Source organism: Thalassophryne amazonica, chromosome 2 (genome assembly GCF_902500255.1).
Source record: "Thalassophryne amazonica chromosome 2, fThaAma1.1, whole genome shotgun sequence".
Taxonomy (NCBI): domain Eukaryota; kingdom Metazoa; phylum Chordata; class Actinopteri; order Batrachoidiformes; family Batrachoididae; genus Thalassophryne; species Thalassophryne amazonica.
In genome coordinates this window covers 92,422,893-92,494,981 of record NC_047104.1, presented here as the reverse complement: position 1 = coordinate 92,494,981, position 72,089 = coordinate 92,422,893, and the positions used below count along the sequence as shown (strand labels likewise).

At 42.5% G+C, this 72,089-nt stretch overlaps 1 protein-coding gene across 4 annotated transcripts; it reads left to right on the top strand.

Moving 5' to 3' along the window:
• The first annotated feature begins 11,694 nt into the window (after positions 1 to 11,694).
• On the top strand, positions 11,695 to 66,042 carry LOC117527121 (C-type lectin domain family 18 member A-like). Of its 4 annotated transcripts, none has more exons than XM_034189310.1 (12): positions 11,695 to 11,860; positions 17,975 to 18,066; positions 36,783 to 37,016; positions 37,134 to 37,231; positions 39,815 to 39,936; positions 43,572 to 43,679; positions 43,973 to 44,065; positions 49,496 to 49,602; positions 49,704 to 49,833; positions 49,912 to 50,015; positions 54,020 to 54,111; positions 65,535 to 66,042. In XM_034189310.1, exons 1-11 carry the CDS (start codon positions 11,746 to 11,748, stop codon positions 54,080 to 54,082), a joined length of 1,266 nt encoding a protein of 421 aa, XP_034045201.1. In that variant the 5' UTR covers positions 11,695 to 11,745; the 3' UTR covers positions 54,083 to 54,111; positions 65,535 to 66,042. The 4 variants fall into 4 exon arrangements, with proteins under 4 accessions (XP_034045201.1, XP_034045192.1, XP_034045208.1 ...); XM_034189301.1 differs by having other exon boundaries at positions 49,912 to 50,008; positions 65,535 to 66,039; XM_034189317.1 differs by lacking the exon at positions 43,973 to 44,065 and having other exon boundaries at positions 49,912 to 50,008; positions 65,535 to 66,039.
• Positions 66,043 to 72,089: the final 6,047 nt, after the last annotated feature.

The window sequence follows — 72,089 nt, the reverse complement described above, 5'->3', positions numbered from 1 at the left end:
TTAGTTTGTGTCAAGCAGTTGGTTAAGGAACTCAGTTTGTGAACTTCAGAAGCCTTAAACGAACAGTACAACTGAAGATCAGCAGCAAATAGATGGTAGGACACACCACTGAACTGCTGCATTATTTGACCAAGAGGAAGAACATACAGCAAAAACAGGAGAGGGCCCAGAACAGAGCCCTGGGGCACGCCACACAGCAGCTTGCCTGGCTCGGACATAATGTGGTGTTGACCAACACACTAAAACTCCTACCAGCCAGGTATGAGGAGAACCACTGGAGCACTGGACCGGACAACCCAATCAGATCCCGCAGCCTGTTTATCAGGATCTGGTGGTTGACCGTGTTGAAAGACGAGGACAGGTCCAACAAGACCAACACTGTACATCTCCCCAAGTCAGCAGACATCATGATGTCACTGAACACTTTCAATAGCGCTGTTTCTGTGGAATGGTTTTTATGAAATCCTGATTAAAATGTCGTAGATGTTGTGACTCTAGGAAAGATGTAAGTTGTACAGAGACCACTTTTTCCAACATTTTGGCCAATAAGGGAAGTTTAGATATTGGCCTTAAGTTCTGATTGGTCCAAGCTTAGTTTCTTAAGTTATGGTTCTACAACTGCATGTTTGAAGGTGTTAGGAAACACACCAGAAGAGAGTGACAAGTTAAAGATTTTGGTCACCTATGGTCCAATTGTGTCAAAGATATTCACAAATAGTTTAAACGGCAATATATCTGCAGAACTGGAGGAGGGTTTCATTTTGGCCACCAGTGCTGAGATGTCTTCAAGACACACAGGATTAAAGGAGGACCAAACATACAAGGGAGGTTCAGCATGGTCTGGACTACACAAGGAAGGTGGTGGGATTTTGTCTTTAATGTCCACAATCTTATCCACCAAAAAAGGTCAAAAAGTCATTGATGTCTGCCTGACAAAGCACAGGTGCTGCTGAAGTAAGAGGAGACACAATAGAGCTTATGGTGTCAAACAGCACTTTAGGGTTCTTCTTGTTGGATGCTATCAGTTTAGCAAAATTGTTCGATCTCACCTCCTTGTTTTATTTAAGGTGGACATTAGATCCCTGAGATGTAGTCTGTGAACCTCAAGCTTAGTGGATAAATAAGTAAATTAAATAATTATAAAATAAGCACATTTGTTACATTGATTTTTGTCTTCTCCTGCATGTAGTGAGTGCCAAACTAAAGACTGGAGTATATTCAATATAGTATTATAGCAAGGAATACCTATCATACCATGCAGGTGTCAGGATTTTACCTAATGCTATGTTGCTGATTGTAGATTATTTTGTGATTTATATAAGCAACAGGGCTGAGAGTGAATTATTATCTCTAAAATAATCATCTTTCTGCCACAGCAAAGGGAAGCATGGGCAGCCCTCAACACTCAGGTACCTATGTGTTGGATTACACATAGAGAAACTGACCATACAGTAAATTTTGCAGAGTAAACTATATTCTACCAGGATAACATTTGGTCTCAGTCTAAATAGAGTAAAATACACTATTAGAGTGAAATCAGCGCTACCATCTTGTCAAATCAAGTGTTTCTACTCCAAAAAGAGTTGATTTAGCACTGTGAGTATCTTTAGCTTTATTTGGACTGGGACCAAATGTTATTCCAGCAGAGTAAATTTTATTCTGCAAAATTTACTGCATACATGGCCAAAATGTTGAGGTTGATGCTTCCTCAGTATGCAACTGATACTCCTCATCTTCCAACCCCAATTCCAATGAAATTGGGATGTTGTGTAAAATGTAAATATAAACAGAATACAATGATTTGCAAATCCTCTTCAACCTATATTCAACTGAATACACCACAAAGACAAGATATTTAATGTTCAAACTGATAAACTTTATTGTTTTTGTGCAAATATTTGCTTATTTTGAAATGGATACCTGCAACACATTTCAAAAAAGCTGGGACAGTGGTATGTTTACCACTGTATTATATCACCTTTCCTTCTAACAACACTCAATAAGCATTTGGGAACAGAAGACACTAATTGTTGAAGCTTTGTAGGTGGAATTCTTTCCCATTCTTGCTTGATGTACAACTTCAGTTGTTCAACAGTCCGGGGCCTCCGTTGTCGTATTTTGCATTTCATAATGCACCATAATGCCTGGACTGCAGGCAGGCCAGTCTAGTACCCGCACTCTTTTACTACAAAAGTGTAACACATGCAGAATGTGGCTTGGCATTGCCTTATTGAAATAAGCAAGGACGTCCCTGAAAAAGACATTGCTTGGATGGCAGCATGTGTTGCTCCAAAATGTGGATGTACCTTTTAGCATTGATGGTTCCATCACAGATGTGTAAGTTGCCCATGCCATGGGCACTAACACATCCCCATACCATCACAGATGCTGGCTTTTGAACTTTGCGCTGGTAACAATCTGGATGGTGTTTGTCCTCTTTTGTCCGGAGGACCCGGTATCCATGATTTCCAAAAATAATTTGAAATGTGGACTCATCAGACCACAGCACACTTTTCCACTTTGCATCAGTCCATTTCAAATGTGCTCAGGCCCAGAGAAGGCAGCGGCATTTCTGGATGTTGTTGATGTATGGCTTTTGCTTTGCATGATTGAGTTTTAACATGCACTTGTAGGTGTAGCGATTAAATGTGTTAACTGACAATGGTTTTTGACTGGTGGTTGGCGCTCACTGCGGTATTGTATCACTTCCTGTTCCGGAGCACAGCGGTGTTTTGCTGTATCTGTTAGCTGTTTAATCTGCGCAGTTAGATTGATCTAGTTAACTAGATAACGATTTGTTTCACAGTGTAATCTTCACGTGCCTTAACTAAAGCACTCCCTCTGCTGAATCACCTCTAAATTATTTACACATTATTCACTTTGTGTGTTTTTAGGAATCCGCTAGCTTAGCGCAGCTACTAGCTCTTAGCCAGTTTAGCATGGCGGCTTCTCCTGTCTCTCCCGCACTTTTCTGCTCTGGGTGTGAAATGTTTAGTTATTCCTCGGCCTCCTTTGGCAGTAATGGTACTTGTAATAAGTGTAGCTTATTCGTAGCTTTGGAGGCCAGGCTGGGCAAATTGGAGACTCGGCTCCGCACCTTGGAAAATCCTACAGCTAGCCAGGCCCCTGTAGTCGGTGCGGACCAAGGTAGCTTAGCCGCCGTTAGTTCCCCTCCAGCAGATCCCGAGCAGCCGGGAAAGCAGGCCGACTGGGTGACTGTGAGGAGGAAGCATAGTTCTAAACAGAAGCCCCGTGTACACCGCCAACCCGTTCACATCTCTAACCATTTTTCCCCACTCGGCGACACACCCGCCGAGGATCAAACTCTGGTTATTGGCGACTCTGTTTTGAGAAATGTGAAGTTAGCGACACCAGCAACCATAGTCAATTGTCTTCCGGGGCCAGAGCAGGCGACATCGAAGGAAATTTGAAACTGCTGGCTAAGGCTAAGCGTAAATTTGGTACGATTGTAATTCACGTCGGCAGTAATGACACCCGGTTACGCCAATCGGAGGTCACTAAAATTAATATTGAATCAGTGTGTAACTTTGCAAAAACAATGTCGGACTCTGTAGTTTTCGCTGGGCCCCTCCCCAATCGGACCGGGAGTGACATGTTTAGCAGCATGTTCTCCTTGAATTGCTGGCTGTCTGAGTGGTGTCCAAAAAATGAGGTGGGCTTCATAGATAATTGGCAAAGCTTCTGGGGACAACCTGGTCTTGTTAGGAGAGACGGCATCCATCCCACTTTGGTTGGAGAAGCTCTCATTTCTAGAAATCTGGCCAATTTTTTTAAATCCTCCGAATCGTGACTATCCAGGGTTGGGACCAGGAAGCAGAGTTGTAGTCTAACACACCTCTCTGCAGCTTCTCTCCCCCTGCCATCCCCTCATTACGCCATCCCCGTAGAGACGGTGCCTGCTCCCAGACCACCAATAACCAGCAAAAATCTATTTAAGCATAAAAATTCAAAAAGAAAAAATATAGCACCTTCAACTGCACCACAGACTAAAACAGTTAAATGTGGTCTATTAAACATTAGGTCTCTCTCTTCTAAGTCCCTGTTAGTAAATGATATAATAATTGATCAACATATTGATTTATTCTGCCTTACAGAAACCTGGTTACAGCAGGATGAATGTTAGTTTAAATGAGTCAACACCCCCGAGTCACACTAACTGCCAGAACGCTCATAGCACGGGCCGAGGCGGAGAATTAGCAGCAATCTTCCACTCCAGCTTATAAATTAATCAAAAACCCAGACAGAGCTTTAATTCATTTGAAAGCTTGACTCTTAGTCTTGTCCATCCAACTTGGAAGTCCCAAAAACCAGTTTTATTTGTTATCTATCGTCCACCTGGTCGTTACTGTGAGTTTCTCTGTGAATTTTCGGACCTTTTGTCTGACTTAGTGTTTAGCTCAGATAAGATAATTATAGTGGCCGATTTTAACATCCACACAGATGCTGAGAATGACAGCCTCAACACTGCATTTAATCTATTGTTAGACTCGATTGGCTTTGCTCAAAATGTAAATGAGTCCACCCACCACTTTAATCATACCTTAGATCTTGTTCTGATTTATGGTATGGAAATTGAAGACGTAACAGTATTCCCTGAAAACCCCCTTCTGTCTGATCATTTCTTAATAACATTTACATTTACTCTGATGGACTACCCAACAGTGGGGAATAGGTTTCGTTACAGTAGAAGTCTTTCAGAAAGCGCTGTAACTAGGTTTAAGGATATGATTCCTTCTTTATATTCTCCAATGCCATATACCAACACAGGGCAGAGTAGCTACCTAAACTCTGTGAGTGAGATAGATTATCTCGTCAATAGTTTTATGTCCTCAATGAGGACAACTTTGGATGCTGTAGCTCCTCTGAAAAAGAGAGCATTATCAGGTTGTCCTGAAAGTTCCCTGAAAAGCCTTCAGTTAATTCAAAATGCTGCAGCTAGAGTACTGACGGGGACTAGAAGGAGAGAACATATTTCACCCATATTGGCCTCTCTTCATTGGCTTCCTGTTAATTCTAAAATAAAATTTAAAATACTTCTTCTTACTTATAAGGGTTTGAATAATCAGGTCCCATCTTATCTTAGGGACCTCATAGTACCATATCACCCCAATAGAGTGCTTCTCTCTGACTGCAGGTTTACTTGTAGTTCCTAGGGTTTGTAAGAGTAGAATGGGAGGCAGAGCCTTCAGCTTTCAGGCTCCTCTCCTGTGGAACCAGCTCCCAATTCGGATCAGGGAGACAGACACCCTCTCTACTTTTAAGATTAGGCTTAAAACTTTCCTTTTTGCTAAAGCCTATAGTTAGGGCTGGATCAGGTGACCCTGAACCATCCCTTAGTTATGCTGCTATAGACTTAGACTGCTGGGGGGTTCCCATGATGCACTGAGTGTTTCTTCCTCTTTTTGCTCTGTATGCACCACTCTGCATTTAATCATTAGTGATTGATCTCTGCTCCCCTCCACAGCATGTCTTTTTCCTGGTTCTCTCCCTCAGCCCCAACCAGTCCCAGCAGAAGACTGCCCCTTCCTGAGCCTGGTTCTGCTGGAGGTTTCTTCCTGTTAAAAGGGAGTTTTTCCTTCCCACTGTCGCCAAGTGCTTGCTCACAGGGGGTCGTTTTGACCGTTGGGGTTTTTCCTAATTATTGTATGGCTTTGCCTTACAATATAAAGCGCCTTGGGGCAACTGTTTGTTGTGATTTGGCGCTATATAAATAAAATTGATTTGATTTGGTTTTCTGAAGTGTTCCTGAGCCCATGCGGTAAGATCCTTTACACAATGAAGTTGGTTTTCAATGCAGTGCCACCTGAGGGATCGAAGGTCATGGGCATTCAGTGTTGGTTTTCAGCCTTGCCGCTTCCATGTAGAAAGTTCTCCAGATTCTCTGAATCTTCTGATTATATTATGGACTGTAGATGATAGAATCCCTAAATTCCTTGCAATTGAACGTTGAGAAATATTGTTCTTAAACTGTTGGATTATTTTTTCACATAGTTGTTCACAAAGTAGTGATCCTCACCCCATCTTTGCTTGTGAATTGCTGAGCTTTTTGGGGATGCCCCTTTTATACCTAATCATGACACCGGTTTCCAATTAACGTGTTCACCTGTGGAATGTTCCAAACAGGTGTTCTTTGAGCATTCATCAACTTTTAAAGTCTTTTGTTGCCCCTGTCCCAGCTGTTTTGAAATGTGTTGCAGGCATCCATTTCAAAATGAGCAATCTATCAGTTTGAACGACAGCCTCCACACAGCCTCCCCTGTGAGTAATGAGTTATGGTGAAAGACCAGCTCATGAAACTAATGTCACCACCCAATCGTCACGCTGTCAGAACAGGGTGCAAGAAGCTGGGGGGGATGCAAGCTCAGCACGCAGCATGGGATGGCCACTTTTGTTAGGTCTGATCTCAGCTGAACAGCCACTAGCCAATCTCCACCAGGCACCAGTCTGTATCTGTATGGCTATCCACAAGGATACAGACAACAACGGTTATGAATGTGTACAAGCCTCCACCATCTGTACTGTCCACATGAGACCTCCCAATTGCTCCGGCACCCACCATCTATGCCATTGATTTTAACTGCCAGCACACCGACTGGGGATACTCCCACATAACACCCCATGGGGAGATGCTGAGTGAGTGGGCCTCTAATGCCAACGGCCATCTCCTGTTCGACCCAAAGAGCCACCAAGTTTCTACTCCTCTAGATGGAACACCTTTACCAACCCAGACCTCGCCTTTGCTGTGTTCCACAGTAATGAACCGATGCCAGAGAGAAGAGTCATGGACAGGTTCCCCCGATCACACCATCGACCGTCTGTCATTGGAATACCATCACTGGTGCAGTCGGTTGCGGGGATACCTGTCAAAAGATGGAACTTCCGGAAGGCCAACTGGCATGCATTCTCTGTAGAGACAGAGAGAAAATCCACCAACCTCCCGGACGCAGACACTCCTGATGTAGATGCCACATATGCAGGCTACTGTGAAGTGCTGACAGGGGCTACAATACAAACTACATCACAGGTTGGAATGAGGAGTGTAACCACCTCCTGCAAGCCCACCAGCAGGCTAGCTCAAGAGCTGAAGTGAATACGACGGCAACGGCACTACTCGAGAAGTTGGATGCCACTCGCAGGGCCAGATGGACAGAGGCCGTCAAGTCGAGTGACTTCACCCACTCCAGCCGTAAAGCCTGGCAGACCATAAACCAGCTCTCAGGAAGAAGCACAATGCCTCCCAAGTGTCTGGTGACAGCAAACGCCATCGCAGCCCAATTCCTGAAGAATGGCCACTTCCCAGATGTAGACAAAGAATTTGCCCGCTCAACATCACGCAAGGTATCCAGTCTCTCCAGGGTGGCCGGTGTCAATGCCAACTTGTCACTAGATTTCACACCAGCTGAGCTCAGGGACGCCATGGCCAAACTCAAACAAGGCAAGGCACCAGGCCCCAACAACATACATCCAGAGTTCATGACCCACCAGAGTGAAATAACATCTGCCTGGCTGTGCGCATTCTTCTCTACATGCCACGTCCTTGGGAGGTCCAAGCTCCCAAGGACATGGCGAAGGGCTGCTGTCGTAGCCCTCCTGAAACCCAACAAACCTGCGGATGACCCCAAGGCCTATAGACCAATCTCCCTGCTGTGCGTCCCTTTTAAGATCCTGGAGAGGATGATACACAGCCGAATTGAGCCAATAGTTAACTCACAGCTACCAAGGGAACAGGCTGGTTTCCGCCGGGGCAGGTCAACAGTGGACCAGGTGACCCTCCTCACACAAGATCTCGAGGACAGCTTCCAGGCCAAAGCAAAAGCTGGGGTTGTACTACTGGACCTGACTGCCACTTACGATACCATTTGGCATCGTGGACTCCACCTGAAGTTGCTGAGAACCATCCCAGACCGCCATATGGTCAACTTCATCATGGAGATGCTGTCAAACCGCAGCTTCATTCTCCAGACCAGCAATGGCCAGGGCAGCAAGCTCAGAAGGCTGAGAAACAAGGTCCCACAAGGGTCTGTCCTCTCACCAATGCTTTTCAACGTTTACATCTTTGACCTACCGGTGATGACATCCAGAAGGTATGGGTATGCTGACGATCTAGCCATCATGCTACACCAACCAACGTGGATGGTGGTTGAAGAGGGCCTCAACCAGGATATGGACGTCCTGGCTGGCTACCTTCGCAGGTGGCACCTGCAGCTCAGTACCACGAAGACCGTGTCAGCAGCATTCCACCTCTGCAACAGAGAAGCAACAAGGAAACTGGAGATATCTGTGGACAACAAACCCCTGGAGTTCCAGCAGGCCACAAAGTACCTGGGCGTATGCTTGGAGAGGACACTGTCCTACAAGCAACATCTGGAGGAAGTGAGTTCCAAAGTAGCAGCAAGGGTCTCACTCATCCGTCACCTTGCTGGCACGACCTGGGAGACTTCTGCCAAGGTACTACGTATCTCCGCACAAGCTCTTGTATTCTCTGTAGCCGAGTACTGTGCTCCAACCTGGAGCAGAAGCCCACATGTTAGGAAGGTCGATACGGCCATTAACAATGCCCTCCGGATCATAACTGGCTGTCTGACACCCACCCTTATGTTCTACCTGCCAGTCCTGGCAGGAATAGCGCCAGCTGGCCTACAGCAAGAGGCTGCTACCCTCACCCTGCCAAGAAAAGCCCAGGAACACAATTGTCACCTCCTCCATGACAACACAACCATGGCAACACCTCCAAACAGACTCAAGTCCCACCACCCATACAACCAGGCTGCGCAAGAGATGCTTACTTCCATCTCGGTGGATCTGACAGCCGAAGCCTGGCTGGCGGCGGCATGGAAGCAGGAGTGGGAGTCAGCAGGACATACACGTTTACACCATTATGTCTCGGATCCTGGAGATGGCCTCAAAGGAGAAGACCTACCTTGCCGGCAATGGACCCTCCTGAACCACCTACGCACAGGGGTCGGCTGCTTCAAAGCATCTATGAAGAAGTGGGGCCTAACAGACAGCACAGTATGTGAGTGCGGGGAGCCTGAGCAGACTGCCAACCACATTATCACTGCCTGTCTCCTGCACAGATCACCTTCAGAGGGCCTTTTCTGAGTGGGACCTGAGATGAGGGTGTGGCTACAAGACGCAATGCTGGACATATGATGACGATATACGAAAGAAGTTTGAACATTAAATATTTTGTCTTTGTGGTGTATTCAATTGAATATAAATTGAAGAGGATTTGCAAATCAATTCATACAACGTCCCAACTTCATTGGAATTGGGGTTGTATTACTCAGTGATTCTCCAAAAAAAAAAAAATCCAAGCACTCAAGACATCCAGTCACATTAGGTCACTGGTCAGAGTCCAGGTCTCACAACCATACATCAAGACATGTAGCATCACGACCTGAAAGACCTGGACCTTTGTTCTGCTGTGTAGTTATCAACATTGCAATTGAACAAAGTGAATGGTGTGACTGTTTTTGGGTTTTTTTTTTTTTGCATTTCCAAAAATGGTTGATGCATTGTGATATGATGCATTGTGATATGAAGTCAGATGAAGTAATATTTCCAAAGAGCATAGCATGTGTGTGTGCGACTGTGCGTGTGTGTCTGCTTCATACTGAATATGCAGTAGGGCCACACTGCGTACACGGTTCGGTAATGCATAAAGCCATGTTTGGTGAAGATGGCTGGATACGTCAGTACATTTTTTTAAAAACTAATGCTGGCTGTAGTTTATGAAAAGTTGTGTTTACTCCTGCACACAAAAATCATCATGTGTTTGACCCAAGTACTCCCAACAGACATGCATAACGTGCATTACGTATCTGTCAGTGGGCCGGGCTGCAGGGTCAGAAGAGCTGTTTTTGATGCAGTCAGTGGAATGACTTATTGTAGAGAGGAGGGGGAGGTTGGCTGGTATTGTGATGAGTTGTAGACACCGAATCACCCAACAATGTGCAGCAGGTGATTCACAATTCACACACATGGCTCCAAAGACGCTTCCACACTGCAGCGCTATACCGTCTCATAAACACATTAATGTACTGTTCATTTCATTTGTTCATGCTCTGCTACACGACAATGTGAAGAAATACTACAAACAGTGGATGAACAATGCTTGTTGCTAATCTTCACTACTGAATTACTCACCCCAGACTTTTAAAAAATCACCTTCCTTTCGTTTAATTGATTTTGCTCAGTCATGCAGGAGATTCAGCAAAGAGCGGTGACTAAGATGTGACTGAGTTTTTGTTCCTAAAGAACAAAACAGCACAAACAACACACCTGCTTTCGTTGGTGGAATGACGAATAAGTTAATCACCAAATTCTCATTCTGATGGACTTGTCAATGCACCAGTCTTCAAAAATATAATTATAATGCTTATAATAATACAGCACTTATCATTTGTACCATAATTCCCCATAATCCATCACATCATTAAATTCAAATTCTGAGTTTACCGTTGGTGGTACAATTAAATTTAAAGTTTAATCTGAAGAACACAGAAAAAACATGTCAAACTACAGGTCATAAATTTATTTAAATAAATTAAGAGAAAAAAATGGAAGCTTTTTGAATTCTGAAAAACAAAAAACTGTATTTAGAAACACATAACTGTGTGGTGAAAAACCAATGTTACATTAAATTAAAAAAACTTTGATTTTAATAATGAATTGTACAAATTAATTTGTTTTGATTTATTTTGACTAACGTTTTGTCCCTTTGAGGTTTCAGTCAAAATGCAACCTATGTGATGTCTATATTATAATAGCCAAGTGGCGTGTGTGTGTGTTTAGCTTCAATCACGCAAAAACTGGGGTGAACTGACATTTGTCGTTTGGTATGCTTATGTATTTTTGGTCAAGGATGAACGCTGTGAAAATGGAAAGTTGATAGGATAAATATTTTTGCAGAAATTACCAATTTTAGCTTTTTAATAAACAATGGCTGCTGTGCTGGAATGCATCATGGAAGTTCGGGGTTTTGAGGTTGTAAATGTTGTCATTGTGGTTTGTTAGTTTAACAGTGTTGTTAGCGTTATTGATTTATTGTTTTTGTAGCTTAGTTGGTTTAGTCAGTTTAGATAAGTCTGATGTTGCAATTACCATGAGTGACTTAGGTTTCATGTTGGTACTATGAGTGAAATGTTTAGTGGTTTTAATGTCTTCAGCCACTGTCTTTGTCAAATTAAAACCACCTGCTTACAGCAGTTGTGTGTGTGTGTGTGTGTGTGTGTGTGTGCACACGTGTGAACCTGGGTCTTTCACAGTGTGAGGCAGCAGTGCTCACCACCGAGCCACTGTGCTGCCTCAGCCTTTACTTGTAATTGCTCATTGCTTGAGAAGGATAGCAAATATGATTTCTTATCTTCTGATTTGTGTGCTGTGTACGATATTAAAATGTAGACTATTATATAATTTGATGAGTTAATCCTATATGTATACAAATTATTTACTATATTATATTTAAAAAAAGTAGTGTGTGTGTGTGTGTCTTTTGTGTGTGTGGGTACTGAAAGAACCATCGTCAATCCTGCCACCTGTGTTGCTGACTTGGATTTTGTTCACTGCTGACAAAGGTGATGTGAGAAGGAGTATAAGAGGAAAAGGAGGAGGAGGAGTATAAGAGGAGGAGGAGGAGGAGTATAAGAGGAAAAGGAGGAGGAGGAGGAGCAGGCAGTAAGTAGCCTGTGGCCTCTGTTGGAGTCGCTTCAGTAGTTCACCATGGAGCCTGTAAGAGTTTGTATGGATCTGATTGTAGTTTTGTCTCTGGTGGACTTTATCAGCATGAACCGGATTTTTGCAAACACACTGGACCTCAACATGCAACCTTCACCTGGTAAATAGAAGAAAGATTTTTCCCATTTAAAAAAAGGAAATTTCATATGTGCTGAATATAATTTATCCATAATAACAACCCTTTGTCATGATGTCAGCTCAAATTAAACCCAATTGTCTTAATGCAAGACAGTCTGTAAACAAATGTCTTAAACTAGTATTGAGGTTTTTTGACAAGCTTTATTTTATCATTTCTTCATGTTCCCAGCTCAAAGTCTATATGCAAACCACTTTTACTAAAGATAAAACACCTTTTTGATGTCATTACATACAATGCTCATATGAAAAATAAGGAAAAATATAGACAGGCATAACGTTAAGGGTTTTAGGTCTAAAATCTAATTTAATCTTCTTGATGTACTCTTCAAATAATAATTAAAAGGTTAAACCCCGTCTTAATTTTGACCGGTTTTATAAAAGTACAAATGGAAAATTATTTAATTCTCTACTCTTTCATCATAATTATTATAACCTATTTAATAATATAGTAAATAATTGATTTTCTCTTAGCCTACATTTTGTATGTTTTTAGGCCCAAAAATTTAATAGCAACATAAAGATAAAATTCATAACATCTATCACTCCAGTGAGCAGTGGCAGGCCCATACATCTTTTCTTTGTAAGGGCATGAACATTTAGTGGTGGGTTAAAGCTCATATGCATTTCTATGTAAAGGTTTTGCCTACTTATTGTTGATAATTTACACAAACAATAAACAGATTGGACAACAATCTGCTTAAGTGTGACTTCTGGTGTCACAGACTGAACGGTCCCCCTAAAAGTCGGTCCGCCCTGCCTTCACTGCGCATGCATCATTAGCCGCGGTTCACCGAATATCACCTCTTTTCTGACTAAAACTGCACTCCAGTCACCATCTATCTCAGCGACAGATATCTGAAGCTTTTGTACAATAAACATTTCCACATAAATTTAGCATTATTTCATCATAAAAGATGGAGGAAACGATCAGAGCGCCGCAGCTATATGAGCTGCTAGCTGCTGGGTTCACTGCACGTCCGTCATTTCAAAGTGTCACCAATTATCACCTCATTTGCTTAAAACGGCCTTGTTTCTGCTTAAAACTGACTTTAGAATGATTTAAGAGGTTTTACCTTTATCATCCGATGGTTAATAATCCCATTAATCCATTTGATCGCTTTGGGTGAAGAGACTCCGTCTCAGGCCTTTAATTTTGGTCGAATACTGTGAAACAGTTCGAATTAGCGCACCACGAAACATTGCACCGATGGGCAGGCATGCACAATCCTGGTGCAAGGGTTCGTGCATGTGACGGTGTCTTTCGAGCAGGAACACAGTGCGAGGTGCACCACATTGCACTGCTTATGTGGAATAAATAAAACATAAAAACCAGCTGGTACCTGTGGAACCACATCGTGCCGCTGATGTGGAATAAAAAAATAAGAATACCACCCACGGGATTCATACCTACTGATTGCCAGCCCGAAATAAAAGATGTATGTATTTAAGAAAAAATAAAACCATACACCATAAAAAACACAGCATTTTATAATGAATCCATCTTATCAAGCGGGCAATACAAATATGATCCGTCTGTTCCTCTGTAGATGACCCATGGTCACAGACATACAGTCATGAAATGACATGAATGAGAAGCAGTTCGCTCTTGCTTTTATTGGGAACTGACACTATAACATGATTTGAAGAGCCGAGGGATGGTTTCCTATGAAAAGAGTGGCATTAAAGATGATGTGTACACCTCTGCACAGGTCCTCAGAACTGTCTGTGCACACAGTCCGGTCCCACAGCCTTGCGGGGGTTTACCTGCCTTAGAGCGCTGAGGATCTGTGTATGAGGCACGTGTTGTGGGGTTTCTTCTGGACTGCAGGGGGTGTCTTTATTTTGCTGGTCAAATCTGGTGAGGTTGTTTGGTAAAAGGGAATTTTGGCCTGTTAGTATACATCCTGTCGTTGGTGACTGATTTTATTCCCTGCCACATGCTCCTGGCGGTGTTCTCCTTGTAGCAGCTCTCTGGGTGTGTGATCTCTTGGCAGCTCTAGTGGCTTTTTGGAGGTTGTATCAGGCCTGTCTGTACTGTCCGATATTGCTCAGTCATTGCTTCAGTCGTACTTAGGGCAAGTGTTTGTTTGGACCTGGAAGTCAAATTCATATGCACCACTTAACAAGCGGACAGCGGCTGTTTAAAAATCATAACCACCTTGTGACAGCAAAACGAATGCAAATCTGGAAAATGCGGTGAAATTGAAGGAGCGGAGCACCTTACTACACAGGTAACAACAAATGTCATAGTTAACACTAGACGTGGAAGTAGGTCACTGCCAAGTCATCAATCTGCAAGTCCCAAGTCAAGTCTCAAGTCAGCTTGCTAACAATTGATCATTATGGCTCCCATTCCATGAAGAGCCAGCTCTTGCATCATGAACACATCAGCAGGCATTGCGTGTCCAGCGCACAGTGTTCCGCTGGTGACCACATTGCAAATGTGACATGTGTTTTAATTATTCAATGTGGGGAAATCCCTCAGTGACATGTGCCTCACGGTGGCATCCAGCGTTGCGGTGCGCTGATGTGGCGGTCAGCTGATGGGCGATGTGTTTTAACTTATTTCCACATGAGGACAGCATGCTGACAGCCGCGCCTCACCGTGAAGTTATGCGAGGTCATATTCTACAAGCCACTACAGGTGTTCTCCAGCTGTGACTTGCGAACACAGATATCTAAACAGCTGCAGGTCACGCCCACCTTTGTCTGCCGACCTCATCAGCTCACAGAAAAAAAGGCTCACTCTCTGTTCCTTTTGTTCTGCGATTTTAAATTTATGTATGTATTATTTTTTGTCCTGCATCTGTCTGATGTCTGCGTTTTTAATTCAACACCTTGTGTGCACAGTCAGGTCCAGCTGACATTGGGCAGTCAGCTGACAGGCGCTGTATGTCCACAGCAAAGTGATTACACATGAATGAGTTCACACCTTTACCCTTATTTGTTTTATTTAATTTCCACTTTTTCTGTCGCGTAAACTATCAATCAATCAATCAATTTTTTTATATAGCGCCAAATCACAACAAACAGTTGCCCCAAGGCGCTTTATATTGTAAGGCAAGGCCATACAATAATTATGTAAAACCCCAACGGTCAAAACGACCCCGTGAGCAAGCACTTGGCTACAGTGGGAAGGGAAAGACATGCTGTGGAGGGAAGCAGAGATCGATCACTAATGATTAAATGCAGAGTGGTGCATACAGAGCAAAAAGAGAAAAACAGTGCATCATGGGAACCCCCCAGCAGTCTACGTCTATAGCAGCATAACTAAGGGATGGTTCAGGGTCACCTGATCCAGCCCTAACTATAAGCTTTAGCAAAAAGGAAAGTTTTAAGCCTAATCTTAAAAGTAGAGAGGGTGTCTGTCTCCCTGATCTGAATTGGGAGCTGGTTCGGAGCTGCCCGGCCGGCTTCCCATTGTGCCTCATGCTCAGACGCTGGCCGGACCTCATGAGGGCATGAGCGTCTGCCCACATATGTGCATGCTTGGTAATGCCACACTCGTTTTGCACTTAGACAATTTTCATAGGCAGCTCAAATGTAGTTAGCTGCTCTCTACTCATGCCAGGATCACGAGTAGCCCCGCCGTTTCTATGTGCCCAGTGAGCGGTGTTGGATGTTCATGTGTGGCACCTGAAATTTGGCCAACACCTGCGAGAGCGGGGTTGAATGGGTACTCGCTGTCTTTCGGCCACTGTTGTGCATGAATGGTTGTGGCGACAGCTGTATGAGGCGTTTGAGGTGGCTCCGATTTTTCACGAGTGGCATGCAATTCCTCCGTGTGCCAGTCAACTTCAACTGTGTTATGTATGTAGGGGCCCTAAGTAATGTCTCATGGGTGCTGTGGAAACTGGGGCCTCTACATGACCAGATCAGTCAGAAAATGTGACAAACTGAGGGTGAAACATTCAATTAGGAACATCAATTGATTTTTTTTTTTTTTTTTTTTTTTGGTGGGGCCAGGGCTTATTTGGGGATCAACCAAACCAACTGGGGTCACATAGACTTGTTAGTGTGACCAGTGTTGCCAGTTACTTTGGAAAGTTACTTTATTTAGTTTTTACAGTTACATTATACAGGTACTTTGTACAGTTCCTTCATTAGCAGCTGTGTACATCTTGTCGGCAGCTGCTGAATGTAACTAATAAAGTAACTTGTAATCTGACTTCATTATTTACAAGATTGAGTACTCAGGAAAATAACTACTAGTTACTTTCCTGATTATTCAGTCTTATTAGTTGCATTACTTATTAGTTACAAATTGTTAACAGCTGCTAATAAAGTAATTGCATAAAGCTGCTAATCAAGTATATGTATAAAGTAAGTAAAAAGTAACTTTTCAAAGTAACTGTGGCAACAGTGAATGCAGAGCTCTCAAGTTGAGATATACTCAAGAGTTATTTTCTGCCAAATGTCGTGCAGGTCATAGCGGTGGAATGTCATACATTAGCATGAAAGCGTGACAACATATTGAGTCTCACACTGAGTGCGTGACACCTGACAGGGCCGTTTTAAGTGTGAGCCTCAGTCCAAATGAGTGAGACGAGAGCTCTGTGAATGTGACAAACACAATGTTTTTTTAAAAGTTTTTAATGACATAGTCTTCGGTGTAAATGTCACTAATAAATCAAATTTATATAAATTTGATAATGTTGAAATAACGGAATATAACATGGAAGTAGGACCTGGAATGACTTTCGTTTTAATTGTAAACCAAATTATGCTTGAACTCAGAACAATTAAACTACATGATATTCATGAAGACTGTGCCAATTCCACGGATTCTTGATTCCTTTTCTAACTTTTTCATTGTCTTTCTTGCCATCTTCCCTCTGTCCGACATTGCTCTGCGACACAGACATAGTGCAATGTTCTTCTTGTTAAAACTTGATAGCTCTAAAGTATGCGATGTCCACATGCTACTTTTAGCTTAAGAACAGTGTCTTGCAGCAGCCACACAGCCTTTGACTTAGACATTTTACTCCGCGGATCCGCAGACACTGATCTGTATCACACAGATCAGTGTCTGCGGATTTATAAAACTTGCATGATATCGTAAAAAAACAATGCTTTGCGATAGGCATTTTACAAACTCGGTGACGATCACAAGTACAGAATACAACATTAACACCCCCCATGACGAAATCTAAGGAATTCTGCAGATCCGCGGAGCTTTCACAGCCCTCATATATAGGGACCCTCTTGCAGTGGGTCCCTCGAAGCGGGGGAGAGGAAATTAAGAAATGAACCCTCTGAGAAAAGAGAGAGGAGGAAGGCTGCTGGGTTTATTCCGCCATCTTCTTATTTCTTGTGTACTTGTTGCAGTCGTTACTGCTGTTCAAGAATCGGGCTTTTCAACCACATGAAGAGATGTCAAAACCTGTGCTAATGTCATGGTCTTTTGACCGAAGACAGCCTAGGATATATAGGTGTGTGTGTGTGCGTATGCATGTGTGCATGTGCATGCATGCGTCTGGCTGAATGAAAGACAGATGATGCAATATTAATGCTCACAACCATAGTGGGAACCATAATAATGATGATAGACATTTTTCTTTTTGTTTTTTCCTTCAAAACAAAATTCCCATTCTAACCAGAAAAAAATTTTGTGTGGAAGAGAGGTGGGGATTGGTTTTAATGCACAGCAGAAATCAAAATGGAAAAATGCAAATGAGTTGAAGGCAGATGACAAAACAGGTCTATAGGAATTTGATGAGTGGAGGCCAGATGGAGAGGGGTTCAATTACTGAATGTTGGGTGAAGTATTCCATAGAGATGTAATCAGTGAGTATGTTTTTCCACTGTGCTATACTGATATTATTCCAAAATATCCAGTTGATGAGGATAGCTTTCTTGGCGACAGTTGAGAATGAATTTATTGTTGGAACTCGTCAGGTTTATTGTTTCATGTTTTTGCTTCTTCCATCATCTTGACATCTGCATGTACTTTGAGTTGGAACTGTCAACATCCTAAAACGTCAATATCCTAAACACACTGAAACATCCTGCAGCATCATTTGCATGTTGTTGCCATAGAGACGGCAGTAAATGAGTACCTTGTCTTTTCTTTCAGGACTCGGACCGAGGCAGCACTTCCAAATTGTTGATCAGCACAACAGACTGCGCAGCCAGGTCAAGCCCATGGCCGCCAACATGCAGAAACTGGTGTGTGGTGTCAGTTGTTTGATGTTTGCACATTTTCCTTACGAACGCTGTCAGGACAAAATCCATGTATGTGGAGGACAGTGGAGTGTGGCTCTGTGTGAATTATAACAGGATGTCATCAGCAGAGGTGTCAAATCCAGCTTCAGAAAGTAAAAACCCTCCCATATGTTCCCATATGCTTCTCCCTGTGCACCTAAAACAGGTGATCTCAATAATTAGCTCATCCACCTGCCTGAAGAGCTGAACTAATTACAATCAGCTGGTTTATTGAGAAGATGGAACAAATATGGAGCTGGACTTTTAATTTCTGAAACTGCATTTGACACCTCTGGTCATCAGTCACGCTTTCATCTCTCCTTGGTATCACACTGTGAGGCCAACTTGCTCTTTTGGAGAGTGGAGATAAAGCATTTACCACACATATAACGTGGTATCTCATCTACCAGTGTCGCAGACTGAACAGTCCCCCTAAAATTTGGTCCCCCCTGACGACGCGTTTCACGGACTAACACCTCATTTCTGCTTCAAACTGCACACCAGTCATCATCTATCTCAGCGAAAGATATCTGAAGCTTTTGTACAACAATCATTTCCACATAAATTGAGCATTATTTCATCATAAAAGGCAGCCAGAGTGAGCTGCTTGGTGATGATTCACGGCACATCGGACATTTCAAAGCGTCACGGAATTTTGCCTCATTTCTGCTTAAAACAGTCTCGTTTCTGCTTAAAACTGACTTTAGAATGATTTAAGATGTTTTACCTTTATCATCTGATGGTTAATAATCCCATTATTCCATTTGATTGCTTTGGGTGAAGAGACTCAAATGTGTCAGATGTGCTGCTGTGGTCCAAAATGATGCATGTGCAGATGCAAAGGGTGGACCGATTTTTAGGGGTGGACCATTTGGTCTGTGACACCAGTAGCCACAAACCTGGAGCCAGCGTTAGATATTTAATAATAACAGTGGAACCTCAACATGCAGACAAACATCAGAACACCTGCTTGTGTTGTTCACATCACAAAGTGTTAAATGGTGCAACATGCAGTAAGTGCACAATATCATTTAATAAGAAACAACAGGTCAGGTCTGTAAAGACTTCACAACAAACATTACAAGACAGGCGCTACAATACACCTCAGATGGGAAAAGGAAATCAGGCAGGAAAGGTTCCACTCCAAAAGACCTTGAGACAGCTGGCATCAGCTGGCAGGAAGCAACAGTTTTGGCTGGGAGGATGCACTGGTGCCCCTCTCCACTGCATCCACTATACCATGGAACTGAACCTGTGCTGTGGTTTGGCAACACCCAGAACAGACAATTGGCCTGTCCCCACCTCCACAAGGTAACCAAGTATCTGCTACAGCCAGGTGAAGTGTGGGCATCCCCTTGGCCTCTTCCAGTTGCTGAGGTCGTTGATGCTTATGCACCTCTGTGTGTGATCATGCCCAGAGAAACATGCCACCAGGCCATAATGGTGTAACTGATGTTCCATCACAATGCAAGCAATACTCCAAATCAGAGTCTCCCAAAGTGATTGCCCATTTGACATAAACCCACTGAAATGGCACTGAAGGATCACTCAGCAAGACCAAGTATCAAAGACATCTAGTTCTCACATCAGTTAACTGGTTATAAGCATCCAAGTCTCATAACCATACAGCAAGACAGGAAGCACCCCAATCCTGGACCGTTGTACCCATGCAATGGTATCAGCATCACCATTCACCTCTGTCCAGTGATCTCTTGAATCCACAAGGTCTTCCAAGGTGTCTCATGATGTAGGATTACTTACTATTCACTGTATAGCTGTTGTTTTTTTTTTTCTTCAAGATGACAGATGACAGCTACTTTCTGGAAATGCATCCTAAAACCACATTGAGAGACTAAAAATGCCTCTGACCAAAAATGTGGTTGTGTAAGAGTCAGTGTACATCTGACAGCCATTTGTCCTGTTAAAAGGTTCCTGTTCTGTTTCATCAATGGAGAAGAGGGAGGATGAGATGAGGAAGGGTGACCACAGAGGGGAGCTTTGTTTACATCCTGAAATATGGTGCTAGTTTGACATCTAGTGGCTGAAAAATCATTCATAACCCCTTTTAGGTGGTAAATATTTCCTCTTCCATTGTAGTACAGAATTTAAGATATATTCAGAAATGAATACAAATGGAACAGTTTTGTTTAATAAGAGAAGATAAGGAGATACTATTTTATCTAGTAGTGTACGTGAAGCCAAGATGTAACAGTGGATTATGAAAGTCTCTCAGTGGCAAATGTGTCCTGTGGGCAAAATAAGAAATTTGTGCAAAATGTCATGTTGTCATAGATTACAAGTACCAGAGGCCCCTGCACAGGCTGAGCCCATTTGTTAGCCTCAGAACTTGTTCTGAATAGATAAGACATTAATGAGAAATGGAAGACATGGATCACCATTTTCCTTTCAGAAGTGAAGCATTTACAGGCGATTTTCTGTGCAAACCTTCAGAGGAAGCTTTGTGGAGACGAATATTAAAGCTCTTTACTGATAAACATTAAAGGGCTGCAGGTTTCTGCTGTTTGTGAATACCTGAATGAATTTTTTAACAAGGGAATGAAACAGCATTGTGTTGAGATTATGGTGAGGAGATTATGCCAGTCGTTTAGGCCTTGCCTTCAGAAAATGATTAACTAGTTTTTAGGAAAAAAATGAGACTCCTCTTTTTCTCAGTCTCCCGTGTGAAGGTTTCAATGAGCTCTTCAGCCTAAGACCTGTGATAAAATCATGCCATTCCTCTCAGAAACAGAAAGCAGTGCTTCACTTGGGCCTGAAGCCTTTCTGTCATATACAGTTTATTATGTATAGCAATAATCTCAATCAATATTTCTGCTCTGTCAGTGGAGAGATCAAACTGCATCATTCAGTGTGTGGTTGTTCTTTTAGACAGACCTGTGCATGTAATGCCTATGTTAGAATTTAAATGTTTATCTTCGTTTTTTAAACCCCAAATGTGCTGCAACAGGCAGCATGTTCAAGGTCAATCTGCTTGGGTATTTTGATCTCTTATCATCATTTGCTTTTACGTTACAGTCTCCCTGAACTTTTGACATTTCAGCTTTTAGACACAATGTTTCTGAGCGGGGTTTACTGATTACAGTGTATCTCCATCTGTTTTTGCTTCAAGTGGACAAACATGTGCTAAATGGACTTTGCACATACACCATCGGTGTAGGGTCCTGGTTCCCAACTTGGAGTCAGAGCCCCGTTGGTAGGTGCAAAAGATAACATGGCATGCCAAAGGTTTTGTCTGCTCAAAGATTTTAAATAGTTATAATAGTACACTTAAGATAAAAGGGGGTTAAACCTATCAAAGGAATTAAATCACTTTATTCCCCTTTTTAGGGGGTGGGGTGCACGTTTCTTAGGGGAAGCTCAGCTGTTATTAAGTAGTGAATTTATTTTAACATACCACTCTTGACCTGTTTGACATTTTCTTTCAGTCACCTCTCAAAAAATTACTGCTCTGAAATGGGACAAGATTAATTCATTTTCTATACCTGCTTACTCCAATTAAGGGTAACAGGGGGCTAGAGCCTATCTCAGCTGCACTGGTGGGCACAGTTCCGATAACGTTTTCATTATCGGATTATCTTTTTAGATAACATTAAAAAACATTATCGGATGAATTTTTGTCCGATAACTTAGACCGATAGTAAACAAAGCTGAACAGCAGCAAACATTTCTAAAATTGAAAATCAGTTGAGCACCTACCTGAAAAAAGTTTCCTAACAGATGTATGGTTCCACCCTCTGCAAACAGAAAACAGCTGCTTCTATGAAGAACACTATCCTCTGCAGGCAAAAGAAAAACTGTTTTTAAGAAAACAAAGAAAAATCATTTCCTTTAACACCATACTGATATGCTGGCAATATCACCCAAGTCATCCAGAGACATACATTTTTAACTTATGGTTCAAATTTTAACCAAACTAATTTTGGACAAGTTATTTAAAATTATTGTCATGTCTGAAGTTTTATAAAGTGAAAATAACAGATATACGAGGTCTATTAGAAAAGTATCCGACCTTATTATTTTTTTCAAAAACCATATGGATTTGAATCACGTGTGATTGCATCAGACAAGCTTGAACCCTCGTGCGCATGCGTGAGTTTTTCCACGCCTGTCGGTTGCGTCATTCGCCTGTGAGCAGGCTTTGAGTGAGGAGTGGTCCACCCCTCTCGTCGGATTTTTATTGCCAGGAAATGGCGGAATGATTTGGGCTTTTTTTCCATCAGAATTTTTTCAGAAACTGTTAGTGACTGGCAGCTGGAAACCATTAGAAAAATTTATCTGGCTTTCGGTGAAAATGTTATGGGCTTGGTAGAGAATGAGTGTTACTGTCGCTTTAAGGACGGCCCCCAGCGGCTGTGGGGCACGCCGCGCTCCGAAGCCGCCATCGACAGGCTGAATGACCATTTAATTTCTAAACGGATGGCTGTCTGGATCCGTGACCATCGTGTGCCATTTCTCTGGTTATCACAAGAGCTGGACATCAACCATTTTCCGGCAGATTTTACTTTTAACAAGAGATTTTGTCATGGAAAGCCGAGCGGAGGTTTCGCGCGTCAAGATGGATTTGCTACTGGAGCGAGACAAAACCACCTCCATTTTGGTCTCACAGGACGGCTTTGAGATGGCATTCAGACAGCTGTCGGTGGTTTTTCCATCGAGTGATTATCCGAGAAATTGTGGATGTGCCTGGACATGCCAGAACATGTCCCGTGAGGCTTCATCACGGCGTTGCTTTGCGTGCGGAGGAATTCCGCGCGTCACAGCCGTGCCGCATGGCGCAAAGTACAGCACTGTAGGGTGCTGTGTGTGACTGGCCAATCACAAAGCATAAAGACAGTCAGTTAGCCAATGAGGATTTTCCTTCAGCACGAGCACAGATATTGATGAGTTTTATTTGGATCATCGTCATCAATTTTATTTATATAGCGCCAAATCACAACAAACAGTTGCCCCAAGGCGCTTTATATTGTAAGGCAAGGCCATACAATAATTACGTAAAAACCCCAACGGTCAAAACGACCCCCTGTGAGCAAGCACTTGGCGACAGTGGGAAGGAAAAAGAGATCAATCACTAATGATTAAATGCAGAGTGGTGCATACAGAGCAAAAAGAGAAAGAAACACTCAGTGCATCATGGGAACCCCCCAGCAGTCTAAGTCTATAGCAGCATAACTAAGGGATGGTTCAGGGTCACCTGATCCAGCCCTAACTATAAGCTTTAGCAAAAAGGAAAGTTTTAAGCCTAATCTTAAAAGTAGAGAGGGTGTCTGTCTCCCTGATCCAAATTGGGAGCTGGTTCCACAGGAGAGGAGCCTGAAAGCTGAAGGCTCTGCCTCCCATTCTACTCTTACAAACCCTAGGAACTACAAGTAAGCCTGCAGTCTGAGAGCGAAGTGCTCTATTGGGGTGATATGGTACTATGAGGTCCCTAAGATAAGATGGGACCTGATTATTCAAAACCTTATAAGTAAGAAGAAGAATTTTAAATTCTATTCTAGAATTAACAGGAAGCCAATGAAGAGAGGCCAATATGGGTGAGATATGCTCTCTCCTTCTAGTCCCCGTTAGTACTCTAGCTGCAGCATTTTGAATTAACTGAAGGCTTTTCAGGGAACTTTTAGGACAACCTGATAATAATGAATTACAATAGTCCAGCCTAGAGGAAATAAATGCATGAATTAGTTTTTCAGCATCACTCTGAGACAAGACCTTTCTAATTTTAGAGATATTGCGTAAATGCAAAAAGCAGTCCTACATATTTGTTTAATATGCGCTTTGAATGACATATCCTGATCAAAAATGACTCCAAGATTTCTCACAGTATTACTAGAGGTCAGGGTAATGCCATCCAGAGTAAGGATCTGGTTAGACACCATGTTTCTAAGATTTGTGGGGCCAAGTACAATAACTTCAGTTTTATCTGAGTTTAAAAGCAGGAAATTAGAGGTCATCCATGTCTTTATGTCTGTAAGACAATCCTGCAGTTTAGCTAATTGGTGTGTGTCCTCTGGCTTCATGGATAGATAAAGCTGGGTATCATCTGCGTAACAATGAAAATTTAAGCAATGCCGTCTAATAATACTGCCTAAGGGAAGCATGTATAAAGTGAATAAAATTGGTCCTAGCACAGAACCTTGTGGAACTCCATAATTAACCTTAGTCTGTGAAGAAGATTCCCCATTTACATGAACAAATTGTAATCTATTAGATAAATATGATTCAAACCACCGCAGCGCAGTGCCTTTAATACCTATGGCATGCTCTAATCTCTAATACAATTTAATGGTCAACAGTATCAAAAGCAGCACTGAGGTCTAACAGGACAAGCACAGAGATGAGCCCACTGTCTGAGGCCAAAAGATCATTTGTAACCTTTACTAATGCTGTTTCTGTACTATGATGAATTCTAAAACCTGACTGAAACTCTTCAAATAGACCATTCCTCTGCAGATGATCAGTTAGCTGTTTTACAACTACCCTTTCAAGAATTTTTGAGAGAAAAGGAAGGCTGGAGATTGGCCTATAATTAGCTAAGATAGCTGGGTCAAGTGATGGCTTTTTAAGTAATGGTTTAATTACTGCCACCTTAAAAGCCTGTGGTACATAGCCAACTAATAAAGATAGATTGATCATATTTAAGATCGAAGCATTAAATAATGGTAGGGCTTCCTTGAGCAGCCTGGTAGGAATGGGGTCTAATAGACATGTTGATGGTTTGGATGAAGTAACTAATGAAAATAACTCAGACAGAACAATCTGAAAGAAAGAGTCTAACCAAATAGCGGCATCACTGAAAGCAGCCAAAGATAACGATACGTCTTTGGGATGGTTATGAGTCATTTTTTCTCTAATAGTTACAATTTTACAATTTTATTAGCTAGTTAAAGTTAAAGGAATACTCGGCTCAATAGAGCTCTGACTCTTTGTCAGCCTGGCTACAGTGCTGAAAAGAAACCTGGGGTTGTTCTTATTTTCTTCAATTAGTGATGAGTAGTAAGATGTCCTAGCTTTAGGGAGGGCTTTTTTATAGAGCAACAGACTCTTTTTCCAGGCTAAGTGAAGATCTTCTAAATTAGTGAGACGCCATTTCCTCTCCAACTTACGGGTTATCTGCTTTAAGCTGCGAGTTTGTGAGTTATACCACGGAGTCAGGCACTTCTGATTTAAAGCTCTCTTTATCAGAGGAGCTACAGCATCCTAAGTTGTCTTCAATGAGGATGTAAAACTATTGACGAGATACTCTATCTCACTTAGAGAGTTTAGGTAGCTACTCTGCACTGTGTTGGTATATGGCATTAGAGAACATAAAGAAGGAATCATATCCTTAAACCTAGTTACAGCGCTTTCTGAAAGACTTCTAGTGTAATGAAACTTATTCCCCACTGCTGGGTAGTCCATCAGAGTAAATGTAAATGTTATTAAGAAATAATCAGACAGAAGGGAGTTTTCAGGGAATACTGTTAAGTCTTCAATTTCCATACCATAAGTCAGAACAAGATCTAAGATATGATTAAAGTGGTGGGTGGACTCATTTACATTTTGAGCAAAGCCAATTGAGTCTAATAATAGATTAAATGCAGTGTTGAGGCTGTCATTCTCAGCATCTGTGTGGATGTTAAAATCGCCCACTATAATTATCTTATCTGAGCTAAGCACTAAGTCAGACAAAAGGTCTGAAAATTCACAGAGAAACTCACAGTAACGACCAGGAGGACGATAGATAACAACAAATAAAACTGTTTTTTGGGACTTCCAATTTGGATGGACAAGACTAAGAGTCAAGCTTTCAAATGAATTAAAGCTCTGTCTGGGTTTTTGATTAATAAGCTGGAATGGAAGATTGCTGCTAATCCTCCGCCTCGGCCCGTGCTACGAGCATTCTGGCAGTTAGTGTGACTCGGGGGTGTTGACTCATTTAAACTAACATATTCATCCTGCTGTAACCAGGTTTCTGTAAGGCAGAATAAATCAATATGTTGATCAATTATTATATCATTTACTAACAGGGACTTAGAAGAGAGAGACCTAATGTTTAATAGACCACATTTAACTGTTTTAGTCTGTGGTGCAGTTGAAGGTGCTATATTATTTTTTCTTTTTGAATTTTTATGCTTAAATAGATTTTTGCTGGTTATTGGTGGTCTGGGAGCAGGCACCGTCTCTACGGGGATGGGGTAATGAGGGGATGGCAGGGGGAGAGAAGCTGCAGAGAGGTGTGTAAGACTACAACTCTGCTTCCTGGTCCCAACCCTGGATAGTCACGGTTTGGAGGATTTAAGAAAATTGGCCAGATTTCTAGAAATGAGAGCTGTTCCATCCAAAGTGGGATGGATGCCGTCTCTCCTAACAAGACCAGGTTTTCCCCAGAAGCTTTGCCAATTATCTATGAAGCCCACCTCATTTTTTGGACACCACTCAGATAGCCAGCAATTCAAGGAGAACATGCGGCTAAACATGTCACTCCCGGTCCGATTGGATCATGCTCATGCTTGTCAAAAATGCTTTACCGGATACTCGTCTGAACCTCAACCCTACCCTCAACTTTAACAAGATTCCAGTACCTGCACTGGCCACACAGCCCCACAGCGTGATGAAATCACCTCCAAATTTTACTGTAGGTAGCATGTGTTTTTCTTGGAATGCTGTTCTTTTTCTGCCATGCATACCATCCCTTGTTATGTCCAAATAACTCAATTTTATTTTCATCAGTCCACATCACCTTATTGTGTTGTTAGAAGGAAAGGTGATATAACACAGTGGTAAACGTACCACTGTCCCAGCTTTTTTGAAACGTGTTGCAGGCATCCATTTCAAAATGAGAAAAGTTTATCAGTTTGAACATTAAATATCTTCTAGAGCAAAAACAGAGTTCACAGCGCTTCTGTATAGCACAAACAAATCTGGTGCAGCCAAGTAGGACTAATTTGTAAAAAAGAAAAATAACGGGTGCAACACAGGAATGAGTGCCAGAAAATTTAATAAGGTGCTGAAAGTAAAAAACTGTTCAACAGGACTAACGTTTCGATGTGAGTCACATCTTCCTCAGAGTCCTGCACAAACAGAGATGGTACAGCTTAAATACTGATAGGAAGCAGGTGCTTTCAAAAGGGCATGACCATCCATCAGACACAACACTCACTCAATTAGTAATCAATTCATGATTAGAAACACACTGTCCCAAAACACACAAGACTGAAACCAGACTAAAAAACAATTATTAGAGAAAACAAGTAAATTTTAGATCTTCATTCAAAGCAAAAGGTTCCAAAGTGCAAGTGTAATATCACCACCTCTGGGTGGGGCTATGATTCTCTCAATCCCCCAGAATTTTAAGGATGCTGGAGAGCCATGGCCTGCCTGTTTATAGTGCCTTGCCATGGCATAAGTTAAATTCTGAGTATGGATTGCCGTTTTATGTTCAGCTATCCGTAATTTAAGTTGACGTTTTGTTTGCTCAATGTATGCCAATCCACAAGGGCATTTTAAAATATATACTACATGAGTAGTATTACAATTGATAAATGAAGAAATAGGATATTGCTTACCAGTGTGAGGATGAGAGAAACATGAAGTATTAGTGGAATTTGAACAATGTGCACAATTACCACATCTGAAGAAACCTTCTGGTGGGCTGGAGGGCCAGGCAGTTGAGACGGGACTGATCATATCTGAATGAACAAGTCTGTCACGAATATTTCGGGCACGCCTAAATATAAATTTAGGCGGTTCCACACAGATGTCTTTAAGTGTGGGATCACTCTTCAGAATGTGCCAATATTTATAAATTATGTTTTTTATTCTTCCCGCAAATGGAGTATAGCAGGTAGAAAAAAAAACAATTTAGATGTTGAAGAAGATTTAGATTTTTTCTTAAAGAGGCACGATCAGTATTTAGAGCTCTAGCCCATGCTTTACCAACGTTATTTCTACTATAACCACGTTGTTCAAACAGAGTTGCTAGATGGGCTGCTTTTGACATGAAGTCCGTGATAGAACTGCAATTTATTCTAACTCGAAAGAACTGACCCACTGGTATGTTACGAACTAAATGGGGCGGATGATTACTATTAGCTCTCAATAAAGTATTTCTGCTAAGAGGTTTGCGGTAAATAGTTGATTGCAAAGAATTATTGACATTCTTGTAAATAGTGAGATCTAAAAAGTCTATGGAATGAGAGTTATAGTTCATAGTAAAAGATAGATCATCTGTGGTAGAATTGATGTAATTCAAAAATTGATGCAACTCATCATATGTGCCCCTCCAAATTAAGAGGACGTCATCAATATATCTGCACCATAATGATATTTTTGAGTGAAAAGGGTTATTTTCAGTACTAAAGATATGTTTTTCTTCTCAAAAACCGGCGTAAGATGGAGCAAAAGCACTCCCCATAGCAGTGCCCAGTAGTTGTAAATAATATTTGTCTGAGTATTTTAAAAAAATTATTCGATAAGACAATCTCAACCAATTTAATCAAAAAATCTGAAGGTGGCAGCACATCAGTAGGACGTTCGGCAAGATAGAAAGAAATGGCTTCTAAGCCTGCGTGTTGAGTTATGCACGTATATAGACTTTGTAGATCCAAAGACACTAGGATATCATCATCACTTGCACAATTCCGATTATTGATAAGATTTAGAACATCAGTGGTATCCTCAAGATACGAGGGTAATTTAAGAACAAACTTTGCCAAAAAGAAATCAACAAATTGTGTAAGGGGCTCAGTAAGACTCCCTATTCCAGAAACAATGGGCCGTAACGGAGGATCATCCAATTGTTTGTGAATTTTGGGTACACCATAAAATACTGGACAACAAGGGTATTCACTTAAAAGGAAAGCCATCTCTTTTTCTGTTATCCAGCCCTTCTTATGAGTCAATAAATTCATGAATCATACTATTAATATTAGAGGTGGGATTGGAAGATAAAAGTTGATAGTGTTTGGCATTATTCAACAGTTTCAGTATACCATTTTCAAACTTCTCCAACCCCATAACAACAACAGCACCCCCTTTATCGGCGGGGCGAATGATGATATCCCGTCTGGATTCCAAAGATCGTAATACATCCAATTCACTCTTTGTCATATTCTTATTTTTAGATGGACATAAAGCACCTAATTTAGCAAGTTCCCGCTCATCTACCTGGCTAACAGTCACTATGGTAGGATTTAAATTTGAAGACGGCAAAAAACTTGATTTCTTTTTAAAAGGAGTAACTTCTCTTAGGGCCCTGTCCCACTGGCGTTTAGGAGGATTTGCGCATGAAATGAGGAGACAAAAGCTGAGCGTCCGCAACAAAGGTGGGCAGAAATGACAAATGTCCCGGGGTGGATCAATGAATACATGAGGAAGAAAAGCGGATATAACAGGGAACAGAAGCGAAGGCAACCGCGGAGGCGCCCCCATGAGGGGCACAGCGGCCGTGATGCACTCGCTTCATCCGTGCCCACTCTGTCTGCATTAGGGGATGACATTTTTCGGGAATTCCTGTGGGTCATGTGATTCCTGTGGGATTCCCGTGGGATGGGAGTCAAAATTTTATCAATCCCATGATTGGGATGGTACAGGAATAAAAATGAATGGGAGCGGGAATGCCAAAAATAGATGATGATTTTCATCTATTTAATGCCGCGTTCACACCGGGCGTGATCAGACGCTACAAATTCGCGGGGGTCGCGTGGCGACGGACGCGCCTCCTTCGCCCGGTGTGCCGCTCTGCTTTTGCTGTGAAAATTCACCCTGGTGCTTCATCAAATAGGAGGAGCTTCCATTCCGCTCGCCGGCTCCGGTTGTCAGTCAGGTTAACATGACGGACCTTGATCACACGGAGCGAGTTGTTGTGGAAAGCTCCCAATACAGGGAGTATCATTATTTGCTGCAGGAGCTGAGTCTGGATGACGGCCCTTCCACCTCTGCAGGACCCAGTTTGAGGACACACTGTCCCGTTCACGTGCGCACATGTAAACAATTAAAAAAAAAAAAGAAACTCCGCTGCTTGCTGCAGCTCGCTCTTCCACCAAAAAACTCTGTCATAATTGTGTTTAGAAACCAGTCACCATTTGTTTTATTATACATCTGTGTAGTTAATAAGTAAAATAATCTCCATGAACGATTCGCTTGCACGCGCACATAACATAAAAAGAAAAAGAAACTCCGTTCCTGCTGCTGCTCGCTCTTCAGTCAAACTCCAGACATCTCCATATTCACTACATATTCAGTCCCTGATTGATCATCATGGCGCGAGACATACGGGAGTGGGATGGGAGTGGGACTGATTTTGAGTGGGAGTGGGATGGGATTGGGAGTCATCTTTACAGGACTGGGACAGGATGGGATTTATTTTTTTACTCCAGTCCAGGATTGGGACAGGATGGGATTTTTTTTTCTTGGAGCGGGATGGGACGGGAGTGAAAATCCACTCCCGTGTCATGCTCTAGTCTGCATGTGACATACCATTTGCGACCGTGATGTGGCCGTGCTGGGCACGCGTCATATCTGTTTTGCACGCTGTCCCGGTCCGCCGCCAAGCCGCGGCAACCCGTCGGTTGCGGATATCAGCGGATGACAGGGGATATGCAGCGCGTTGGTTGTGTATGTCCTGCGTATGTCTTCAGTATGTGTTCAGGCAGTGATGTGGATCTCATCCGCAGCAGGATTTTTGAGCCGCTCAAAAATCCTGGCTGCGGATATGCGTGCCTCTGCGGATGATCACGGACGTGTTCGGATGGCGGCCGACTCATACAGGAATGTTACACGGTTATTGCGGTTGTTTGGCGGATGTGGGCCACTTTTGTGCGCATTCCATCCGCAAATCCTCCTAAACACCAGTGGGACAGGGCCCTTAGAGACTCACTAATGTTAGAATCCAAATCCCTTTTATTATTAGACATTGTTAGATTTAGAAAAAAATTTCAAATGCAGCTGTCTAAAGAATTTGAAAGAATCAACTATAAGAGAGAAAGAGTCAAGGTGGTTAGAAGGGGCAAAGGAGAGTCCTTTCTGTAGAACCGCTGTCTCAGGAGCTGTGAGGACAGAATCAGAGATGTTAATCACAGTCTCCTCGGATGCGTCCGCATGGACCAGCGAGTGGGCAGCGGGGGTTCTCTTCTTCTTCCCCCTCGAGCCCTGCTGCGTCTTACTCCTCGACGAGTGGGGCCTTGATCTAAAAAAGAGGAACTGCTGGATTGAGAGGCACCACGTCCTCCGACGTCAATCAGTTCATCAGAAGAATCTCTCTCGCTCGCTGTAGAAAGAGGCGTGTCCCTGTGCCTCTGGAGGAGTGGGCGTTTATTCACAAAAAACTTCCTCTTTTTACCATGCCAGTCATAAACTGATCCATCCACATAATCTTTAGTGTCCCGTTCATACTTCCTTATCTTATATGCCTGTAGGTCTTTTACAAAGGATGACAAGGAGATGGAGGATTTCTCTATAACCTCAGCAAACACATCAGCATTGACCTTGCTCCTCATTTCTTCTTCCACCCGCAGCACATCCATTCTCAGTTTCTCTTGTTCAGATTTAGTCTTCTCAATTATCAAAAGCATCAAATCTAGGGAGCATTTATTTAAAATTTGCTCCCATTTCAACATGAAGAGTTCATCATTCAACCCAAATGATGGAGTTTTATCGATGCGCAAACCATGCGGAATGCGCTTAACTCTCCAATATTCAGACAAAGTTATAGAATGCCACAAAAATCTGGATTCAGACTTCTTCAGATCTTCTAATTCTTTAGACAAGGACAGTATATTGGACTCTGAAGATTTAAATGTATCCTTAAATAAGGAGTAAGGCAAAAACAATTTCAGCACCTTGCTCATCAGTAAAAGTTTGTCAACGTGCAGTAGTACTTGCATTAATCAGTTCAAAGCTTGACATCTTGACTTCTTCTTACAGCGTGCAGCAGGAACAAAAGGCCTGTCCTCTGGCCAAAAAGTTGTAGAGCAAAAATAGAGTTCACCGCGCTTCTGTATAGCACAAACAAATCTGGTGCAGCCAAGTAGGACTAATTTGTAAAACAGAAAAATAACGGGTGCAACACAGGAATGAGTGCCAGAAAATTTAATAAGGTGCTGAAAGTAAAAAATATTCAACAGGACTAACGTTTCGATGTGAGAGACATTAGGATTAGACATTAGATATTAGGATGTCAATAATTCTTTGCAATCAACTATTTACCGCAAACTTCTTAGCAGAAATACTTTATTGAGAGCTGATAGTAATCATCCGCCCCATTTAGGTCATAACATACCAGTGGGTCAGTTCTTGCGAGTTAGAAGAAATTGCAGTTCTATCACGGACTTCATGTCAAAAGCAGCCCATCTAGCAACTCTGTTTGAACAACGTGGTTATAGAACTAACATTGGTAAAGCATGGGATAGAGCTCTAAATACTGATCGTGCCTCTTTACATAAGAAAAAATCTAAATCTTCTTCAACATCTAAATTTTTTTTTCTACCTACTATACTCCATTTGCGGGAAGAATAAAAAACATAATTTATAAATATTGGCACATTCTGAAAAGTGATCCCACACTTAGACATCTGTGCTGAACCGCCTAAATTTATATTTAGGCGTGCCCGAAATATTCGTGACAGACTTGTTCATTCAGATATGATCAGTCCCGTCTCAACTGCCTGGCCCTCCAGCCCACCAAAAGGTTTCTTCAGATGTGGTAGTCGTGCACATTGTTCAAATTCCACTAATACTTCATGTTTCTCTCATCCTCGCACTGGTAAGCAATATCCTATTTCTTCATTTATCAATTGTAATACTACTCATGTAGTATATATTTTAAAATGCCCTTGTGGATTGGCATACATTGGCCAAACAAAACGTCAACTTAAATTACGGATAGCTGAACATAAAATGGCAATCCGTACTCAGAATTTAACTTATGCCATGGCAAGGCACTGTAAACAGGCCGGTCATGGCTCTCCAGCATCCTTAAAATTTTGGGGGATTGAGAGAATCATAGCCCCACCCAGAGGTGGTGATATTATCAAAAAAACTCTTATGTAGAGAAGCATTTTGGATTTATACTTTAGGCACTTTGGAACCTTTTGGTTTCAATGAAGATCTAAAATTTACTTGTTTTCTCTAATAATTGTTTTTTAGTCTGGTTTTAGTCTTGTGTGTTTTGGGACAGTGTGTTTCTAATCATGAATTGATTACTAATTGACTGAGTGTTGTGTCTGATGGATGGTCATACCCTTTTGAAAGCACCTGCTTCCTATCAGTATTTAAGCTGTACCATCTGTTTGTGCAGGACTGAGGAAGATGTGACTCTCACATCGAAACGTTAGTCCTGTTGAACATTTTTTACTTTCAGTACCTTATTAAATTTTCTGGCACTAATTCCTGTGTTGCACCAGTTATTTTTCTTTTTTATTAAATATCTTGTCTTTGTGGTGTATTCAATTGAATATAGGTTGAAGAGGATTTGCAAATCATTGTATTCTGTTTTTAATTTACATTTTACACAACGTCTCAACTTCATTGGAACTGGGGCTGTAGCTGAGCGATGCACAGAGACACTATCTGCAGCAAAATCATGTTGTAGGTCTTTGGAGCAGGTCTGTGGGTTGACTGTCACTATTCTCATCATCCTTTGCTTCAGCTTACCTAAGATTTTTCTTGGCCTGCCACTTTGGGCCTTAACTAGTACTGTGCCTGTGGTCTTCCATTTCCTCACTATGTTCCTCACAGTGGAAACTGACAGCTGAAATCTCTGAGATAGCTTTTTATATCCTTCCCCTAAACCATGATGTTGAACAATCATTGTTTTCAGGTCATTTGAGGGTTGTTTAGAGGCTCCCATGTTGCCACTCATTAGAAGAGATGCAAAGAGGAGAATCATTTGTAAATCACCTTAAATACCCTTTCTCATGATTGGATTTGGATTCACCTGTGTAAGGAGGTCAACGGTCAATGAGCTTACCAAACCAATTTTGTGTTCAAATAATTAGAGCTAAATGTGTTCAAATCAATAAAATGACAAGGGTGCCCAAATTTATGCACCTGCCCATTTTTGTTTAAATAAATATTGCACACTTTCTGTAAATACTAGAAATGTCATTTCACTTCTCAAATATCAGTGTGTTCGTCTGCTATATGATATATTTAACTGAAATTTCTGATCCAGTCAACCAATGATTTATAAAAGAAAATCATGAAAATTATCAGGGGTGCCCAAACTTTTGCATACAACTGTATCTAATATCTGCTAATGCGACTGTGGTCTAAGCTCACAGATCAGGTCCTCACTTCCCTGTTCATGCCACTTTTCATTGCTTCACATAAACAAACTGCAACAAGTACTGTAATCCTTCTCCTACAGTAGTGTTCAGAATAATAGTAGTGCTATGTGACTAAAAAGATTAATGCAGGTTTTGAGTATATTTCTTATTGTTACATGGGAAACAAGGTACCAGTAGATTCTCACAAATCCAACAAGACCAAGCATTCCTGCTGCAGTTGTACAGGGACTGGATAGCCCTTAGCAAAGGACCCCGGACCCCGTACTCCCGGAGCACCCCCCACAGGGTGCATCGAAGGACACGGTCAAACGCTTTCTCCAGATCCACAAAGCACATGTGGACTGGTTGGGCAAACTCCCATGAACCCTCGAGCACCTGGTGGAGGGTGTAGAGCTGGTCCAATGTGCCGCGACCAGGACGAAAATCACACTGCTCCTCCTGAATCCAAGGTTTGACTATCGGTCGAAGTCTCCTCTCCAGTACTCTGGAATAGACCTTACCGGGGAGGCTGAGGAGTGTGATCCCCCTGGAATTGGAACACACCCTCCGGTCCCCCTTCTTAAACAGAGGGACCACCACCCCAGTCTGCCAATCCAGAGGCACTGTCCACGACTGCCACACGATGTTGCAGAGGTGTGTCAACCAAGACAGTCCCACAACGAGTTTTTGCCTCTGACTGCACAGCTTGCAGCACGCTTGACCTGCCGGTACCTGTCAGCTGCCTCCGGGGTCCCACTTACCAAAAAGGACAAGTAGGACTCCTTCAGCTTGACAGCATCCCTTACTTCCGGTGTCCACCACTGGGTTCGGGGATTGCCACCGCGACAGGCACCAGAGACCTTGCAACCACAGCTACGAGTGACTGCATCGACAGTGGAGGTGGAGAATATGGTCCACACTGACTCCATGTCTCCAACCTCCCCCGGGATCTGGGAGAAGCTCTCCCGGGGGTGGGAGTTGAAGACCTCACCGACAGAGGGTTCTGCCAGTCGTTCCCAGCAGACCCTCACGATACGTTTGGGCCTGCCAGGTCTGACCGGCTTCCTCCCCTCCCAGCGGATCCAACTCACCACCAGGTGGTGATCAGTTGACAGCTCAGCCCCTCTCTTCACCCGGGTGTCCAAGACACGAAGGTCAGATGATACGACTACAAAGTCGATCATTGACCTCCGGCTCAATGTGTCTTGGTGCCACGTGCACTTATGGACACCCTTGTGCTCAAACATGGTGTTCGTGATGGACAAACTGTGGCTAGCACAGAAGTCCAACAACTGAACACCACTCAGGTTCATATATTCGGTTTCAGGTATTGGTAGTGCATGGTGGTCTTTCATGGACAGCTAAGTTGCTACATGGTATCTTTTTGCTGTAAGCTGTGTGGGTGTGTAAATGGTGAAAGGGGTAATCTGTCATATCAGTCATAGTGAGCAGGGTATGGACTAACCATGTTTAAAATATCACTAGTTTAAATGATCTACATGATGAACAAAAGTGGAATGAAGGAAGGCTTGGTCAGAGGTAGAAATTCTCAACTGCGCCAAAACTGGGTAATCCAGTTTAAGGGGTGGGGTAACTTCAGGGGGTGATTTTGTGGCATAAGGCAGGATAGAAAATTGTACATGTGGTAAATGTAAATGTGGTACATGTGGTGAAGCACTCCCCTTTCCAACAATACCGCATATATAAGTATAGCCCGAGGTGCAAGTGAAAACAGTTCCTGGTGGACTTGGCCGCCTGTCTAAGGTGGTAAATAATGATGTGAATGAATGAGGCACTGTGACTTTCAATTTTTCAAATAAGTTAATTTCTTGTTGTGGCACAAATCGCCGCCATTCTCTGGTTCAAGCTGGGAAACACTATGCTTCTTCAGCTACAACAAGGAACTAAAGTATTTTCAGATATTGTTTTCTAAAATCAGGACGCATTATGTAGATAGGTTTTCAGGCTGTGATGATGAATTTGACTGAAACGAACAGGTAAGGTTAAGACTTCATATTTGCTCAGTATGTGAATGATTTTAATATTTGAAACAGTCTGAACTGTTCACATGACTGCAGCTTTCAGTTGTTGAGCCAATCAGTGGATGTATTTAAACCTATGAATAACTTCTAAGAAACGTGTCAACAGTCGCATAACTTACAACTTATGGTCCACTTATGCGGGATATATGAGACATATGCTGGCATGTACGATGTATACCAGTGTGCTTCAATGTGCGCTTAACTGATACAAAACTTACCCATAACTTACTAGACATACACCAGCGTATTCTGCATATTTTTCATACGTTGACATATGCTGGCTAAGTCATCAGAGTGTGACAGAGCCACTACACTATTTTCTTGGTTTCATAAAAACATTTACGAGCCACAGGACTTTGTTTATTGCCTTTATCTGCAGGAGTGGCATGATGACTTGTCCTTACTTGCAAAGGAGAGGGCAGCATTGTGCCATGCAAAGTCGTCTCCTCCGGATTCCTCTTCTCTCACACACTTTGGCTGGAATACACATCATGCTGCCTTTGGGGTCACCTCCTTTTCAAGTGTCATTAAATTGTGGTTTGAGGAAGGACATGATTTTCTCTACATGAGTGGGCAGTGTCGGGAGAATGCCACCTGTCACCACTACACGCAGGTATGAAAGAGCAGATACGCGACAAGCATATTTTTTGTGATATTACAGACACCTCACAGAGGTTTATATTTGTTTTTCCTCATAACGTGCAGATGTCATCCTTCTGTTGTTGTGCAGCTGGTGTGGGCCACCTCCAGCCACGTGGGCTGTGCCAGCCGGCTATGTCTGAGAGATGGAGACCTGTGGCAGACATTTGTGTGTGCATACTTCCCTGGGTAACAATTACATATTTTTTAAAGCCACAATGGAATGTAAAATAGACAGACATGGAAACTCATGGCCAATCCATAAATGGGTAAAGGGATGGAGTGTGTGCAAGACCAGCATGATCTGGGAGGGATAAATGAAGCCCAAACATGCCTATTTGTCTCAAAGCTACCAAGCTAGCTAAGGCTAACAAGCTAGGTAACCTAGGTTTTGGTGTTTGATTCACACATACTTTTGATGACTGGGCTGTGGCTCTAATAATATGTGGCTTATGTGCAGGTATTAACCCAGGGGTGCCCAACCTTTTTTGAACCGAGATCTACTTTTAAAGTTGACAGTGTATCGAGATCTACTAAGCCATATGGAACGCCACAGCGTAGCCGCAATATATTGTGCACCAATATAATAACACAATTTTCTGGCAGGTTTTAACAATAATAATGCATCATTGAAGTAAATGTGCATGGAGGAAAAGAATAAGCACAAGTAGGCCTAGGAATGGCCTCAAGTTGGAAAAGTTGTTACCTACCTTAGTGGGACTTTTGGCCCCGAGAGGAGGAAGCTGGTCTCTCATAGTCTGGACAGTAGGAGCTGAGAGCAGCCGTAAGCAGGCACTCAGACACTCTCTGTCTGCATTAGATTCCAGATTTGGACATTCATGTCAGGTGTTGCTCTGGATTTGAGCTCAGTGTCATTTTTTAGTGTGAAGATCCAGGTTGAAGAGTGATGCCACTTTGGACAATATACAGTCCACATCTATCTTTCCCCAAATGGAAAACAGAGAAAACTGACAGCAGGCTCTTTGGATGCAAAGTCAGTAAAGTGCCTGTCAAATTCTGACAAGATGCTCTGCACATGATACTCATAACGTGCACTCTCAGGGCCCTTTGTCCTGGTGCTTAAGTTCTGTGTCCATGTGTGGAAAGTTCTGCAGGTCACACTGTTGCAACCTGCTTGATAACACATGTAATCTGCTTTTAAACTTGCTTTCAAATCCAAAAGCTGTGCATATTCAGCATGGTTTGAACGTTCCAGAAATTTACCTCTGCTGAGGCACCAAACATCTGTGTGCAGCAGATGTGTCTCCTACAGCTCTTAACAGAATAAATGTGTCCTCAGACTCCTTGCCCACTGCCAACAGAACACTGCAATCTCATTCGCCACTCTCATCACTCTTCATATTTATGGATGATGAATCATTGTGCTGCTCGCCGAATTTTCAATTCCTTGACTTTTTGAGCGAGCAGAGGGTTAGCATTAGAAGTTAGCATCATATTTCTTGTGAATCATCTGAAATGCCGCTCCAAATTCCCATTCTTCAGTAAAACCACATTTACATTGGAGATGAGACAGGTGGTTTTTCCATTCGAATAAATGAAAAAATAATACAGGATAAAAATTACAATTTTTCTTATCCACCATAGAAGAAGAGCTCTTCTTCTACTATGGCGTTTAACGGCAGCCGGCATTCATGTTGGTGCATTGCTGCCACCTGCTGCATCAGTCTGTTATAGCAGCATGCCTCAATAGTGCTCCCTTGTAACTTTCAAAAACCCCTCCCAATAGGGGTTTCTTTTTTGCAGTAGGGAGATGAAAATTGGTACACGTGTGACATACAAAATGTACGTACAAAAAAGTCTCTTGCACCGTTGGTCTACTCCAAATAGGAAGTTGGCCATTTTGAATTTTCGTGTCATTTTGGCATGATTTCCACACAATGTATTTGAACAAACTCCTCCTTTTGTCCAATGCACTTCAAATTTCTTTCAGATCATCCAGAGACTATATTGATCAGCACTTTACAAATAATGCCTCACATTCACCCCGATGTGAGGGTGCTTCCATACAAGGTACTCACTACACACCTGGAGCAACAGGGGATTAAAGACCTTGTCCAAGGGCCCTTAGTGATTTTCCAGCCAGGCTGGGATTTGAACCGAGGATCTTCTGATCTCAAGCCCAACGCCTTAACCATCATCTCCACTTCCCTGAAGTGAAATGAAGCAATGCTTCATAAGTGTTGGACGCAGCTACTGTATGCTTCAGATGCCGAGCTGTAAATTATTTTCTGCTGCAGTGGACGAAGTTGACAGAGTGAGCGTGATGGAAATCAATCTGTAAACAGAGATCTTGCGCGTAAGGATTATATGTGCGATGCTGTTCATGAGACTTGAACTGCAAGTCTGAGTCAAGTCTTTGAGGTTGAGTTGCAAAAGTGAAATCTGAAGTCACTGTTTGTGCAACTTAAGTCCGACTCGAATCCATGTCTCAAACTTGGGTCCCCATGTCTGCTTACAAATTATTAATACATTTATGTATAAATATTAAAAAAAGGTAAGTACTCTGAAAAAACTCATTAGAGGAAGTCAATTCAATTCTTGGCAGGTTTTCCATCCATTAAATTTAATTGTATTGTGTAGAGGTACTTTTTTGAGTTTGGGCTACATGTACTTACTGTATGTAAAATTGAACTGAGCTCATCCAGTGAGTCAGTGTATTTAAACCTTTATAATTTGTATTATGATCTGGAGGGTATCACAAGTGAAAATGTGTATTATGGTTGCATGTGGTGTGTATGTGTGTTGGTGCAGGGGTAACTGGGAGGTGAATGATCAGCTGGTGTCGCCTTATAAGACAGGGCCATACTGCTCTCTCTGCACTTCCTCCATGTCTGGCTGCTTTAGACTGTGGAACCACGTTGGTGGACTGTGCGGTAAGATACCCCTAAGCCACCAAAATAAAAAGGCAGATGTTCCATCCAACTACTGCTCCAAGTTCCAAAGCTGGCCAGTCTGCCCTTTTAAAATTTCTGCTTATAAAATGCAAATGTGCTTTAGAGACGATGCTGCTATAAAGTATAAAGCAGTTAACACACACACACACACACACACACACACACACACACACACACACACACACACACACACACACACACACACACACACACACACACACACACACACACACGTATACAATAGAGCAAGTGATTTTTGTGAAAATTGGTGAAGGACTGTTAAACTTTTCAAAACAGGCCATATTTTTGACAAAAAAAAAAAAGGTGGAACAGCCCTGCAATGCACAGGATTCCATTTTGTCATGAATCTACCAAAAAAGGCTGTTTAATGCTTTTTTTTAAAAAGTGGGTGTGGTTTGGAGTTAGCTGGAAGAATGCACTTTCAGGAGTGTCATCTTACACTGAAATCTACATCCAGAGTCAATTTTATTCACACAGATCAGCAGCAGTGCATGATGCATGGCCCATGTGATATGCTCTTCTTACTGGTCAACCAGGTAGCTATTTACACATAAAAAAAATGATTTTTTTCTACTTGTCATGTCTGTTTTCCACCTGGTAAGAGATAGTACAGGTGTATAACCAAAGGGGAAAGGGGGAAAAATGCCCTCCTCTCCACCTTAGAGTGAAGGTCCACTTTTGAAGACATTTTAAACACATTTTTTCCACATAACAATAATGATAACAATAATAATTGTATTTAAGTGTTTTAAATCGTATTTGACTGAGGAGTTTTCCCATTGTGATTAGTGACCTCACCTCATCAATTGGTTCTCCTTCTATTTTCACTGTACATGTTGCCGTTGGAGTCAGTTGTAGCCGAGCACAACCTGTCCTTTCATTGTTATGCAGATTATGTGCAAATCTGTCTGCTTATAGTCCAGTGGCATAGCAAACATATTGTTCAGTTTTGTCTAAAATCACCAAATTTGGCACACATGTAGACTGATGTATAATGAGCAAATTTAGATATTGGGCCATCTCAATTTTTGCCCTAGAGAGCCGTGGTGGCCATTTTCAAAAATGGCCACTATTCACATTTGGGCATCGTTGGGATGAAGTGTTATCTACCTGTTTCTTATGTCAAGATTGGCACATTTTCCCTAATACTTAGCTAGGAAAGAGAAAATGTCAGGTTCTACTGGCTTTTGATGATGATGTTGTGATGCATTAAACAAAGCATGTGACCAGGACAGTGACAGTGAAGACATGCAACTTGCTCGAGCAGCACCGATAGATCATTGAGATATGTTTGATGTTCCACCCTTCTCTGGAAGCTTTCAAGAAGGCTGTCAAAAAAGCAGACCAGGTCACAGCAGCTGCCTTCTTGCATATACTCCAGCGGTGAGCATATCGCTGATACTGCATCACCACTGCTGACAGTGGCCACACCCTTGTGGACTTTGAATTCTGGCGCAGTGAGAGAGCAGATGATTCTCCACACTTCTAGTACTGGGCAACGGTACTGTCTCTGGAGCAGACCTTCCTAAACTATGTACGATACCATGGATTAATTTACTTTTCGTGATGCCATCATGAAAACTCATGAGATTAGATTGGCTTTTGTCGTAACTGAACCCAGACTGTGGAACAAGTTACCTCCTGACTTACGCACTATCTGGCCCAGCACATTTTAAATCAAAGCTCAAGACTTATTTATTTAAACTGGCTTTGAATACCTAGTGCTGCTGTGACATGTTTTCTTTTTATGTGCCTCTTTAATTTTATTGCATGTTTGTTTTATTTTTGTGAATTCTTGTTCTTTGATATTACCGTAAAGCACTTTGGGCACCATCTGGCTGCTGTAAAGGGCTATACAAATAAAGGTTTGATTGATTAAAAATAATAATAATGTATTTTTAACAACAAAACAATTAAATTGTTCAATCAATATTACTCTGTTTTACTATTGCAATTGGAAATGATTGACCATATTAAAAAAATCTGTTTTAGTCAAATTTTTATCAATAAATAAATGAACTGCTTCTTCATGTAAACATTGCATCAGATTTGCTTAATTACAGTAGTGTTCAGAATAATAGTGCTATGTGACTAAAAAGATTAATCCAGGTTTTTAGTATATTTCTTATTGTTAATTGGGAAACAAGCTACCAGTAGATTCAGTAGATTCTCACAAATCCCACAAGACCAAGCATTCATGATATGCACACTCTTAGGCTATGAAATTGGGCTATTAGTAAAAAAGTAGAAAAAGGGGTGTTCACAATAATAGTAGTGTGGCATTCAGTCACACTACTATTTTGTCGTCAATTTTGTGGAACAAACAGGTGTGAATCAGGTGTCCCCTATTTAAGGATGAAGCCAGCACCTGTTGAACATGCTTTTCTCTTTGAAAGCCTGAGGAAAATGGGATGTTCAAGACATTGTTCAGAAGAACAGCGTAGTTTGATTAAAAAGTTGATTAGAGAGGGGAAAACCTATACGCAGGTGCAAAAAATTATAGGCTGTTCATCTACAATGATCTCTGATGCTTTAAGATGGACAAAAAAAAAAAAAAAAAACAGAGATGCGTGGAAGAAAATGGAAAACCATCAAAATTGATAGAAGAATAACCAGAATGGCAAAGTCTCACCCATTGATCAGCTCCAGGATGATCAAAGACAGTCTGGAGTTACCTGTAAGTGCTGTGACAGTTAGAAGACACCTGTGTGAAGCTAATTTATTCGCAAGAATCCCCCGCAAAGTCCCTCTGTTAAATAAAAGACATGTGCAGAAGAGGTTACAGTTTGCCAAAGAACACATCAACTGGCCTAAAGAGAAATGGAGGAATATTTTGTGGACTGATGAGTAAAATTGTTCTTTTTGGGTCCAAGGGCCACAGACAGTTTGTGAGATGACCCCCAAACTCTGAATTCAAGCCACAGTTCACAGTGAAGACAGTGAAGCATGGTAGTGCAAGCATGATATGGGCATGTTTCTCCTACTATGGTGTTGGACCTATATATTGCATACCAGGTATCATGGATCAGTTTGGATATGTCAAAATACTTGAAGAGGTCATGTTGCCTTATGCTGAAGAGGACATGCCCTTGAAATGGGTGTTTCAACAAGACAATGACCCCAAGCACACTCGTAAACAAGCAAAATCTTGGTTCCAAACCAACAAAATTAATGCCTCGCAGATGTGAAGAAATCATGAAAAACTATGGTTATACACCTAAATACTAGTTTAGTGATTCACCGGATTGCTAAAAAAGCAGTTTGAACATAATAGTTTTGAGTTTGTAGCGTCAACAGCAGATGCTACTATTATTGTGAACACCCCCTTTTCTACTTTTTTTTTTTTTTAACTAATAGCCCAATTTCATAGTCTTAAGAGTGTGCATATCATGAATGCTTGGTCTTGCTGGATTTGTGAGAATCTACTGAATCTACTGGTACCTTGTTTCCCATGTCACAATAAGAAATATACTCAAAACCTGGATTAATCTTTTTAGTCACATAGCACTACTATTATTCTGAACACTACTGTACACCTGCATGTAATCTGAAAATAACAGAATTAAATATGATGTGCATTTTGTATTTACCAGAGATCCCAAAGAACCCATGCCGAATGAGCTGTGGACCTCATGGCCATCTTAATATCTCATCCTGCACATGCCAGTGTGACTCGGGGTTTACTGGACGCTTCTGTCAGGGTATCATCCATCAGCACTGTATACATTACAATATCAAAAGTGTGTATTGAGCCTGAGTAAATGGAGCAGGTTCAGCATATTTTATTAAAGAATTATGAACTAACATCCATGATCATACACTAAATCCTGATAAATGCACATTTCATATATATATATGTGTCATTATATGTGCTTCAGAATCACCAGTATCTGAGTCAGAAGTGGTACATCCTGTTTATATGATCCATATGAGATTTTACAATATTTGCAAAAACAGATATAAAAAATCTCATCCTCATAAATGTCTTTGTCAGTGCGGTGCAAAGTGCAGTGTGTGCATGGTGATTTCAAAGAAGAAGAATGTTCGTGTTTTTGTGATGTTGGCTATGGGGGTGCTGAGTGTGCAGGTGAGTGCACAGACCTATAGTGTAGTTCATGCTTCTCTGTGTTTCCATATACCTCAGCAATTTGTACTCTACAGTAAAATGGCTGCTTCCTTGTTTTCACTTGGGGTCGCCACAGCAGATCCAAGCATGTTGAGTTTGGCACAGGTTTTACGCAACTCTACATTACATGTAGAAATGTGTCAGGGGTGGGGTTTTAACTGGGAATCTTCTGCAATGAAACATTCAACACTGAAACCAAGCGCACTAAGCACTTGGCCATCACCCCTGCGGCCCTGAGGCGTACGGTGCATTCGGAAAGTATTCACAGCGCTTCACTCTTTCCACATTTTGTTGTTACAACCTTATTCAAGAATAGATTAAATTAATTTTCTTCCCTCAAAATTCTACACACAATACCTCATAATGACAATGTGGAAAATATTTTTATTAAACAATGTTTTAAATTTATTAAAACATTATTAAAACTTTAGGGCCCCTTCACACAGTATGAATTTGGTTGAATTATGGCAAAACAGCATGAAACAGTTCGAATTAGCGCACCACGAAACATTGCGCGATGTGCAGGCGTGCACGACCCTGGTGCGACGGTTCGTGCAAATGATGTTTACGCACAGCGGGCGGGTATAGCCAGGTAGCATCGATGTAAATCTACGATACCGGCCTAGCAACCCCTCGGTAAAGTGATAATAATTTCAATTTTCAATTTATTTTCCTTTATATAGCGCCAAATCACAACAGAGCTGCCTCAAGGTGCTTCACACAGCAGCAGTGGTAAGGAAAAACTCCCTCTGAGGAAGAAACCTCAAGCAGACCAGACTCAAAGGGGTGACCCTCTGCCTGGGTCATGCTACAAACATGTATTACAGAAATAATTCACAGAACAATTCATGGACGAATATACAAGAATTGCTGTTGGTGCCCAGGACAGGAGGGTCGCCAACACAAACACAACTCCCATCTCTGGATGGAGCTCCACCTTAAACAGAGAAAAAACAGAATCAGGCATCAGAAAGACAACAAATACTGTATAATTTGCCAGCATTAATCAACAAGAAAAACAGAAGAAATACTAAGGTGATCGCCGGCCGCTAGCCCTAAACTTCACTAAAAGACCCAGAATTTAGGTGAAGTTGAGGCTGTGGCCCGCTCCGATTACTAATAACATGAATTAAGAGTAAAAAGCGTAAAACAAAACTGTACCAGTATGCTAGCCATATGAAAGGGAAAATAAGTGCGTCTTAACTCTGGACTTGAAAGTCTCCACAGAATCTGATTGTTTTATTGACACAGGGAGACCATTCCACAGAAAAGGGGCATGATAAGAGAAAGCTCCGTGAGCCGCAGACTTCTTATTCACCCTAGGGACACAAAGTAGTCCTGCACCCTGAGAACGTAAAGCCCGGGCCGGTACGTAAGGTTTAATTAGGTCAGCTAGGTAGGGAGGTGCCAGTCCATGAATAATTTTATAGGTTAGTAGCAGAACCTTAAAATCTGATCTCACTGGGACAGGAAGCCAGTGAAGAGATGCCAAAATGGGTTTAATGTGGTTGTACTTTCTGCTTCATGTCAAAAGTCTGGCTGTAGCATTTTGAACCACTTGGAGAGCCCTAATGCTAGACTGCGGTAAACCAGAAAATAGAACATTGCAGTAGTCCAATCTAGAAGAGATGAACACATGGATCAGGGTCTCAGCATCAGCCATAGATAGGATGGGACAAATCTTCGCTATATTTTGCAGGTGGAAGAAAGCAGTCCTAGTAATATTTCTAATATGGAGGCCAAAGGACAACAAAGGATCAAAAATTACCCCAGGGTTCCTCACTTTGTCAGGCTGAGTGTTAACTGGTCAAATTGATGCCGATGTCTCACTGGACCAAGAACCATCATTTCAGTCTTTTCAGAGTTTAAAAGTAGGACGTTTCTAGCAATAACATGCTTTTGGAGGGCGTTATGCATTTTCAGAGGCCCGACGTTCACCCAAAATGACAGATATTCACCCTAACTCGGGCGAATATCTGTCATTTTGGGTGACTGGGCATGGACGGAGGGACTCAGAAAATGCATACTGCACGACAACAGCATGTTATTTGCATTATTATCACTTACTGAGATATACAACACGTAACGTGTACATAAAAAGTTGGCTCACTTTAACTTTTGTCATGTCAGCTGTCGCGCGCTGCTCTCCAAATTCGGCAGTGCGTCCTCATCAAGCTGGCTGCTTAATTGGCTGCTGTTCATTGTCGTACTATCCATGAGAAAATCATCCGGAATATCCATATTGGGACCAACACACACTTCTCGCCTTTTTATCTTTTCCTCTGCGGACAGTTTTTTTTCCCTCTGCGGACAGTTCTTGGGGTGCGTGCTATGACGTAATTTGTTTACACACAGCGTGCGGGTATAGCCAGGTAGCACCTCGGTAAAGTGATAATAATTAATGAATATCACTGGGTTGATATAAATAATACATACAAAGGGGACACAATACAGAACCCCACTCACATTCAAATCCATTCAAATCCCACTCACAGGATTTGAACCCACACACTCTGATTACCAGATGGAAACATTACCACTGCACCATGCTGTCTCATAACAGGAGTGTGAAATCAATCAATCAAGTTTTATTTCTATAGCACTTTACAACAGTTTTCACTGAACCAAAGTGCTTTCCAATAGCACCAGCTAGAGATAAAATAAAAAGAACAGTACGAAAAACACAAAACACAATACGAGCATCCAAAATAGAATAAAAATAGACAAAAAAGTGTCAAAGCAATTATGTGCAAAAAGCTGCCCTGAACAAGTATGTTTTTAACTTAGCTTTAAACAGAGGCAAGCTATTAATGGACCTCAGTTCAGGAGGTAATGCATTCCACAACTTAGGACCTGCTACTGCAAAAGAACGGTCACCCCATTGTTTGGACCTGGACCTGGGAACCTCCAGAAAGTTTTGGTCAGCAGACCGAAGTGCTCTGACAGGGTTGTGTGTTTTTAACAGGTCACATAAATAACAAAAAACAAACATTAACCGTTTAAAATCAACTCTAAAATGGACTGGAAGCCAGTGCAGGGAGTAAAGTAAAATCAACAAGCAGATAAACCTTTTTTCTAAAAAAAAAAAAAAAAAAAAAAAAAAAAAGCGCTGTGATATGCTGTACCAAATGGCATTTGGTACAGCGTATTTCTGCTCATGTGACTGAAAGTTACCTATTTGTCGTACTGTTGGCCTGTCATATGGTTCTGCGGTGAGCTGCTCACTGTCCCGTCAGACAGATATGACATTCAGCTCGCCTGCTGCATATCCACATGAACTGGTGGTCCAGTCCAGCTGGAACAGCCTGTCAATGTGCGCGATCTCCGGCCCATCGCAGAAGCGATATATGTTTTTATGTACGTATTTCGATGTGAGGACAGCAAGTATACACATGCGCGTGTCCGTCAAAACATGGTGTGTGTTCTGCAGCTCTTATGTCCAGGACCAGAGATGTGTTTTGGGGGGAGCTGGCACTCTGGGACATCACGTGTACTCAGCAACTCCACAGTCATGGGCACTTAGACAAATTTCACATGCAGCTCGACAATGATTGTCTGCAGACTGTTTTTGTGATGATAGTACGAATAGCCACACATTTTCTAAGTGCCAAATGATTGGTGTTAGATGTTCATGTGTGTTAACTGGAATTTGGCCGACAACTGCCGCAAGACAGTTTGATGGGCTTGTACAGTGCACACTCTGTCTTTCAGCTGCTGGTGTGTAAAATAATTGTAGCAACAGGTGTATGAGGTGTTCGATGCAGCTACAAATTTACACGTTTTGCATATGATTCCTGCTTCATGCGCACTTCGACAAATTCACACTGTGTGAAGAGGCCCTTAGAAAAAGGCACATGGCAGCCCGACTGGAGTTTGTGAAAAGGCTGGATATCTTTCCTCATAGGGCCTGGATAATGTGTTAGGAACAAAAGGATGCCACATCATTTGATGGAAATTAAAACTGTCAACCTACAGAGGACTGAATTCAAAGACACCCTGAAAATCAAATTGAAAAAGGCTTGTCCATTTTGCCAAAATTTCTTTTTTGTATGGCCCCACATGCTTGTATGCATGCTTGACAACATTGGGTCATGCTCCTAATGAGACAATGGATGATGATGATGATGTCTCCTCCCAGATCTGGACCAGGGCATGACTTTGCTCCTGGACAGTCTGAGGTACAACCTGGTGGGGTTGGATGGACTGAAAAATAATGTTCCAGAGGTGTTCTACTGGATTTAGGTCAGGCAAGCTTGGGGGCCAGTCAATGGGATCAGTTCCTTCATCCTCAAGGAACTGCCTGCATACTCTCGCCACATGACATGATGGCATTGTTGTGCACCAGGAGGAACCCAGGACCCACTACACCAATGTCTGACAATGGGTATAAGGAACCCTAATAGCAGTCATGGTGGCATTGTCTAGCCTTGTAGAGTTCTGTGCGTCCTTCCAGGGAGATGCCTCCCCAGACATCACTGACCCACCACTAAACTGGTCATGCCGAGTAATGTTGCAGGCAGCATAAGGTTCTCCACGGCATCTCCAGACCCTTTCATGTCTGTCACATGTGCTCAAGTTGAACCTGCTCTCATCTGTGAAAGGCACAGGGCACCAGTGCCGGACCTGCCAATTCTGTTGTTCTATAGCAAATGCCAATTGAGCTCCACTGTGCCGGCCAGTGAGCACAGGGCCCACTATAGTACGTCGAGTCCTCAGGGCACCCTCATGAAGTCTGTTTCTGATTGTGCTGTCAGAGACATTCACACCAGTGGTCTTCTGGATGTCATTTTGTAGGGTGCTGGCAGTGCTTGTCTTGTTCCTCCTTGCACAAAAGAGCAGATACCGGTCCTGCTGATGGGTTAAGGACCTTCTGATGCCCTGTCCAGTTCTGTTAGAGTAACTGCCTGTCTCCTGGAATCTTTTCTGTGAGACTGTGCTAGGAGACACTGCAAACCTTCTGGCAATGGCACATATTGAGATGCCATTCTGGAGGAGTTGGACTACCTGGGCAACCTCTGTAGCGTCCATGTACAGCACCATGCTATCAGTAGTGACAATGACCTGGAGGAGTTGGACCACCTGGGCAACCTTTGTAGGGCCCATGTATGGCACCATGCTACCAGTAGCATGGTGATGAAGGAAACACGTCAGTGGCCTCCACCTGTAAAACCATTCCTGTTTTGGGTGTCGTCTTATTGTTGCTCCTCTAGTGCACCTGTTAATTTAATTCACACCAAAGCAGCTGAAGCTGATTAACACCCCCCTCTGCTACTTAACTGATCAAAAGAACTGACTGATGCTGTAGTCTGATTAAATAGTATTCCTTTATTTTTTTTATTTTTTTTTTTAGCACTACATTTCCTCATTTATTAGTTGCTTGTGTCCAAACAGAAAAGGTGCCATTTCCATTCCACAGTTGTGATGTTATCATAGATGGTGATTGTTTCATGGTGTCTCTTGAAGCAGACACCTACTATGGAGCCAAGAGCCACTGTCAGGTGAGTCAAAGGTGTGTGTTTACTACAGGCCTGAAGATGTTACTGTGTTACATCATGAAAACCTTTGTTCAGTATTTCCTTTCCTTTGTTTTAACCACCAGGAACAAGGGGGGAATCTGGCTAAGATTCACAATCAGAAGGTTCAAGACATCCTTGCTTTTTATCTCAGCCAGCTGGCGGTAAACAATGAGGTCACCAGTTCCGACACTGAGACAAGAGGCTTCTGGATTGGTACAGTCTTTGGTTATATTTTTGATCAGACTCTACCAAATGGAGGTGTCGCCCTAATAATGCATTTTTTCTGTATAGGTCTTACCTACAAGGCTCTGAAAGATGCATTTCGATGGGATACAGGAGAAAGTCCTGCATTCAATAGCTTCGCCTTTGGACAACCTGACAGCCAAGGGTATACTGTATAAAACCTGTTTTGTAAACAGCAGCTACATATTGATCGTCACTTGATTGTGGCGACACAGTCAAGTCCTCAAGGTTCTTGTGGACGCCCTGAATACACAGCGTGAAGCAACCAGCTTAAATAGGACACTGCGACCTCTGTTAGTGCACTGAGACAGTGGAGCATCCAGGCGGACATTGGGAAGGCTTTAGTCTTTCCACACCACATAGCAGTCACCACTCTACGGCCGGATATAGTACTGTGGTCGGATGATGCAAAGGCCGTCATGTTGGTTGAACTAACAGTACCATGGGAGACCAACATGGAATGGGCCTATGAGAGAAAACTGGCCAGGTACAGTGAGCTTAAGGGACAGTGTGAAGATCAAGGTTGGAAGTGTTCTGTCTACCCAGTAGAAGTTGGCTGCCGAGGCTTTGTGGGGCGCTCTACCATCAGGTTTTTGACTGACATTGGGGTGCCCCCAAGGCTGAGGAGGGCCACTGTGACCAAGCTCCAGGAGGCAGCTGAGTCTGCATCTGCATGGATCTGGAATAAGGGCCGGGAGCCCTAGTATCTAGTTCTTGAGCTGAGTTGTTGCCGTCACCCACCAGGTGTCACCCTTTGGGTGCCGCTGGGGCCGCCCATACATGTCATCTCCTACTGGAATAGGCCCCGAAAGGAGGTAGGGGTTCCAGCTGAGGATGTTAGGTGATGAGCAGAGAATTTAATTCCCTGTATGAGCTGTATGCATGTTCAACAGGTGTTGGCTTCATCCTTAAATAGGGGACACCTGATTCACACCTGTTTGTTCCACAAAACTGACGAACTCACTACTGAATGCCACACTGCTATTATTGTGAACACCCCCTTTTCTACTTTTTTTTACTAATAGCCCAATTTCATAGCCTTAAGAGTGTGCATATCATGAATGCTTGGTCTTGTTGGATTTGTGAGAATCTACTGAATCTACTGGTACCTTCTTTCCCATGTAACAGTAAGAAATATACTCAAACCCTGGATTAATCACATAGCACTACTATTATTCTGAACACTAGTGTGTGTGTGTGTATATATATATATATATATATATATATATATATATATATATTATATATAATATATATATATGTGTATGTGTGTATATATATGTATATATATGAGGTCTGTCCAAAAAGTAACGGACCTTTTTATTTTTTTCAAAAACTATATGGATTTGAATCACGTGTGATTGCATCAGCCAAGCTTGAACCTTCGTGTGCATGCGTGAGTTTTTCCACGCCTGTCGGTTGCGTCATTCGCCTGTGGGCAGGCTTTGAGTGAGCACTGGTCCACCCCTCCCGTCGGATTTCTTTTGTCTGAGAACTTGCTGAGAGACTGCCGCTTTGCTCCATGAAATTTTTTTTAGAAACTGTTAGAGACAGGCAGTTGGAAACCATTCGATAGATTCAGTTGGATATCGGTGAAGATTCTGTCGGCGTCGCACGGATTATGGACTGTTAAAACCTTTTTAATGACGGCCCACAGCGGCGGAGGGTGCGCAGCGTGCCGAGCGGCCATCGACAGGCTGGATCATCCAGATCATTTCTAAACTGAATGCTGTTGATCCGGGACATCATGTGACTACCACAGAAATGGCAACAGAGCTGGACATAGCACTTTTGCGGCACATTCCACTGTTACAGGAGATTTTGTAATGAAAGACATGCAGAGGATTTCGCGCGTCGGCACGAAGCAGCTCAGGACCCGCAGCAAAAAAAAAACACCGTGTTGGAAACCATTCAGAAGATTCAGACGGCTTTCGATGGCTTTCAGTCAAGTGAGTATCCGAGAATTTGTGTAACAGCTGGACATTCCCCAATATGTCCTGTGAGACTTCCAAGACGGAGGTGTTTTTTTGCCGCGTGCCCTCCGCCGCTGTGGACCATCTTTAAAAAGGTTTTAATAGTCCATAATCCGCGTGATGCCGACAGAATCTTCACCGATATCCAACTGAATCTATCGAATGGTTTCCAACTGCCTGTCTCTAACAGTTTCTGAAAAACATTTCATGGAGCAAAGCAGCAGTCTCTCAGCAAGTTCTCAGACAAAAGAAATCCGACGGGAGGGGTGGACCAGTGCTCACTCAAAGCCTGCCCACAGGCGAATGACGCAACCGACAGGCGTGGAAAAACTCACGCATGCGCACGAAGGTTCAAGGTTGGCTGATGTAATCACACGTGATTCAAATCCATATAGTTTTTGAAAAAAATAAAAAGGTACGATACTTTTTGGACAGACCTCGTGTGTGTGTGTGTGTGTGTGTGTGTATATATATATATATATATATATATATATATATAATGGATGGTAAGGAGTCCAACATAGAGAAATATTGGCTACGCCTTGTCCAATACAACTTTTCTCAATCCAATATTTCTCTGTTGGACGACTTGCCATCCATCAATTATGTTCTCCACCCGCCTCCCAAATTAAGCAAACAACAGAGTCAAGTAAATTAGATCAATTTATTTTGTTGTGAACAGCATATGAATGCTTCTAAAACATCAGTAGCGTGCTTGTCTACCTTCTTAGTGTTTTAGGCATCCTTGAAGTTCAATATTTCCACCAGTTCCTCCTCTGTGAACTCAGCAATCCTCGCTGGCAGATGATTTTCTGCTGTTGTTGCCATGTTTGTTGCCATTTTTTCAACCAGTGTCTGTCAGCAAGTTCCTGACCTCCGCTAAGTCATTTGTGATGTCATCTTATGAATAATTGTATGCCATGCTCTGATTGGCTAACTGTTGGCAGTAAGCTCTAACGCTATTGGTCAGTGGGAACCGATCCAATATAACTTTTGGTCCTAGCCTTTTTGGATCCCTTTGAATCCAACATAACTTTCTGGTGCGAAGCATGCCAAAATACAGGTAAATGATGGTCAGAAAGGCTAATCGGTGATTGGCTATTGCAATCTGAGTGGAGAACATATATTAGCCTCCACTCAACACATGGTCCAAAGCTTCCTGCTGTGACACTGCACAGACAGGTCCTGGAAACCGTGACCCACTTTCCATACCTGGGCAGCCATGTGTCATCAAATGCCGACATTGATGTTAAGATCCAACACGACTCAATTTAGCAGGAACTGCCTTCGGCCAGCTTTGCACCCGTGCTTTCAACAACAGAGACCTTCGACACGAGATGAAAATCCTTGTCTACAAAGTTGTTGCGATGCCATATCTGCTATACGGATCTGAGACTTGGATCACCTACTGCTGCCATCGACACTCAAGCGATTCCACTAACACTGCCTGAGGAGTATCCTCTGCATCGGGTGGGAAGACCACCATATCAACATCTGCATCCTGGCTGAAACGTTTGGCTGCTCCAGAGCATCAAGTCTGTCATCATCAACCAGCTTTGGTGGGTGAGTCACATCGTTAGGATGGATGACAGCTGACTTCCCAAGCAGATGTTCTACTTCCAGCTGAGTGAATGAAAATGGTCCAGAGGAGGGCAGAAGAAACACTACAAGGATCTCCTGAAGCACAATCTCAAGTGCTGCTCCATCAACTAGAAGACCTGGGAAGCAAGGGATAAGCAAGGGACCGAGCCAGTGGGTGAGCAATAATCCACACAGGAGTGTGTCTTCAAAAATGCAGAACAACACAGAGGAGAAAGAGGAAGTAGAGACCACAAGATCCTGATCAGCAGAAGCTTCCTCCAGCTTCCTCTGGGAATCAATCAAGAGACAATCTTTCTTCCTCTTAAAAACTTTAGAAAGAATGTTCAGGATGTGAAAACTGTAAACCCTGGAAATTTCAATTAAGTGATCTTATTAGATCTTTTTAGTTGTATGCCAATGTTTTGTTCTACACCTGAATGATGAAAACCTGATAGAAATATGCAGTGATTTGAGTTTTACCATGATCTTCATGCAAACATTGAAGGAATAGATAGTAACTCTGTCTGTCTGTCTGTGCTCAGTGTTCACAGGTTTTAATAATAATTTCCTACCCCTCCATTGCTCCTGTTTTCTCGGTCTAGCTTTGGAAACTGTGTGGAGCTGCAGGCATCAAGTGCGTTCAACTGGAACGACCAGCGCTGTAAAACACAGAACAGATATATCTGCCAGCTTGGTAAGTCTCCTTCTGGGATGTGGATGAAATTGTTGGTGGGGAAGAAGAAAAGTAGTTTAGAAAAGTCTTCCTCTAAATTGTTTATCCTGCTCAGGGTCACAGGTGACAAGGTGCTGGCTCAAATTCTGCACCAGCTACTGGTCTGTCGCACAACTAAAATATACACAGTGATGTTCACACTCATATTCATACCACTTTTTAAGCCACCTAATTAAGTCACACTGGAACCAAAGCATTGTAATTTGGACATTTGCATGTCCAGATTTTTGTGCACAAAGCAAATAGCTGCTCACTGATAGCAGTGATTCTGACTCAGTTCTGGAAAAAAGAAAACACACACACACACATGGCTGCGTGCTTCACAGTTTGCAAGGCCTGTCATATCCTCCCTAAAACTGTAACTGTTGCAACTCTACTGACTGAACGCAGTAGAGCTCCTGGCGCTAAGCTTCCTACAGAGCTTCCTCTCTAAAGTGGAGTACTTACAGTGCTGCGGAATTCAGTGCTTCATCACCAATTCATCAAAAGAAAAAAGTATAATTGTCAAATTATACTGCAGGAGTCAGCCTTCTAGTAAATATAGATATGAGGTACGATGCAGTTCAGGATCAATATTTTTATTTATGGAATGACTGCTTTGGTGCAATACAATCTGATATTCTGCTTTATTTCATGAAGACATTGATTAACCATAAAAAGCCAAAAGTGGCATTGCCTTCAAATTCACATTTCAGGAAAAACCAGGGAGTTTTTTTTAGGTTTTACTACTGTGCTGCAGTATTTTTGTGCTGTCTCTGATCACCTTTTGATCACCACTGGGGGCAGCACCACATAAAGTGGCAGAAAGTGCAGCATAGAAGAAACCAATAAGAAGAAGCCATCAAAGTGTTTGCCAAAAAGCCACATTCCACTCATTACTGTGAAATTCTGGAGAAATGCCATCTTTTAAGTTTTAACAATTTTATAATTTTTAAGCATGCTTGTCTTATATTTATAAAACTCTACATGGCCTAGCCCCTCCTCCTCTGGAGGAATTTATTAGACATAGAGATCATAAGCTCAGGACTAAAGGGCCTTTCACATTGAATACGTCAGGCCAATCCGTCAACGCCTTCCAATCCGTCGGACCCAACGCGTCTGACGCATCCGACGCGCGATGTCAGTTGCTTCGCTTCGGAAGCGGCAAGGGGGCGGAGATTGCTACGTCACACTCTGGCTGTTTCCACAACCTGAAAAAAGTTCAGCGATTGCCATCTTGAATTTGGGTTGCCAAATTCACAAAAAAGCTTTAAAAAACAGCAGTAGAACGATTCTCCATCACCCTGCTGGGAGAAGCTTTTTTTCAGCTACTTTTCGGAATGACGCCGACCGAGGGAGGACTGACGACTTGGTGGGATATCGATCGAACCGCGACAGCGGGCCGACCCGCACGGAGAAGCCGGGGTTCGAGCATCATCCCTGGGCAGACCGAGGCAGGCAGCCGGGGGATGGAGCAAACCCACTCAGTCTGAAATCTCCTACTTTTTGGATATATGCAAAGTCCCAGTTTGCCCAACGGAGTTTAGTTCTGCAGCTTTATCGAGGTGAGAATAAAATAAAAGTAAAACATGACGTTTCTGCACTGCTGTGAAGGTTTGATTGGCTAATGTTAGCTTAGCTTTTTAGCACTGTTGATCTGAGTGAACGCTTTAATTTGTAAACGGTTCAGTCTTTCTTATTTTTACCAAATAATTTTTTCCAATGTTTTTTCCTTTTTTTTAATATATAAACTGTTTAGTGTTTCTTTATATTTAAAGAATATTTTTATTTGTCCCAATCAGGAACATTTGCTGTGCACACAACCAAACTTACATTGATGAGCTGAACACCACGAAGTCCAGTCGAAAGAAAACATCGCTGCTCTTCAAAATAGGACAAAAGTGTCTTCAGCAACACCACCAGAGTTCAAAGCTGCAGAAGAGACCTTCATCTGGTCCCAAGAATCCAGCATAACATCACCTGCTTCTAAATAAAAGGCTCTTTCAACAGCAACTATTTTATTATTTTTTTAAAAAAGCTGTTTCATTTTATATTTTAACAATAAATGAACGGATCATTAAATGAAATCAAAGTCCAAAGACATTTGCACAGGTAGAAGCTCTCCACTTATTGTGCTCAAATTCATATTTTAGAAATGACTGTCCTGATAACAATATTAAAGGCAATTACATATTTTGATGTAATTACAAGTTGAATTGGCTATAAAAAAAATTCATCATGAGGTTTATGTCACATAAATCCTACTTTACAATCACACTGCAGTCATTGTTAAATTATTTCCTGTTTCATTTATAATAAACATTTGTATTTATTTACTGTGTCTGGTTTTCTGGTTGAAATCTACCAGACTTTTAAAAAAGTACAAGTTTCCATGTTATTTTATTTGTCTAAAAATAAATGTTCAAGGTTCCTTATGTAAACAAGAAATGATCTAATCTGAAATAACAGGTGGTTTTAATTTACAGATGAAAGGTTTCTAAAGAACCATTTATTGATTTATTTAGCTATTTTAATTGCAAGTGTTATAAACTTTTTTTTAACAGTAATTAATAGTAATTAATATTTAACAGTACATTTTTTAACAGTAACAAACAACAAAACATTTCCAAGGATTTTTCTTCAGACAACTGCTCTATAAATGAACAGTCCTGTGACACGTTTGTTTTTGGAGAGATCAGTGGTTTCTGCACCAATCCATTTTGTATAGATCAGTGTTTTCTGCCACTAGTCTTCCGTGTTTTGGCCCGACACATCTTTCCTATTGCACAACGCAAAGCTACGTCACAGCTCAGCATGTCGAAAGTTGGATTGAACTTTGACCACGTCAGCCTGCCGACAAGCCGCAATGCGCACTCCCATCAGAAACGTCGGTTTAGCTCGGCTTTTGACGCGACGCTTCTGACGCGTCTAAAAAGCAACGCGTCTTATTGAAAATAATGCTTTTTAGTTCGATGTTTGACGCTTCTGACACGTGACACGTTCAATGTGAAAGGTGGGGCCTTTCACGTTGCACGCGTCAGAAGCTTCTACCTGTGCAAATGTCTTTGGACTTTGATTTTGTGGACATTTTTAAAGATCCATTCGTTTTTTTGTTAAAATATAAATGAAACAGCTTTTTAAAAAATAATAAAATAGTTGCTGTTGAAAGAGCTTTTTATTTAGAAGCAGGTGATGTTATGCTGGATTCTCGGGACCAGATGAAGGTCTCTTCTGCAGCTTTGAACTCTGGTGGTGTTGCTGAAGACACTTCTGTCCTATTTTGAAGAGCAGAGATGTTTTCTTTTGACGGGACATCATGGTGTTCAGCTCATCAATGGAAGTTTGGTTGGGTTAGGGTTAGGTCCTGATTGGGAAAAATAAAAATATTTCTTTAAATATAAAGAAACACTAAACAGTTTATTAAAAAAAGAAAAAAGGAAAAAACGATGGAAAAAATGCCCGAAAAAAGTTATTTAAAGTTGAAATTTGTGGTCTCCGAAAAAAGCTGTAGCTTTATTTGGTAAAAATAAGAGACTGAACCATCTACAAATTAAAGCGTTCACTCAGATCAACTGTGCTAAAAGGCTAAGCTAACGTTAGCCGAACAATAAACCTTCACAGCAGTGCAAACGTCATGTTTTATTTTAATATTATTCTCACTGTTATGGATAAGACGCGGATTGAGGAGCAGTCCAGTATCTGACTGAACCCAGCTTGAAATAATCAGAAGCAGTTCCAAAAAGAAAACATTTATTTTTCTCCCTTTGTGCTATACATGAAATACTAAATAATTTAAGTTCTGGTGAGGTGAAAAGGCGGCGCGCTCTCTCAGCGTCTCAACAGTCGGAGTCCGAACGTTCAGGACTCAGGAGTTCCGCCAACACCCCCCCCCCCCCAGGTGACTTTCCCAGACTGTACTCTGCAAGGAGGAACAGAGATGAGATTATTCAACACTTATTACTACGAAATATTGTTTAGAGGCAAACTTATCAGCTACACGTTTAGGTCTGGTTTCAAACTTAGTTCAAAGAGGCTGCTGCTCACAGCTAGTGGAGGATCATTAATCCGCATGCCACTGCTGTGAGGAGCACGCCAAACAATTTCCACCAGTAATTACTTATAGCTGCGTATAAACGCCAATTTACATTCACGGATAAACTTTTCAGAATATTCACCTCTGTCATGTGCTGACAACGTTTGCCTCTCACCCTCGTCCTCCTTCACAGGCGCGATGTCAGACTCTGAAACGGCCCTCAGCGTCCCCACACGGTCGTCACAAGGTCGTATTCTCTGGCAATCTTATCCAACTCACTGCTGGTTTAAATGTAGTTCTTCATCACTACATTGGTACCAGCTGGATGTCCTCAGATCTGCACGTGAACATCACAGGTGTCGTGGATTGTCCTGATAGAGAGCCGCACGAGAATGCAACAGGTGCAGCCAATCATCGTAACAGAGGAGAGAGACTCTTCTGCAGCACATTTTCCTCAGAGAACAGCCCCAAATCACCTGGGAAGGAAAATAAACACAAAACAACCCAACCTTGTCCAGCCAAACCCCCCCCCCCCAACACACAACACTCACCTCGATAAAGCTGCAGAACTAAACTCCACTGGGCAAACTGGGACTTTGCATATATCCAAAAAGTGTGATATTTCGGACTTAGTGGGTTTGCTCCATTCCCCCGGTTGCCTTCCTCGGTTGAACCAAATTCAAGATGGCGATCACTGAAGTTTTTTCAGGTTGTGGAAACAGCCAGAGTGTGATGTAACAATCTCCGCCCCCTTGCCGCTTCCGAAGCGAAGCAACTAACGTCACGCGTCAGATGCGTTGGAAATGCATCCGACGGATTGGAAGGCGTTGACGGATTGGCCTGACGTATTCAATGTGAAAGGCCCTTAAGTCTGTTTCTAGAGGGGACTGTGAGGTGCCCTTTAGACGAACTGCCACAGGACAAAACACCATCTCTGTGAAGGGTTGTACAAACTGGAACAGCCTTCCAAGAACTATACGAGACAGTCCCACCCTGAGTGCTTTTAAAAATGAGCTAAAAGAAAAAGCTCAAACAATCAAACCTGACAACACAGGTGAGATGTATATAATTTAATGTTTTGTATTTATTGTAATTGTTGGTTGTTGTGTGTCTGAGGACTACAGATGGAAAGTAGCTTTTAGCTAAATCTGGCATATTTACACTGTCATGAAAATGTACAGTGTTCATTAATGTGCATTGTCCTCATCAAATAAACAATAAAGAAAGAAAGAAGATGCCAGCTGTTGTTAGCATAGCATAAACTGCACAGCATAACTTTCCAGATCTTAGCTGGTATGACAGTATGAACAAATTGTAAACTGAACGTTAAGTTAACCCTGTGCATTTGTGCATTATGTCGCCGACCACTATCATGTTTTTGTTTTTATGTTACAAAGTTAACGTTCCTGTGATTAGTCTTATGAGAGCCTCATGCTGAGTTTTTAACTTCTGAAGAAGCAGAGAGGGAAGGTTACTTCAACAGTTCATAACATTACATTCAGGTCATCAACTGGTTCATACTACATTTAGATCAATTCAGGGGTCTGTTTTGATGGAGTCATATCTATTACTTTAAAAATGATTTTTGATTTGTATTGGCTAATTGCAGTGGTGGGCACAGCAAACCAAAAAGTTAAATTCGATAACCGCTAATCTGCTAACTGAAAAGTTGACATTTATCAGGTACTGACAAGTCAGTTTTGAGTTTAAGCACCACCGACACTTCTGAGTAGAATCAAAGGCGTCACAAACCCAACACAAACAATGAGTCAGAGCTTCTGTCTTTGTGCACCCTGCCCACTGCTCTAAAGAATAGTCATTTACATTCAACATACAGTACCCTAGACATGTGGCAAAATGTATGAAAAGCAAAGCAGGTTTGACTTATGGTGCGATTTAAAAATCAAACTAATTCCGGGAGGTTTATTGATATTAACGTTAATTCTGTCATTTTTACAAAGTGAAAATATCACAAACATCCGTTTAGTTTTAAATTAATGCACTAATTCTGAAGGTTTGAGCATTAATACTAAGAGATGCCAAAAGGCATTATGGGAAAATGAGCCTCCTCATCAATGGTTGACTGTTTATTTATTTGTAAAAACCAGCACACAAGTTACTGTAACATGTGTTGGGTTTTTCTTTTTACAAATAAATTTGTATTTGTAAATTTGTCATCTTTTGTAAAAAAAAAAAAAACGCAATTTAAAAACTGAAAATTGTTTGTGATTCAGTGTGTATAGAGAATGTATGACAATTGGTATTCACACTCCCATCCAGTAGATGGCAGTGTTGTATACATTGTTCTATACATTTTGACTTAAAATAAATAGAACACTGCCATCTACTGGATGGAAGTGTGAATACCAACTGCCACACATTCGCTATAGGTGCTGAATCACACTTAAACATAATTTTCAGTTTTCAAATTGCCTTTTTTACAAACGAAAAAAATGACATATTTACAAATACAGATTTATTTGTAAAAACCAACACACACGTTACAGTAATGTGTGTTGGTTTTTACATATAAATAAACCGACCAACCACTGATGACAGGAAGCTCATTTTCCCATAATGCCTTTTGGCATGTGTGTCTCTAAACACTCAAACCATCAAAATTAGTACATTACTTTAAAACTAAAACATATAGCTGATATTTTCACTTTGTAAACACAACAGAAGTGACGTTAATGTTGATAGCCTGTCTGGAATTAGTTTGTTTCAAATTTTAACCATAAGTCAAAACTGCCCTGCATTGCATGTCTTCTGCAACACATCTGCAAGACGGTATGTCTGTGAATAGAAATGATCTTTTTTTTTATCTTCTTTTCCTTTCTCTCTAGTACCCATAGGTCTCCTCTGCTGGCAGAGGATTGAACTCTACCTCTCATAGCTAGCTGTCTGTCTGCTACAAAATATGTAAAAGACAGGAAATGTATGATTTTAGGCTTTCAAATGTTTTTAACTGTTAAGCTTTATTTGCTATGCCTGCAAAAAAGATATTAGCGGTCTAAAAGTTATCGGAACTAAGTTTAGCGGAAGTTAAGTGGTCCGCTGATGGTTTTCAAAATTATCTGAAAAGTTAATCCGCTAACAAAAAATTTAGCTTCGCTAATTCGCAGTTAGCGGGTTACCGGAACTGTGCCCACCACTGGCTAATTGTTACATCCCTACTACATCCTTCCACATTTTGTGTTTGCTTTATGGGAATATTTGTTATATGGCTGGGGGGGCCTGGCTGCCGGTTTGTTTCTGTCTTTTGGTTTTCCTCCCAGGTGGCGTGCATTTGGGACTGAGTGGCTGTGTTGCTGAGGCTGTCAGGACCTCACCCTGATCACCTGCGACTCGTCAGGACTCACAGCTGTGGTGCATCTGGATGGATTGGAACATGTTGGCATTTAAGACTGGAGTGCACAGTGTGTATTTGCCAGAGACTCGACCTTGTGATCAGACGGGTGAGATCGTCATCTTGGGAGCCATCTCATCAACAGCGGATGCTGAGAACGTCCAGGTTTGATGCACAGTCTGTGAAAGAGGAGGGGGTGAGGTCTCACGCTCGTCAGCACACTTCCTGAGGTACGTTAGATTTTGTGACTAACAGTTATACAGTCAGTAAATGTGGTGTCCCTCACACCTTATTGTATTGAGCTGTTTGTTAGTCATGTATCAGCTTCCACTGCGGTGGAGTTTTGTGAACTGGATGTTCCATGCCTGCAGGTTGGGAAGCTGATCAGTAATCAAGCCAGGAAGTGTTTGCTGTTTGTACACCTTTAAGTGTTCTGTGTGTAGAGTGTGGACTCACATAATGGTTCCTTCTTTCACAGACTCGGTTGTTGCGGCCACCTGGGGGGTGTCGGCGGGGTCCTTGGGTCCGAAACAGCTTCTGGCTCCGGACCGTTAGCGCTGCTGGGAGCGCACCACGCCAGGCCGCACCTTTTTGTTATTATCACTGTTATGTATTAAATTCAGTTAGCCTTTGTACCGTGCTCTGCTTATTTCATACTGGGTCCTTCAAACGCTGGTCGGTTCTCCGAGCTGCGTCCGACACATAACAGTAGTCTCTGGCCAAACATCACGGACCCAGCGGTAGCAGAGACGGTAACACGCCGGGAAGGTGGCAGCAGACGTTCAGTGGTTATCCGGATCAGTTGCGGGGCTCTCCGCCCGGAAGGTGCGTGTTTGAGACCCATTACTGGATACTGATTTGTGCTCTCTTGCAGCCGTGTTCCTGTGTTGTGCCTTATCCGTGGGTCGTGGTGGAGTGTGACTGGCGACGGCTTCGCGTCACACTCCGACCGGATAAGAGGTGTAAACGGGAGCTGCAAGAGTGCGTTTGTAATGGGTTCACGCGCACGGCGGAGCTCTGTTAGCCGGGTCGCTGGGCTTCCTGTGTTACAGTCGTAGCCCCGTTTCCCCGGACAAAGGTAACTACTGCGTCTGTTGTATCAGCTCCGGCGTTATTTAGTTGAGCACATTTTGGTGTGTGTTGCACTCAGCTGCGCACATAAAAGCAGCTCGTTTGTTTTTCTGTCGCCAAAGGGATTTTTTCATTTTTTGCACTCTGGCTCCCCCTTGTGGTGACTGAATCACGTTACCGTCAAGCTCTTGAGTAGGAACAGGTGTGTTCCATTGGTTGAGCTTGACGGTATAACTCACTGATTTGTTTTGTGTTAGTTCATTTTGTGTGGATGTTTTTTGAGTTGGTTTTTGTGTGGGATTTTATTTTTTGTTGTCCACTATTTGTCTGGGGTTGTGACCCTGCAGCCTGTCTGGAAAAAACAAAAAAAACAAAAAAAAGGACCCAAACAACTGTGTGTTGGTCTGTTTGTTTTTTCTTTTATTTCTTTTTGTTTCACATCCCCAGGGTTAGATGGAACGGTCCCCTGGGGGGTGATGGGGTGGTACTTGGGTTGTTTTTTCTCTTTATTTTTTGTTATGCCCTCTCTTCTCCTCTGACTCCAGCCGGGTGTGCCGTAGTGTCGGCATTGCTGGAGGGGTGCAGTTAGGTTGTGCTGGGCGTTTCCCAGGTAGCCTCTGCACCCGGGAGGGGAGGGGGGGGGGTTTGGGGTATCTTTTTGTTTTCCCCCCCAGTTTCCGCCCTCAGGGTTTGACTGTGGTGTCCTCTGGGGGGGAAAGGGCGTTGGGTCCATCTAGCCGTGGACGGCCGGGGCTGGGTCCATTGGTCATGAGGGGAGGCGTCTCCTGGGGTTGACGAGTGGTCCTCTGGGAGGCGCTGGTAGTCCCCGTGGGTGACGTTGGATCCCAGAGGGACCTCGGCCGTGGTTATTACTCCTGGAGCTGGCGGGAGGCCCTCTGGGGGGTGTTGGTCCCTACGTGTCGTTTGGGGGGAGGAGGGGGGGTATTTTGGCATTTTGTTTGAGCTCAAGTTTGGGTTGTTTTTCTTTTCTCCCCTTCCTGGGGTTTGATGGAACGGTCCTCTGGGGGGGGGGGTGTTTTTAGTATTTTTGTTTGTAGGCTTGGGTTTGGGTTGTTTTTCCTTTCTCCCCTTCCCTGGGGTTTGATGGGACGGTCCCCTGGGGAGGGGGGGGTGTTTTGGTTGTTTGTTTTGTTTTATGACTAATTACACATGTTTGGATAAAGGCTGACCGCACAGGTGTAGGAACTCCTGGCCACACCTGTGCTAAGAGACAGTCAGAAACAAGGGCAAAGATGCAGCCAGTTCAACCAGTCTGTTGGAGGATGAACGCGGACACGGTTTCCAGCCATGGTCCCTGGAGGGGGGTGTTTCTCCTGCGCCAGGTGTGTGTGGTCGCCGGGAGGCTTCCCGTGAGGGTGGGGTACTGTTATATGGCTGGGGGGGCCTGGCTGCCGGTTTGTTTCTGTCTTTTGGTTTTCCTCCCAGGTGGCGTGCATTTGGGACTGAGTGGCTGTGTTGCTGAGGCTGTCAGGACCTCACCCTGATCACCTGCGACTCGTCAGGACTCACAGCTGTGGTGCATCTGGATGGATTGGAACATGTTGGCATTTAAGACTGGAGTGCACAGTGTGTATTTGCCAGAGACTCGACCTTGTGACCAGACGGGTGAGATCGTCGTCTTGGGAGCCATCTCATCAACAGCGGATGCTGAGAACGTCCAGGTTTGATGCACAGTCTGTGAAAGAGGAGGGGGTGAGGTCTCACGCTCGTCAGCACACTTCCTGAGGTACGTTAGATTTTGTGACTAACAGTTATACAGTCAGTAAATGTGGTGTCCCTCACACCTTATTGTATTGAGCTGTTTGTTAGTCATGTATCAGCTTCCACTGCGGTGGAGTTTTGTGAACTGGATGTTCCATGCCTGCAGGTTGGGAAGCTGATCAGTAATCAAGCCAGGAAGTGTTTGCTGTTTGTACACCTTTAAGTGTTCTGTGTGTAGAGTGTGGACTCACATAATGGTTCCTTCTTTCACAGACTCGGTTGTTGCGGCCACCTGGGGGGTGTCGGCGGGGTCCTTGGGTCCGAAACAGCTTCTGGCTCCGGACCGTTAGCGCTGCTGGGAGCGCACCACGCCAGGCCGCACCTTTTTGTTATTATCACTGTTATGTATTAAATTCAGTTAGCCCTTGTACCGTGCTCTGCTTATTTCATACTGGGTCCTTCAAACGCTGGTCGGTTCTCCGAGCTGCGTCCGACACATAACAATATTGTTACCTTGTGCTCTCTACTGCACCCAGACAATGAACACTAACACGCTTTGTATTTTGTAGCCACTTTGGGCATTAATCACTGCTAAATGAAGTGTGAACTGTTAATCCATCATGTCAATTAATGATGTGAACATGGGACTGAAATTTCTGTGTGATCCCACGACACATTTAAACACTTCATGCCATCCAAATCAATGGCACTCAGTGTGCAGAGGCTTTGAAGGGTCGATGTAAATCAGCTGCACAAAGGCCTGAAGTGTTCACACGTACACTGACCACTTACATTGATTGTAAAGAATAACACGAGCAGTTCTGCACTTTTGGCCCACTCAAGTGGCTTTGCAAGCAGCAGATGTGTAATCAGCTATTGATCATTCAGTGCTGTCTGAATTTGGCAGTGTTGGTGGTAAAACACTGTTTTTGTTCACCCCCTAATGTCCCCACGTAGGAGTTTGAAAAGTTGAAAAAGCTCTTTTTGTGTGTAGCAAGAGTCATTACAACTTTATCAATAGAAGGCTGGGTTGCTCAGCTGTGGCATGTATAGAAATCATGAATGAGTGCACAGCCCGAAGCAGACGTGTGTGTCTGCATTGAAATGACTTTTAACGTCTTCTGTCTTGTTGCACATTAATAACATGTTCTGCACAGTCTGGGATCAGCACAAATTTGTCACTCAAAATCCATTTTAATTCACATTTATGAAATGTATTTCTTCACACAGCTGCAGAGCACATCGCCCGGTGGCAGAGCGACAGGTGATCCACATGGATTTTCCAAGCGGGTGAAGCCATGTGTGCAGTGATGTACATGTCGCTTTGGAAAATGCCTGAAGACAATAAGCAATTTTTGTTACTGTTTCCTTATGCTGTCATTCACTGTGTATTGTTCATTAAAATTGCATGCACAGCTGCATGAAAAGATTTGGGCACCTGTTGACAAAATGCATACTTAAGCTTGTTTTGTGACATCAAGTTAAAATAAAGAAGAAAAAAAAATGTTTCATTCTGCAAAAAGTTCTAAATTCTTCTTAGTTTTTTCTCAGGTGCTTAATTACATTGACTAAGATGTTAGTCCATGTTGTCAATTCCAAGTAAATATGAGCAAAACAGCAAGCACTCTTGCACAACAGACAACACCTTATCATTGCTTGCACATCATTTTTCATTGCTGGACTTTTTACAAAAAGTCACACTGATCATTTGGTAACATCAAAATCATGTTGGAGTCTCTGATCAAGCGATTTACTACAATATGGCTGCAGCTGCTAAACCCAATCCCAAAACACTAACTGAAATTGGGCCAAACTTGCAATTGGTTACAGTTTTTGTCAATCGCTTTGACACTCGTGTCAGAACCTTGATGTCATTTTTCACAACTCTAGATACAAAACTCAAAACGGCCACCATTTGTATCAAAGGCTGTCCAACATTCAAAACAGTGCATTGTGTATTCATATCTTGAAAGAAAGCTTGCACTCACAGAATCACTGGTTCCAACACCTCATTTATCATGAAATACCATCGGGACATTTCTTTAGATCACCCACACACAACATACACATAGTTTCACTGTTTGTACAACCATTAAATATTGTAGTACAAAATATGTGATACTTGTTTCATCCTGTTACATGTAATGTCAATGTAAAGCGATCAATAGAGACATTACTACAGTCACAGTGGGATAACTGAACAATGCTGAAATTTATTGATGAAAACAAACTAAATGGCAACATAGGTTAAATGAAAGCAACAATTACTGTAACAAAAATATCCTGCAAACAAACTGGCGTGCTCCTCACCTGGCGACTGTGCAGTAAAAAAAAAAAAGCTAAACAAAGGATCAACAATCACTCGTCATCCCCATCAACGCTGTCTTGTGGATTGGGCCACACGTTTTCACCAACATCCACATACACTCAACAAAAATATAAACGCAACACTTTTGGTTTTGCTCCCATTTTGTATGAGATGAACTCAAAGATCTAAAACTTTTTCCACATACACAATATCACCATTTCTCTCAAATATTGTTCATAAACCAGTCTAAATCTGTGATAGTGAGCACTTCTCCTTTGCTGAGATAATCCATCCCACCTCACAGGTGTGCCATATCAAGATGCTGATTAGACACCATGATTAGTGCACAGGTGTGCCTTAGACTGCCCACAATAAAAAGCCACTCTGAAAGGTGCAGTTTTATCACACAGCACAATGCCACAGATGTCGCAAGATTTGAGGGAACATGCAGTTGGCATGCTGACAGCAGGAATGTCAACCAGAGCTGTTGCTCATGTATTGAATGTTCATGTCTCTACCATAAGCCGTCTCCAAAGTCGTTTCAGAGAATATGGCTGTACATCCAACCAGCCTCACAACCGCAGACCACGTGTAACCACACCAGCCCAGGACCTCCACATCCAGCATGTTCACCTCCAAGATCGTCTGAGACCAGCCACTCGGACAGCTGCTGAAACAATCGGTTTGCATAACCAAAGAATTTCTGCACAAACTGTCAGAAACCGTCTCAGGGAAGCTCATCTGCATGCTCGTTGTCCTCATCGGGGTCTCGACCTGACTCCAGTTCGTCGTCGTAACCGACTTGAGTGGGCAAATGCTCACATTCGCTGGCGTTTGGCACGTTGGAGAGGTGTTCTCTTCACGGATGATGCGAAGGAGATGTGTTGCACTGCATGAGGCAAATGGTCACACCAGATACTGACTGGTATCCCCCCCAATAAAACAAAACTGCACCTTTCAGAGTGGCCTTTTATTGTAGGCAGTCTAAGGCACACCTGTGCACTAATCATGGTGTCTAATCAGCATCCTGATATGGCACACCTGTGAGGTGGGATGGATTATCTCAGCAACGGAGAAGTGCTCACTATCACAGATTTAGACTGGTTTGTGAACAATATTTGAGGGAAATGGTGATATTGTGTATGTGGAAAAAGTTTTAGATCTTTGAGTTCATCTCATACAAAATGGGAGCAAAACCAAAAGTGTTGCGCTTATATTTTTGTTGAGTATAGATGTGTTCATTTGCCAAACATCTTGGAAAGTACTTTTGCGCATGACGAATCCAGGTCTGACACTGGTCTGCTGTAATGTCATCGCAGGCATTGTCCATGGCCTGAAGAAGGGTCACTTGTTGATGTGGATGCCGATCATACACTTTCCACCTCCAGGTGGAGAAACATTCCTCAGTGGGGTTAAGGAAAGGAGAGTATGGTGGCAAGTACAGTGAGGAACTGTGGATAGGCCTGAAACCATGCCTGCACCAGATGAGCGTGGTGAAACCTGACGTTGTCCCACACAATGACATAAAATACACTACAGACTAGAGTTAGCTCATAAAGAAATGCAACAAGGAGCTCTGCATTGTATGCGCCAATCAGAGATCTATGCCCTACCACACCATCGTCTGATATCGCCGCACACATACTGATGTTGGCCCCACATTGTCCAGGTACTTGTATGGTTGCCTGCTGGCAAATTAAATTTCACCCTCTCCTCCTTGTCTTGGCCAGGTTGAAGCCTGTCTCATCCACAAAAACAAATTTATGATTTATTTTCATCCGCATAAAGGGCCGTCACCCTCTATGTACAAAAAGACATGTTGGAAAGAGAATTACTGTACAGTATTGACCACAGTACAATGATGGAGAATTTTTCACAAACAGGCATCATGAAATTGAACATACCTGAACATACTCAAGCCTCAGCTGCTTCACTCTGTCTGCATTTCTTTCAAAAGGCACATGGTACAACTGTTTGAGGGACACCTGGTGCCTTTTCAGCACACATGTAATGGTCGGCAAACTTATGGCTTCCTCATTCCTGAGGAGATCTTCATTGTCCAGGATGTTCTGTCTGATTTCTCTAAGCCGAGTGTCATTTCTGGCCCGGACCATGTTGACCACAGCCCGTTCCTGTTCCTCAGTGAGGGGTCTGTCTCTGCCTCCACTATTGGGTCTAGTCTCAATTCTGTAGGGAATATGACAGGAAGAACATATCATACTGTAGAACACATTTTGATAGTCACGTTACCTACTCTGTGCTGCACATTGGCATACAGTGTATAATCATTTGACAGTTACAGTAAGAGTAGCCTACAGTACTGTAATGTTTACTGTAGTGCATGCTGAAGACTTACCGGTTCTCATTATGGTAAGTTCTAATGATTGAGGCTACGGTGGATCTACTAAGGTTTGGTTGTATCATTCTCACTGCTTCAATCATTGTTATGCCATGACTGATCACACGATCTACAACCAATGCTCTAATCTCATTGGAAACTCTTTGCTGTTGCTGTCTTGGTCCTTGTCCTCGACCCACGTTCCCCCACACCTCTCACATGGGGCCCATGGCCACCTCTCAAAAGGGTTGCTTATCCCCTGCCATTCCTTTAGCCACGTCTTCCTCCTTTTCCTTCTCCTACTTGACCTCTATGGTGCCCACCTGCCTGCTCCATGTTGTATCACTACAGATGGTGTTGTGGGTGCCACTTATTTATGCCCATACCGCAAGGTCAGATCAATCATCAGTATCGAAGTGATGTCACAGGTGGTGTCAATCATTGTCATCATCCTGAAACATTTATGATCTGAACATGCTCATCCTCAGTTTCCATAACACTATGCTTTAAGAGTAATGCAACACTTGTCATTTTGAGAACTTGTATCAATTGAGAGATTATTGTAATGAATAAACTGTCATCTCAAGTGTAATGTGTGAATTGCATTGGTTATACTTTGATGTTGTCATTTTGAACAGGTGATTATAGTTCAATGGACAAATGATCTTTGGTTTATGTGAATTGTATCCGAGGCATTGGAAAAAGTGTTAGAGTTTTGAAAAAAAAGTGCATTTTGATCATTGGTTGTGAGTTTTGTATCTAGAGTTGTGAAAAGTGACATCAAAGCTCTGAAAGTAGTGTCAAAGCGATTGACAAAAAACTGTAAGAGCTTCGTGCAAATCTGACTCCAAATCACTGAAAAGCTGCTCGCACACTATAAAAGGCTGTGGTAATGTGGTTTCATTTTAAACACAAAATGGAACAATGCGAAAGAGGACGTGAACGTAGATGTGGAAGAGGTGGACAAGGACAACGACGACCAAAAACAGAGGTCAGCTATGAAACCAGTGCAACTGTCGCTGACCATGTCTTTAGCATTATGCTGTCAATTCTACGATAAAAGCTAAAAAAAACGAAAGCTCACAACCTTAAGGAAAAAAAGATGAAGGCTCACATTTTTTAAAAAGATATTTATATAGTTATTGTACAAAAGATCACAAACAAAACAAATATTGTGTTAACACAATTTTTTTCCCCCTCAATTTACACATGAGTTGTGCTCACGTTACATACCTCAGTTCACACCTAGTTTTTCTCAATGTACACATTTAACTGTTTAAGAATTACAATTTTTTTTTATGCCCATAAAACCTATATATTTTTTCTTTTTTTTGGTTCAACCAAATTAACATACTGATTGGGTCCTATTGTTCAGTCTCACAATGCTATTGAGTCATACATTTGTATATAAGGCCTGCCCTCAGGTCAAGAAGTCACACTACCTCCAGATTTTGATTGGGCATCATCCCTTCGATTTACTGGACTGGATTTATGTGATTGAAGTAAGTAAAATGCTTTAAATGTTTTTGGTTTGGCATCCCCATCTGGAACGTGCATCAGGTCATCTTGGAGGGAGGAGATAGGATGAACACTGCATGCGAGGACTGGAATACTTGCTTCTGTCAGCTCATGGGGCATCACCACCTCTCATTCTGGCCTGCTGTGGATGGGCTCCATAAGGACTACGCCTTAGTCAGCACACAACTACTCCAACACACTAGAGGGCAAGTGAGCAAGAAGCAAATGCAACAATCCTATGTTGAGCTTCAGAAGCGCCTCCAGACCCTCTGCCAGGACTTTGCAGCTGAGCGTAGGTCTATGGCTGACTTCCTCAGTGTAGTGGGGCACTGCATCTGACTAGAATGAATATGTTGGATTTCATGTAATATCTAGAATTTGTGATATTTGATATGTATAATATCATGTGATAAGTCTAATGTGATATGTAAATGGTTGTGTATAATAAACAAAAATTTGGTGATGTGAGCTTATGTCTTTTTTCAGTAACGGTGTGAGCTTCGGTCTTGTGAGTTTTTGTCTGTGCATCTATGCTGTCATCGAATAGAACAGAATAGAATAGTCATTGTACATATATATACAGCGAAATTTGTCTTCTGCATTTAATTCATCCAAATTTCAGTTAGACACAATCCAACCACTAGAAACAGTGGGCAGCCACAGTTGAGGACCAACTCCAGATATAGAGACACTACCTGGGTCAGGGGCAGAGAAGGAGCAGACCCTAAATAAGCATGTTTTTGATTGTGGGAGGAAAACAGAGCACATGGAGGAAACCCACACAGACACAGGGAGAACACGCAAACTACACACAGAAAGGGTGGGAAGCGATCCCATGAACAGCTTCTTGCTGTGAGGGGCCAGTGTTAATCACTAATCCACTGTGCCGTATGGGACAATGTTCCATTCCATCATGCAGCTGCAGGGAGAGACTGGTTTGTTGCTCATCCACATATGACAATGGAATTCCTGCCTCTATATTCTCCATTCATCAATCCAATTGAGGAATTATTTTCTGCATGCTTTTTTTGGCTCTTGCTTGCCTCTACTGGTGGTTGGCTCTCACTGCGGTATTGTATCACTTCCTGTTCCGGAGCACAGCGGTGTTTTTCTGTATCTGTTAGCTGTTTAATCTGCGCAGTTAGATTGATCTAGTTACCTAGATAACGATTTGCTTCACAGTGTAATCTTCACGTGCCTTAACTAAAGCACTCCCTCTGCTGAATCACCTCTAAATTATTTACACATTATTCACTTTGTGTGTTTTTAGGAATCCGCTAGCTTAGCGCAGCTACTAGCTCTTAGCTGGTTTAGCATGGCGGCTTCTCCTGTCTCTCCCGCACTTTTCTGCTCTGGGTGTGAAATGTTTAGTTATTCCTCGGCCTCCTTTAGCAGTAATGGTACTTGTAATAAGCGTAGCTTATTCGTAGCTTTGGAGGCCAGGCTGGGCGAATTGGAGACTCGGCTCAGCACTGTGGAAAATTCTACAGCTAGCCAGGCCCCTGTAGTCGGTGCGGACCAAGGTAGCTTAGCCGCCATTAGTTTCCCTCTGGCAGATCCCGAGCAGCCGGGAAAGCAGGCCGACTGGGTGACTGTGAGGAGGAAGCGTAGCCCTAAACAG

What these genes read in the sequence shown, in the direction of transcription:
- LOC117527121 (XM_034189301.1), top strand. Translation starts at nt 11,746, where the DNA reads ATGGAGCCTGTAAGAGTTTGTATGGATCTGATTGTAGTTTTGTCTCTG. An exon ending in CCACGTTGGTGGACTGTGCG is followed by an intron (nt 39,937 to 43,571) that starts GTAAGATACCCC and finishes TGTATTTACCAG; the next exon opens with AGATCCCAAAGAACCCATGC. An exon ending in GACAAGAGGCTTCTGGATTG is followed by an intron (nt 49,834 to 49,911) that starts GTACAGTCTTTG and finishes TTTTCTGTATAG; the next exon opens with GTCTTACCTACAAGGCTCTG.